The sequence below is a fragment of the Helianthus annuus genome, chromosome 17, assembly GCF_002127325.2.
Source record: "Helianthus annuus cultivar XRQ/B chromosome 17, HanXRQr2.0-SUNRISE, whole genome shotgun sequence".
Classification (NCBI taxonomy): domain Eukaryota; kingdom Viridiplantae; phylum Streptophyta; class Magnoliopsida; order Asterales; family Asteraceae; genus Helianthus; species Helianthus annuus.
Genome location: NC_035449.2, coordinates 19,061,500 through 19,132,446, shown reverse-complemented (window position 1 = coordinate 19,132,446; position 70,947 = coordinate 19,061,500). Strand labels below are relative to the sequence as shown.

At 38.8% G+C, this 70,947-nt stretch overlaps 5 protein-coding genes and 1 long non-coding RNA gene across 11 annotated transcripts in view; 1 reads left to right on the top strand and 5 right to left on the bottom strand.

Annotated features, from left to right (window-relative positions):
• The window catches only part of LOC110921080 (reticulon-like protein B8), a 3,746-nt gene extending 2,080 nt beyond the window's left edge, over positions 1–1,666 (bottom strand). The window contains exons 1-2 of one of the 5 annotated variants that reach the window (XM_022165347.2): positions 1,520–1,631; positions 440–488 (exon numbers count right to left, since the gene is read on the bottom strand). The gene's annotated coding sequence lies outside the window, so the exon portion shown is untranslated. Of the gene's footprint in view, positions 1–439; positions 518–1,363 lie in introns of all 5 variants that reach the window. The other 4 variants (XM_035986753.1, XM_035986754.1, XM_022165346.2 and 1 more) reach the window with 4 other exon arrangements.
• A 4,030-nt stretch (positions 1,667–5,696) lies between these two features.
• On the bottom strand, positions 5,697–8,663 carry LOC110920781 (nucleolin 1). 2 transcript variants are annotated; one of them, XM_022164977.2, is made up of 11 exons: positions 8,509–8,663; positions 8,377–8,422; positions 8,114–8,274; positions 7,396–7,473; positions 7,163–7,309; positions 7,010–7,083; positions 6,818–6,932; positions 6,651–6,733; positions 6,482–6,569; positions 6,287–6,378; positions 5,697–6,194 (listed from the first exon to the last, which is right to left on the bottom strand). In XM_022164977.2, the coding sequence occupies exons 1-11, from the start codon at positions 8,539–8,541 to the stop codon at positions 5,936–5,938; spliced, it is 1,176 nt and encodes a 391-aa protein (XP_022020669.1). In that variant the 5' UTR covers positions 8,542–8,663; the 3' UTR covers positions 5,697–5,935. The 2 variants fall into 2 exon arrangements, with proteins under 2 accessions (XP_022020669.1, XP_022020670.1); XM_022164978.2 differs by having other exon boundaries at positions 7,163–7,306.
• A 19,255-nt stretch (positions 8,664–27,918) lies between these two features.
• LOC110910983 lies at positions 27,919–38,397 on the top strand. The gene is made up of 23 exons (XM_022155551.2): positions 27,919–28,208; positions 28,854–29,495; positions 29,579–29,703; positions 30,504–30,598; positions 30,683–30,898; positions 32,413–32,503; positions 32,700–32,909; positions 33,045–33,115; positions 33,231–33,425; positions 33,516–33,554; positions 33,885–33,992; positions 34,104–34,193; positions 34,316–34,391; positions 34,494–34,590; positions 34,721–34,790; positions 35,482–35,658; positions 35,734–35,856; positions 36,426–36,509; positions 36,673–36,857; positions 37,102–37,240; positions 37,399–37,458; positions 37,916–37,987; positions 38,080–38,397. The coding sequence occupies exons 2-23, from the start codon at positions 28,927–28,929 to the stop codon at positions 38,185–38,187; spliced, it is 3,000 nt and encodes a 999-aa protein (XP_022011243.1). The 5' UTR covers positions 27,919–28,208; positions 28,854–28,926; the 3' UTR covers positions 38,188–38,397.
• A 559-nt stretch (positions 38,398–38,956) lies between these two features.
• On the bottom strand, positions 38,957–41,596 carry LOC110910984. The gene is made up of 2 exons (XM_022155552.2): positions 40,906–41,596; positions 38,957–39,881 (listed from the first exon to the last, which is right to left on the bottom strand). Exons 1-2 carry the CDS (start codon positions 41,489–41,491, stop codon positions 39,169–39,171), a joined length of 1,299 nt encoding a protein of 432 aa, XP_022011244.1. The 5' UTR covers positions 41,492–41,596; the 3' UTR covers positions 38,957–39,168.
• Positions 41,597–47,745: 6,149 nt separating this feature from the next.
• LOC110910982 (probable inactive ATP-dependent zinc metalloprotease FTSHI 5, chloroplastic) lies at positions 47,746–58,207 on the bottom strand. The gene is made up of 19 exons (XM_022155550.2): positions 57,239–58,207; positions 56,235–56,706; positions 55,668–55,868; positions 54,593–54,883; positions 53,765–54,013; positions 53,569–53,658; positions 52,904–53,035; positions 51,916–52,089; positions 51,706–51,827; positions 51,406–51,607; positions 50,797–50,925; positions 50,528–50,710; positions 50,314–50,433; positions 49,441–49,626; positions 49,277–49,351; positions 49,120–49,179; positions 48,805–48,912; positions 48,175–48,252; positions 47,746–48,085 (listed from the first exon to the last, which is right to left on the bottom strand). Exons 1-19 carry the CDS (start codon positions 58,171–58,173, stop codon positions 48,017–48,019), a joined length of 3,876 nt encoding a protein of 1,291 aa, XP_022011242.1. The 5' UTR covers positions 58,174–58,207; the 3' UTR covers positions 47,746–48,016.
• Positions 58,208–66,997: 8,790 nt separating this feature from the next.
• On the bottom strand, positions 66,998–69,860 carry LOC110909460. The gene is made up of 3 exons (XR_002575378.2): positions 69,723–69,860; positions 68,453–68,531; positions 66,998–67,334 (listed from the first exon to the last, which is right to left on the bottom strand). It is a non-coding gene; the product is annotated as an uncharacterized LOC110909460 (long non-coding RNA).
• Between the last annotated feature and the right edge of the window lie 1,087 nt (positions 69,861–70,947).

Genomic DNA, 70,947 nt, shown 5'->3' with positions numbered 1-70,947 from the left:
AAAAACTAACGTCTCTTAAAACATGTTGGCATGATTGGACAAACCACAGGGACGGAACTGATATAACAGACGTTAGTTTTTTTGGACGGAACCGGCATGCTTCAAGAATGTCAGGAACAAAAATGATACAAATTTGAAATTTGGTCTGGACTAATATAACCATAGGGATGAAAATGGCAATTAACTCAATTTGGCTGTACAACTTGTATCTAAAGAATTTCCATCTAGGGGTATGAAAAAGAGAACTACTTTTCGGATTTTAAACAGTTGACTTTTAAGTCAAAATCAGGTTCAAAAAGCTTCCTCCCCTTAAAAGAAAAAATTATATAAAAAAGGAACAAACTTTCTACAACCCAAAAATAAAAAAGTAGCAGGGATGAACTGTGAGGTGAATCACTTTTTAATTTTTAATTATCAAATATATTCAAAAAAAGCTTACAAAATCGAAGATGTCCCATGAACACTTGTGCTAAATAATCCAACTTCAACTGAATTTTTCGGGAATTAAAAAAAACAACTAAAATATGTAAGTAATAAAAGCCAATCCAAATAGGTGTTGGATCAATTTCAACATCTTGAAATTCTTTGAAGTAATAGATCCATTTGTGTTAAGATGAGTAACAAAACCCCAATTTAATTTAATTGCATAATAAAGCCATACACAAATTCTACAGAGAGATATAAGAAAGAGTAAATTACTTTTTTTTTTTTTTTTCAGTAAGAGTGTTTTTGTGGTTTTAACCACTTGACTACAAAATCAAAATGTTTAACGTCCAGCATTGGCGAAGTATAGAAGGGGCGGGGGGCGCCCGACTCCCCGAACTTTTCGCTCAGTAGTGTTATATATGTAGTTTTCGTATAGAAATTTTTGGGTATATACGTTTTCGACCCCCTGGTTCTATAGAAATTTTTTGGTATATACGTTTTCGACCCCCGTCATTCGGGTCAAGCTTCGCCATTGACGCCCAGAGTCCCTAGCCATTTATTTTATAACGTTTTGAGTCCAATTTTGTTCGTTTTATAACGGTTTGAGTCCAATTTTGTTAAAAAAAAAAATTGACTCAAAGGGTTAAAATTTGGACTCAAAAGAGCTCAAATGGTTTTAAAAAAAAGCGTCTAGGGACACATGGCGGTAAACATTTTGATTTTGGACTTAAATGATTAAAACCAGTAAAACACAAGCGGTTGAAGTTAGGCTGGAGGGTGTGGGATAAAGCCACTAGGGGCTTTATCACGCCACGTCAGATCCACGTCAACGCCACGTCATGGAATAAAGCCCCTTTAACTTGCATGGTATGGTATAAAACCACCTATTAAACAAAATTAAAAAAAAAAATATTGGGTGAAATGATGTGTGCCCCACCTGCACACACCTTCTTCCTCGTTACCACGGTGGCGGATGAACCATGGTGCCTGGCGCCCCTCCGGCTATCGGAGGTGAGGTGGCAGGGGTGACGCCCTCCACACCTTCCAGCCTTATATAGGACAGAAAGGATGTGTGTGTGAGAGAGAGAGATACCAGGTTTACCGTCCGATGATGAGGGAGATTGTGAAAGGTTGATTCAAAAGTTTAGAAAGTGGTGAGACAGATGATACCAAACTACCTTACATAAGTTAGAATATTATATTGAGTGATTTCAAGTTTAACGGATGAGCGCCATAAGTAATACGACAGCGTTTCATTTCACCATTGTGGTCCATGCCATGCGTTATCCTATGATATCTTACACCACCCATTTAGCCAATGTCACTATTTTCATTTAATATTTTGATGTGCATTCATTCAAAAACATTAATGCTATATATATGTTTTAGGCCACCTGGTATACTCTAACATTGATAGGTGTTAATCCTAGTTGGCATCCGTTAACACCTGTTAAACCGCTCCTGAAGAGTGTTAAGAGGCAGTAAAAACTTCACATGTTAAGAAGTTAACTAGGAGAGAGAGTGGGGGAATCAAGCATTCCAAAATTTGCATACACACAACATGCTATATATATATGTATTTTAATTAATTTTAAGGGGCGTTAATGGGGTTAAACCATTTCCTTGGTGTGCGGTGAAGTGAAAGATGGTCAAGTAGGTGATGTGATGCCTACGTGTAGTTAAGGAACATGAAAGTATACCACATAGCCTTATCTATACCAAACACAAATACATTTTACAAGTTATGAAAAAAAATTCTTTAATGCATCTAAAATAAGTCCCCCGTGTTGCGGTGCAGGCGTAAAACCGTGACAAATAGCACCAATGTCACAGTACCGTCAGCAACCACCAACACTTAAGTTGCGGTGTGTTAATACGGATAAATTAGACCGAAACGTAAAATATAGAAAATAATAACTAAGTCGATTTAGGATATGCGTGTTACGACGAACCTATCAAACGGGAAAAAAATAGGCAACATAAAAACGTTGAACCACACACGCACATTATCTTAGTTGACTTGCAAATATAAGAACAAAGCGTAAAAAAAAACATAAAAACGATGAACCACACACGAACATTACGCCGCGTTAACTCGCAAAATTTAGAACAAAACGTAAAACGAAAATTTTGCGAGATATGAAACATATAGGGGCCAAAGTTGAAAGTGAAAAAATTGTATAGTTAAATTGTAAAAATAAAAAACTTTTGACTTAAAAGAAAAAAATCAAAGTAGTGTTGGGTTAAAAGTGTAACATTCATATATTTTTTTAAAAACCCCCCTAAACATATTATACAACTTCTTTAAGTGTTGCTAATTTATAATAGGTAAATTAGTCTTTCAAACCTAATTACACTATAATCATATCATCTTAATTACACTTTAATCTCTCATCTTTAACATAAGTATAGAAAATTAGTTAATAGTTATACGTTATTTCCTTATAACAAAACTAACTACCCTCATGATTTTTAAATGGTCATAATTTTTTTGTATGTTAACATTTTTTAGTTAATTGCCAAAATCGTCCCTGAGGTTTGAGCACGTTTGCCATTTTCGTCTAAAATGACACTTTTGTACCAAATTGCCCCCAACGTTTGTAACTTTTTGTCATTTTCATCCAAACCACTGACTTAGTTTATTTTTTCTGTTAAGTCGAGGATATTTGGATGAAACTGACAAATATAAAACCACAGGACGATTTTGGCAATTTACTCAAGCCCTTTTTAATTTATTTTAGAGTAAACTTCCGTTTTGCTCCCTGTGGTTTGGTCACTTTAACGATTTTGCCCCAAACCCTTAAAAATAACCATTTTCCTCCAATAGTTTGCTATGGTTTTTCCATTTTGCTCCTTGCGGGGAGCAAAACGGAAAAACGGACAATTTGGATGGAGTTAGAGGCGGGGAGCAAAATGGAAAAACCATAGCAAACTATTGGAGGAAAATGACTATTTTTAAAGGTTTGGGGCAAAACCGTTAAAGTGATTAAACCACAGGGAGCAAAACGGAAGTTTACTCTTTCTTTTATTTAATTATTTTTGTTACATATATAATAAAAAAGAATATACATAGAGTTTTTAGAAAAAAAAATAATTGTTTTGTCACATAATTTTTATAAATTTTCAACTCAGATTATTTTTTCTGTTAAGATGAAGGATGTTTTAAATTTTATAAATTAAGACATAAATTAATTTACAGCTTCTTTATATAAATCAGTTTTATAAAGAGAAAACGTCATTGTTGTGCAACACATAACAATCAATTACAACTTTTAGTATTTATCAGTTGTAGAGATAGAAAAAAGTTGTAAAACGTTACATATTTTTTAAATGTGTTGAGCACCTAGGAAATATGTTGGTAGAAATAAAATATTTATTTAATTAAGATTATGAGGGTAACTAACTAATACTTATTCTGAGTGGCTTGAGTAAAGAAACTTTTGGTTCATAGCATTATAATTACAATTTGATGGGTAATTTTAAGGTTGAGTAACGATACGTTGTTTGATAGAGGGGCGGGGGGAGGCACTGGCTTCTTTTTTCCTTAGGAGCGAATTTAAAAGAGTAGAAGACGAATTACAAACTTGGTACATATGATAACATTTTTTTATTTGACCTTTTTCAATAAGGTCACCACTCACCAGCATTTTAGTTTTATAAAATTTAGAGGTTTAAGTATATTTTATTTTTATAAAACTGATCTATATAAAAGATTAGAAATTAATTTCTGTCTTAGTTTATGAACATCTTTCGCCTTAATAGAAAAATTAACTTAGTTAGTGGTTGGATGAAAATTTATAAAAATTATGTGACAAAGCTATTATTTTTTTCATATAAAATTGCATGTATATTCTTTTTTATTATATATGTAACAAAATTAATTAAATAAAAAAATTAAAAGAGTTTGAGTAAATTGCCAAAATCGTCCCTGTGGTTTTATATTTGCCAGTTTCATCCAAATATCCTCAACTTAACAGAAAAAATAAACTAAGTTAGTGGTTTGGATGAAAATGACAAAAAGTTACAAACGTTGGGGGTAATTTGGTACAAAAGTGTCATTTTGGACGAAAATGGTAAACCTGCCCAAACCTCAGGGACGATTTTGGTAATTAACTCAACATTTTTAAAAAAAATTACATCATAAAAACGAGTATCTTATTCTCTTTAACTTGAGTATAGTATTGCTATAGTTTTTTTTAATTAAAAAAATTGATATCTTATTTGATTAACAATGTCTAAGGGTGGGCAATGACTGAAACTTTAACCGAAAACAGACGAAACCGAACCGAAATCAACCAAAAACTAAATTGACTGAAAACCGATTAACCAATACTCAAATTAACCAAAGTTAACCGAACCCAACCATTCATATTTTCATATATTTTTAGCTGTTATACCTTCGGTTCATGTATTTCATGTTTAAACTCCCATTTCATATATTTATACCTCAGTTTCATTATTTATAAGCAAAAGTTTTAGCTCAAGTTTAGTTTTGCCTATTAATCGAAATTAAACGAATAAAACCAAAACCCATCAATCCAACCGAATAAACAAAACCAATTAGTTAATAAAAATAGACTAATCGATGATTTCGATTTCAGTTGAGGATAATAACCAAACCAACTGAAGAATGCACACTCTGACAGTGTTTATGTTTCCCGCCGCATCGCACGAGCACCCTTCTAATATTCTTAATATGATTACAACTAGATAATCTGATTACAAAAACTTACAGCAGTTAATCTGATTACAACTAGGTAAAAAATAAAATGAACTTAGAAATTAAACTTTAGCATTATTTGATCATAAAAATGACTGATTTATTATATATATTCATTCAATTGCCAAAATGAAACAATGGGTGTAAATAAGATGAGACATTCACTCAAAGTTTGTTTTGTTGAAAGTTCAAACCTAGCAAAGTTTAAACCCATCACAAACTCGAGCCTAAATTGAAGTTCATTTAATAAATAAGCTCGAGTCCAAGTTTCACATAAGTTATAAGTCGCAAAGATGTGTTCCGGCGTTTCATCACCGTACCACCACCTATTGCATTTGATGTCCGTGATACCAATCCCACGTTGCAACAAGCCCTCTTTCGACGCTACTCTACCCAACATGGCCCTCCAAAGTAGATAATTACATTTGAGAGGGGGCCATAGGCGATGGAGGTGTTGTTAGTTTACTTGTATATTCTTTTAGCTGTTCATAAAAACCTCACAGGGGGCCATAGTAGAATGAATTGGTGTTAGTTTGGTAAGAAAATGAAATGGAACAAAATTGGCTTTCATTTAGGTTACTAAAATAAAACATAAAACCTGACAAGATATTACATAATATGTGAAGCTAGTTTCCAATCTCATCTCATCAAAAACTATAAAACAAAATCATAGATTAAACCAAACAAAAACAATACAAGAAGTCTGCTGCTACATACACTTCCATTCTCAATTGTCACTGAAAGCGAAATCTTCCATGTATCATATGTTGTCATGCTTAGAATGCCAAATTAACGACGGCCTCTGCCACGGCCACGGCCACCGCCACGGCCTCTTCCGCCACCCCTACCACCGCCAAACCTATCACCTCTTCCGCCGCCCCTACCACCACCAAAACCTCTTCCGCCACCCCTACCGCGTCCAGACCCTCCATCACCGCCTTTTTGCCTAGCTTCCTCTACTGTTATAGTGCCGCCACTAACCTGAGATCCACTAAGGTCAAGAGCTTTACTGAAGGCCTTATCGTCAGTAAAATCTATGAAAGCAACCCTGAAGAAACAAAGCATTTAAAAACTTAATTTATTTATTACAACAAATATCAATATACACATATTTTAACTTTTATATATCAAAAAACATACCCTTTAGGACCACCAGATTCAAAATCTTTAGGAAGAGACATCCTTGAAATCTCTCCACATTTCCCAAAGTGCTCCTCAAGGCTACTCCTAACCTGTGCAACATACCAAAAAATGTTATTAAATAATAAAATTAGAAGCATATAACTAAATAACTTGTGGGGTTATGAAATGTAAAATGTAAAATGTAAAACATACATCTTCAAAGCCGTCGTCGGTACCAAATCCCCTTACAAATACAGTTCGTACTTGAGATTGTCCACTCTTTTGAGACGACCTATCATTGCTACATCATGAAATATCCGATCGTCAATTCAAATGTCAGTTTTTAATCAATTGTAACATCTTAATAAGAAAGAATCATTACCCAGGAGTGTAAGCACCCTTTTCCTTTGCTAAATCAAGCCTCACAGCACGTTCGAGTAATAATTCATTATTGAGCTCAAGGGCCTGCAAATAGAATTACGCCTGTTAGTTATATAAAATATATGGTAATTTAATTGAGAAAAATAAAGTAAAGAGATTAAAATAAACCTTTTGAGCTGCTTCAGGGGTGGTAAATTCAACATGTCCATAACCTGCAAATCGACCATCTCTAACAGCAAGACGGACCTCAAAAACTTCACCGGCGTCTTTGAAGAATTCAACTCTGCAAGGTAATTAATTAGTTGTCGAAAACGGTCAAAAACGGTATAGTTGCTAAACTCATAAACAAGATGCACATACAAATCCTTTTCTTCAACCGAGAAACTTAGATTGCCCACAAACAAAGTTTTGGATCCTGTTGCTGGAGCTTGAGGCTGCCATGTGTAACATTTATTAGTGATACAACCATACACATTAAAAAAAAATCAAAACATATATGAACACAACACTAACCGCTTTTGTTGCTGACGGAGTATCATTGGTTTTCTTTGTGGTTTTAGGTTCCTCATCCTCTTCGGAACCATCATCTTCTTCGTCTGAGCCCTCGGAGCCCTCGGAGTCCTCGTCATCATCACCGCTCCCCTCTTCTGCAGCACCCTTCTGTAGATAAACATTTATAAGTAACTTAAGTACTTATGTTTATGATTATGATTAAAACCTTAAAGCGGACACAAAAGCTCACGCACTTCTTCGGAATAGTCACTGTCCTCACTGTCTGAATCAGCTTCATTTTCAGCTGCAACATCATCATTCTTTGGTTCCTCCTACAAAAAATACAGCATAGACAAAACACTATGTTAAAACTAGTCTAAATTGGCTTTGTAGAAATACATTTAATACATCTATATGTATTTATTCACATGTATTATTATTATTATTGTTGTATATACACGTAAAAAGATTATACCCAAGCCTGCAAACGAACAGATCATTCGACTGTTCAGCGGGAAGTTTGTCTGTGTTCGTTCGTTTATTAAACAAACGAACACAAACAAAGGCCACGTTCATTCATTTATGTTTGTGGAAGTTAGGTAACGTGTCGGCGTAATATATATTCTATTCATGAACGTTTGTTTGTGTCCATTTGTGCTCATGAACATTAGTTTGTGCTCATTTGTGTTCATCAACGTTCGTTTTAGTTCGTTGCCTAAAATTAACAAACGCAAACGAACACGAACAAGTTCATTTCCTTAACAGACGAACACCAACAAAAAATCCTGTTTGGTAAGAGATCATGAACACTTCGTGAACACATATATTTCTTAATAAACGAACACGAACAAGATCTTGTTAGTGTTCGTTAGGTTAGTTTGCAGCCCTAAAATTAATTACAACTATATGTATCTATTCATTCACATGTATTATTAATTAATTATATTATATATACACGAAAATAGATTATACCTTCACTTCTTCTTCTTCTTCTACTACTTCTTCTTCCTGTTTCTTCTTGTTTTTCTTCTTTTGAGCTTTGGTCTTTTTCTCAATAACACCACCGTTGACTATCTTCTGCTTCTTACCGTTGACCGCTTTCTTCTCAACAATCTCCTCTGCATCTCTTTTACCTATAAATTCCAAATACAAGTATAAATACTCAATTGTACAGAATATTTAATTCAACCTACAAAAGTACTACAAAATATAGATATATATTAACAGTTAACTACCGTTTTTGTTCGGCTGTTCTGCAGCAGCTGCAGGAGTTGAAACAGCCTGAAACGAAACGAAATTGAAACAGAACATGTTAAAGACATACGAAGTAACAATTGAAAACTTGAAATAAGGTTGTTAGTTGTTACCTTGGAGGCGGACTTCTTGGCTGATTTAGGCATGTTGAAGAATCAAACAGGAGTGATGAAATTAGGGTTGTTGAGAGGAGGCTGCAACAAAAACCCTAAATTAGGGTTTTACAGAAGAAGTAGGCTGGGAGAATGGGGGCGTTGATGCATATATAGTGATAATCTGAAGATATTTATGTCTTACGCCGTTAATTTTAGGTCTAGGTTTTGTTTAACGGTAGGTCTTTTCTGTTTGTGCGACGTCACGGCGAAGATCAAAATACATTTGTGTTTAACTAGTAGTTTCCCCGCCCGTATTCGGGGCGATGGCCGAATAATTCTCAATCAATTAAAAAAAATACTACGATAATTTTGCTAGGAAAAAAACTAAAACGATGATAAGACCGTAATTTTCAGCTCAGGGCAAAACTGTAATTTTCAGTACTAATGAGCAAGTGTTTGGTAGCTCCTTGACACCGAAAAAAATAAAACGAAGTCAACCAATTAAAAAAACTTTTTTAGTTTTGCTAAAAAAACTAAAACGATCGGAAAGCGTAATTTTGAACTGAGGGCGAAATCATATTTTTCATTCAGGGATAAAATCGTAAATTAAATGGACCAATAGTGAGTCGCAGGCAGCTGCCGGCATGACTGTAATTTTCCTTGGGGGCAAAATTGTAATTTAACCAGGAAAACAAACAAAAACGATGGAGAAAATGTAAATTTAAGTTGAGGGCAAAATCGTAACTTGGCTGTGAGAAAAAAAACCTAATGGCAAAACTGTAAATTTAAACGAGGCAAAATCCTAAATTTAAACCGATGGCAAATTTGGAATTTTTAGCTGAGAGCAAAAGCGTAAATTTATTTTTAAGTGGGGGGTAAAATCATAATTTTTAACTCATGGCAAAATCGTAAATTTAAAGCGGGATAAAATCGTAAATTTGTTGGGCCAATAGAATAGTGAGACTATTTTATTTGCCGCCCATGTGAGCCAATAGATGGCCACCACCACCCATTTCACCCAATAGGTGAAAACCACTATTCCCGCACATTGAATTTGTATACGTTGATTAACTAGTTGATGCCCCGCTCGCGTTGCGGGGCGATGACCGAATAATGAGCGAGTGTTAGGCAGCTCATTTACACGAAAAACAATTAAATCGAGTCAACTAATTGAAACAAAACACTTTTATAGTTAAAAAAAAAACTAAAACAATGGCAATATTGTAATTTTAACTGATGGAAAGTTGTATTTTTTACTGGGGACAAATCGTAATTTGCCAAAAGCTAAAGTAATGACGCTACCGTAAATTTGAACCAAGGGCAAAGTTGTAAATTTTCACAGGGGCAAATTCGTAATTTTTAACTTGGGGTAACAGCGTAATATAAATTTGAACTAAGGGCACAATCGTAATTTTAAGCTGGCGGCAAAAGCACAATTTTATTTTGAACCGAGGGCAAAATCGTAATTTTGAGTTGGGGGCAAAAACATAAATTTATTTTGAATTGTGGAAAAAACGTAATTTTGAATTGAGAGCGAAATCACAATTTTTTAAACGGGCAAAAATCACATTTTTGAACAGATGGCAAAATCGTAATTTTTAGCTCGGGGCAAAAACATAATTTTATTTTGAACTGGGGGTGAAAAGGTAATTATTAGTTGAGGGTAAAACGACAATTTTATTTTGAATGGGGGGAAAATCGTAATTTTGAGCTGGGGACAAAACCGTAATTTTATTTTGATCTGGGGGCAAAATCGTACTTTTAAATAGGGGCAAAAACGTAATTTTAGAATGGATATAAAATAATAAATTGGTTGGCCCAATGGGGGAGTGCAAGGCAAAGTCGTAATTTTGAACTGAGGGCAAGATCGTAATTTTGAGATGGGGACAAAAAGCGTAATTTTATTTTGAGTTTGGGGCAAAAACGTAATTTGAAAATGGATATAAAATAATAAACGTGTTGGTCCAATGGGGGGAGTGACAGGCAGCTGCCTGGCACTATTCCCCCAATTGGTAAATGTATAGATAGGAAATACTTTTAACGGTCATCCTGCGTTTGTTTTTACGGACGCAACTTTTGAAGAAATGTTTGTTTGATGGAGGATTGTTTGTAATTTTTTCTGTGTTTTTTGTTCATTCCGTTTTACAAAAATAATGAAAAACACATAGTTTTTTGTTCATTGCGTTTTACAAAACAATGAAAAAATACATTTTCTATGAGTTTTTTGTCCATTGCGTTTTAGAGAAAAACCCTTTTTGTTTGTGTTTTTAGTCAATTGCGTTTTAGAATAAACACTTTTTGTTTGTGTTTTTAGTCAACTGCGTTTTAGAATGCACACTTTCTTTTATGTTTTTACTTTTTAGTCAATTACGTTTTAGAAAAGACACTTTCTTTTGTATTTTTATTCTATTGCGTTTTAGAAATAACATTTTGTTTTAGGTTTTTGATCCATTGCGTTTTAGAAAAGACATTTTTTGTGTTTTTTGTCTATTGCGTCTTAGAAAGAACACTTTTTTTGTGTTTTTGATATATTGCGTTTTAGAAAAGACATTTTCTTTTATGTTTTTAATCAATTGCGTTTTAGAACAAACACTTTCTTTTATGTTTTAGTCAGTGGCGGATTCAGGAATTTTTTCCCAATGGGTTCACTTTTTTAAATATTTCAATTATATATGTCCGAACATAAAAAATTCGGGTCGGTTTAACGGTTCGGGTCGGATAAAGTTTATCGCATAATAAAAATATGATACAATGAGAAATTGATAACCATAAGTGAAGATTAGTTTTTTAAATTATTTAACAAAAAAACTACTAGTGACTTACCCATATAGTCATTGTCTCCTATAGATGAACAAGAACCAGTCAAGAGCCAATTCCTCAACAAGAATCTACAAAGAAAAAAACATAATAAGACAAGCACAAGTTAAGATTGCATATAAAAAAACAAACCTTTTAAGGTAACTATACTTTGAATGTTGCTTCAATTGGTATTCCAGTGGTTACATAATCGTTTAGATTTTTCAATGTCTACAAATTGACCAAAGCAGCAATCTTTGCAATCGTTTGAAGGTTAGCATCCATAGTTTCAAGTGCATTGTATTCAAGATCAGTTGATATAAAAAAGCAAACAAAATGTTATATCAGCAGCATGTGAACATTTTCCACCCACAACAATACTTGTACATAAGGATTGCTTCCAAAAATCCTTAAACTTACATAAAGATTATGTATATGCAACAAAGTATCACTAACAGTAATAGCAAAACCAACCACTTAATAGAATATATAATATAAAACTATCACTGATGAAACAATGGTTAACCGGGCAGGGTTAACACACTGGTCTCGTCAAGAAGGGTTAATCCCTTCCTCTCGGAGATCGCTGGCTGGGTCACCGGTGGATGATCTCCTGCACAAGGAAACAAGCCGTGACTCGTAACAAGGAGGATGGGGTGGGGGGTGCTCCTTGCTACCACTCTCCGGCGTGAGAATCAGTAGTTTGCTTGGGAAGCAAAGCAAGATTGTAGTAGTAGTTAGAGAGTTGTGAAGAGATACCTCAAACCTGGTTTGGGGTCGGTATTTATAGCCGAGGAGTGATGGAGGAGATTGATGGATGGGCTGACGACGAGCTGCACCGTTGCAGGTGTGTCAGTCTCGCCGGCCGTGGGGGTTACGCCACGTCAGCCCATTGCTTTAATAGCTCTGACAGGGGACTGTCGCCGGCGCCACTTGCCTCGTGGTGTCAGCCACTTGCCTGGCGTGTCAGTCCACTTGCTGGATATGCAGGGTGCGGTGCGAGCCGCATCGCTGCATGCGGTAACGTCTGAAGTTACCGCGTCTCCTATTTGTGATCAAGAAATACGCGAGATGCGGTGTTGGCCGCATCATCGTATGTTGGAGACTATTTGCTCGCTTCCCTTGTCGTGACGAAAATGGCCATATGATGCGGTGCCAGCCGCATCGATATGTTCATCTTCTTTCGTACTTGGGTCAAGCTATTTATCTTTGAACCGAATGGGTTCGAAGGATGTGACCGCATGGGTGCGGTTTGCTTACTGGTAGGGGTTTGTTTGATGCGGGTAATGGTCGTTTTGGGACCATACCCCTTCAAGTCCCCCCAGTCTAGTGTTGCTCCCTTGTGCAAGTTGCACGTGGGAGGAGTACTGGACTTATGGTGTAGGAAGGTAGTGTGGCAGCCTGGAGAAAATTTTAGGCCAGATCAACCTGGTGATCTGGTAAAAAATCCGGCTATGCCTCTTCCGTACCGGTGACGGGGTTTCGCTTGATGCGAAATTCTCAGCCGTTGCATGTCATCAGGTGGGTTGCCACCTGTTGTTGTGTTGAAGGCCTGTTAGGGACCTTCATAGTAATGCTGCACAAACTTCGAACCAACCTCTTGGATGGTGGTTCGAAGGTTTGCACATGTTTCGAACCTCTTGGAGGTGGTTTCTTCTTCGAACCATTTGCCAGAATGGTGCACGAAGAAGAAAAGAAAAACTTGTAAACCAACCTTTGCGGTCAGGTTTGAAGGTTTTGGATGTTGTGTTAGAACTTTGCTCAAGTTCTATGTTCAGCATCCTATGATGAGATGACCATCCCTTTTTTGTTGGGTGTTCGTGTTCATCTTGATAGCTCTCAAGTAACCGTACGTTCTTTGCGGTTACTTCGTTGCGTCATTGTTGGCCGTGTTTGGTCGAACAATGTGGATCTAGACTATGGGTAAATAAACATGGTCATAGGCAAGGGGATGCCCATCGTTGTTTATTCCATGCGATCCATTGGTAGGTAAACAAAGTCCTAAGCAGACTTGTTACCGCGGTCCGTTGGCAGGTAAACAAAGTCATAGGCAGACTTGTTACCGCTGTTCGGACACTTGCTGCTTGATAAGTGTTTGTTTAGAGCACGTATCTGCGTTCTTTCTGGAGCCACTTACCTTCACGCTCCAATACCGAGTTTATAACGAGGTAGCCTCGTTCGGTGATGTGGAGTGAGTTTTGCTCTTCCGTAGCAACCATTCTGCGGAAGCTATGGTTATGTCTGTAGCTCTTTATGGGTGTCTGCGATGTTGCAGTCCCATATTCGCTCAAAGTGTGCTTGTTGCACGGATGTAACTCTTGAAGGTTCAGGAGTCAGGGCTGCTGATGTGCGGGCGCGTAGATTCCGTTCCTTCTTTCTTCTGAAGAAGTTCATGCACCCTCTGTGGTTGTGAACCGGACAGGAGGGATTTGAAGCTTGAAGAAAAGGAAGGCAATGCGCTTTGCCTGTTCCTGAGATGCGGTTCAGTCCAAAGAACAACACTGGTTCTGAGCATCTGACACATCTGAATGGGTTCATGTGTGTCACTTCCGCATATTTCACGTGTGCTCGTGAGTGATGCGGAAAAGGTAATATATCCCTTGATAGCGTAGATAGATATATTTCTACCTATTTTTTAGGGTATATAAAAAAACAACATGCGGTATGGGTTATGGTGCGGTAAACCAGAAAAACCGCATGCCGCTTATGTTTTTTGGATAATGTTGTCGCTTTTTCTTGCCTACGTGGCTTGATCGCACGTGTGAGTTGGTAGAAGTTGGTGAGACGTTTCTGCATGTGCTGAAATGAAAGGACATTTGCACTGCCCGAGGCATTAAATGCACTGTAGCAGGGAGTGTAAACGTCTTCTTTGTCAGGCGCGTGGGCGGCCACGCGCGCGTGATAACCGTCAGCTAAAACGGCGCTCGACACGTGTTGTTGCAAGATACGCTCTTTTTGAACGTGATGATTTGCTTTCTCCCTCCGCATTAATTGCGATGGGTATATAAGGGGATAACCGTTTGTGGTTTCCTCTCACTTTGTCGAAAATTCAAAAAATTTGCCGTTTGAGAGAAAGTTGTCATCTGTTTTCTCCGACGATTTTTTCTGAAATTCCGGTGAGGTTTCTAGTGTTTCTGTTCACCATCTTCTGTCTCGTTGATATTTTTGATGGCTGAACCATCTAGTCCACACAATGTGGAGGGTGAAAACCCTGAACAGCCGGTAATGGCTGAAGAAGAAGACGAGGAGGCTGCCGGTGGTGGATTACCGGCGCTGAAGTGGACCAGAAAAAGCTTTGATCGCCTTATGCTGGAGGTCCAAATGCCCTCGGAATATGGGGCTCGGTACCCATCAGAGGGTGATACTGGTGCCGACGCTCCGGCCGGTTATGTGACCATGTGGTCCGACTTCTTCGGAGATTGTAACCTCCGATTACCGTTGACGGTGTTTGTTGTGGATGTCTTGGAGTGGTTCAAGGTCCACATTTCTCAAGTGAGTCCGTTTGGGATGATTCGGATTCGTAATTTTGAGTTTACCTTTCGTGCTCTTGGCATAGAGCCTACCGTTGGGGACTTCCGACGGTTTTATCAGATGACAGTGTCTATGGGGTTCTTTTCTTTCCGTCTACGAGACGGTACCCCAAAGCTGATGACTCCCCCTAAGGGGATGACGATGTGGAAGAAGAAGTTCTTCTACATCAAGTCTGCTGCCCTTGCTGTGGATATGACGTTTCGGAATGTGACCGAGACGATCATAGCAGAGACCATTGCGATGCCCAGTTTGAAGTCAGTGCAATGGTTCCCGCAACTGCAGACTATTGAGTCTGTGAAGTTGACCAACACGCAATTATGGCTGTTGCGTATGATGTTGAGGAGGGGCAAGAACTCGAAACCCGTGGTGCGGGAAAAGAGCGGTGGTACGTACTTTTTGTTTCGTTACGTTCTTTATCCTTACATGTGTTACTGACCTTTGTGTCTACTATCAGAAGATGCTCCCGCATGGAGGATGTTCGCTCCGGATTTCGAGGGTACGGTTGAGACCGTAGTTTGTGCGGATGGTGAACAGGATCACAACACTATCATCCGTAGTAACTTCCGGGTGCCTACTGCGGCTGCACTGGCAGTTGAGTTGCCAGTAGGCAAAGGTATACTATCGAAGCTTTGTTACTTGTGTTGATCATGTTGTGTTATTGACGTATTGATTCCATGCAGGTGATCTTGGGGCCTTGGGGGACCCTGAAGCGAAAGGTGTGCCTAAGAGGCAAACTGTGAAGGGCGTGCGCTTCCGCCAAAAGAAGATAAAGGAGGTCACTACTGTGCCTCATCTGGTGCCGCAGGCAGCAGGTATCTCTCATTCCTCTTTTCGTCGACACAAGGATTGTGTGATAGTATCTGATACCCTTGAGGGTTTGAGTACAGCCGCGGAGTCACGTTCTGGTGCTGCGAAGAAGCAGGTAGAAGAGGTGGCTGCGGGAGGGACAGCTGCGGGTCCCCCTGTGATTGGTGAGAAGAGGAGGCCAGAGCAGAAAGCTGCTGGTGGTGTTGAAACCAAACGTCGGAGGCTAGTAACCAAAAGGTCTGCTCCGGCGCAGAAGAAACCTACGGTTGTCGTTGGTAAGTGTAAGCTATCTAGTGTTAACTGTTGTGTAACTGCTTCTGATAGCTATTTCACTTTTTTGCAGAGCGTCAAGATGAAGATTTTTCTATCTTCGATGCTCCGGAGTCCCCTCCGCGTGCCATGGATGCGGGTGGAGCGGAGGTGCCATCGACACCTCCGGTCAAGGTGGTACCTGAGTCAACCGTGCAGAAGGAGGGTACCGCAGAGAATGCTGCGGCCCAGATATTTGATACTGTCGACTCGTCCAACAACCTGATCTCTCCCAATGAGGGAGACGATTTGAGTTTGCGGTTCACTGCTACCGGGAAGCAACATTCTGATGCTGAACCGCAAAAAACTGGCAATGAAGCGCGGCAGCATGACGCTGGGCCGCAGAAGTCTGCGGTTGATAAGGGTACCAGTTCGTCGGCCGATGGTGCGGGGTATGACGGGCCTCCAATTCAGCCTGGGAGTCTGAATTGGAGTATTACTACCGCACCTACTCCCAGGATCGCAGTACGCTGTACCATCGACCCCCCTGGACTGTATTGCAGGGGGATGATATTGCTAATGACCCTGCGGCCTGCAGGGAGATCCTGGGCGGTCTTGGGACCCCCTTTGAAGTTGAGCGGGCTCGTGCCGCGCCGCGGGAGCTGCGTGTAAACCAGCTTTCATCGATGCTGGTGGGGACTTCCATTGTGGCTAATGCCATTTTGGAAGATTATAAGGTGCTGGGCCGCCGCGAGGAGGGGGCTGCTCGTATGCGGGCGGAAGCCGAGAAGTTGATCGAGGCTGCTCGTGCGGGTGCGGAGCAGCTCGAGAAGGATAAAGCTGCTTTTGAGAAGCAGAAGCAGACTTCGGAATGGGCTGCCGCTGCCCAGCTAAAACAGGTGCGTTCCCTTGCTAAACTCCTTGCTGATGAGCGTAAGCGTTGGGAGGAAATTTCATCCAACGAGCGCAAGAAGTGGAACGAATCTTGGGCTAAGCAGAACAATCTTCTGTTTCATACTCGGCAGGAGTTAGCAAATGCCAAGGCGGCAAATGTTGCCTTGGGTAGTGAAAAAGCTGCGGCTGAGGCCGCATCAGCTAAAGCGCTGCAGGCAAAGGATGAGGCCCTGAAGGCGCTTGAAGAGGCCAAAGCGGCCGGGGCTCGTGCTTCAAAGGCCCTTGAAGAGGCCGCGGAGAAAGAGAGCCGTTCTTCCCAGGCTCTGGAAGAGCTGAATGCGGAGCGCATTCGTTTGGATAAGGTTGTTTCCAGCCTTCAGGTATGTTTCGTTACCTTTGTTTTATATTTCCTTTATTGTTTTGAAAATATTTATCGGGTGAACCGTTTGCTGTTCTTGTAACAGGCTGAGGTGCAGGCGCGGGAGGTCGCGGCTACGGACCTTACTGCCCGCGTGTCTGCTGCGGAGCAGCGGGCCGACGCTGCTACTGAGGCCAAGGATGCCTTGGTGTCCTCTTTTAACCAACTGGAAGCTGACCGTGAGTGGTTGCGGACTCACGGCATCGCGCGTGTAAGTATCCTTTGCCTTTACATTTGCTTGGATTAGCACGCAAGACTTATGATCTTTTTACTGCAGATTGTCGAGGCCATAATGAATGCCCCTGAGACCTCATCAGGTTTGGACCTGGTTAAGGAACGTGCGCGCGATGCTGGCTTCAAGGCTGGTTTTAACCGCTGCATTGGGCATATCAATGTATTATCCGCAGGCGGTTATACTGATCAGGCATCCGGGTTCCGGGATGTAGATACCGAGGGTCGCCTGAAAGCGGCCGTAGCCTCCTTTTATGACACGCCCCTTGCCTGTGTAGGGGAGCTGGACGAATGTTTGGAGGTTGCGGACTATGTTGACCGCTTGCGGATGCTTTACCCTGATGTGGAAGAGGAAGAACCCGCTGGTGACGTCGGAGGCGACGCGGGGACCAGTGGTTCAAAATAGGGTTTAGGTTGGCTAGTGTGCCTCCTTTTTTGTATTCCTCTTGTGTAGAATAGGAACTTTATGTAAATTCCGTAAGCATCATGTAGATACTTGAATTTTTTGAATATAAAGTTTCTTTGTTCAGTTTGTACAAGTGTTTTTAATTCTTGCATGTCTGAACGCGTGTATGCTTAATCTTTACCCATTTATGAACGGGGTCAAGTATACTCCATACTTTTGTCGTATGTGTATGCATCAATTCTGTTAATTACCGTGTGAGGGTTTTTAGAATTGCTTAAGCTTTGTAAAAGCTTGTATTACCGGAACTCTACCCATTTGTGAATGGGGTCGAGTGTACTCCATACCTTTGTCGTATGAGTCCGCGTCAATTCCATTGTTTGCCTTTTTGGGGCTCAGGAATTGTGTTTAACAAAAACTTGTGTATCCGGCCGGATAAAACATGCAAGTCTGTTTGTCTTTTGCTGGCCTATTACAATATTTGTGTGTGGTTACCACTTTGTATGGGTATCATGAATGAAGATTTTGCCAATCTGTTTTTGGGATACCGCAAAGTGGAACACGCATTTGTAATAGTAATAACAAACAATAATGTAGAAAATTGCTTATTTATTTATTTGCAAATGGCCTGCGGCCCAATAGGTTACATAGAGAGTGTAGGAACATAGCTTACATATAGCAGCGTCTAAGCTGTTGTGCGTTCCATGTTCTGGCGATAGGTTCGCCCTCTAGTGTTTGTAACCTGTATGCGCCCTTCCCTAAGACCTCGCTGATGAGGTAGGGTCCTTCCCACTTGGGGGCAAGTTTTCCTGGGCGCTCGGCGTTAGATGCCTCGTTGTCACGTAGGACGTAGTCCCCTGGAGTGAAAGTACAAACGCGGACTCGCGCGTTGTAATACTTTTCCAGTTTGGATTTGTATTTGGCCTCGTTGATGGCGGCGTTCTCGCGCCTTTCTTCTAGGAGGTCCAAATCGATCCTACGTTCCCTGTTGTTGTCTAGCTTTTCGATAGCCAACATTCTAGGAGATGGGATGCCCATTTCCGCGGGTATCACCGCTTCAGACCCGTAGACGAGGCTGAAAGGTGTTTCCCCATTGCTTGTTTTTGGGCTAGTGCGGTGAGCCCATAAGATGCTTGGGAGTTCATCGACCCAGCCACGCCTGGCTGTTCCCAATCGTGCTTTGATTCCGTCGACTAGGCCTTTATTTATACTCTCGACTTGGCCGTTCCCTTGCGGGTGTGCGACTGACGAGAATATGTGTTTGATGTTCAGCTCTTCTAGCCATTTTTGGAATTCGTCGGCAGCGAAGTTGGTGCCGTTGTCGGTAACAATGTACATTGGTAAACCGAAACGGCAGATGATGTGCTCCCAAATGAACTTTCTTGTTATCATAGCAGTGGTTGAAGCGAGTGGTTTCGCCTCTACCCATTTTGTGAAGTAATCAACCGCCACTATGATAAATTTAACTGCACCTGGTGCGTCCGGGAATGGTCCCACTACGTCGATCGCCCATTTTTGAAAAGGCCATGCAGTAGTGACGGGGACCAGATTGTTTTTTGGCCGCAAAGTTTTTGGTGCATGGCGCTGGCAGTCCATGCATTTGCGTAATTCTTTGACGGCGTCCAGGTGCATGCCGGGCCAGTAATACCCGGCATTCATGATTTTTGCCACGACCATGCGTGGTCCGGCATGTATGCCGCATATGCCCTCATGTATCTCTCGGATAAGGTATGTGGCATCTTGTGGATTAACGCATCGGAGGAGCGGTCCGAGGTATGACTTTCGGTATAAGATACCGTCTCCCATTTGATAGTGGCACGCTTTGTATTGCAACTTACGTGCCTCTGTTTTGCTCTCGGGAGTCACACCTGACTGAAGGTATGCGATAATTGGTGTCATCCATGACGTTGTTCCGTATTGGATGACACTGACCTGGCGTAGAGGAACCGAAGGATTTTGCAAAATCTCGATAGGTACCTCCTTTGCCAAGTGTTGGAAGCTGGTGGATGCAAGTTTTGATAGTGCATCCGCAGATTTGTTTTCGCTTCGATTAATGTGTCGAATATTGAATGAAGCGAATTTGGATTTTAGCTGCAGGGCTTGCTCGAGGTAGAGGATCATGATATCCCCTTTGGCGGCATAGTCGCCGCGTACCTGGCCCGCAACTAACAAGGAATCGACGTGCGCTTCCAGATGTTGCACGCCGATTTTGACTGCTAAACGTAGCCCGGCTAATAGTGCTTCATATTCTGCCTCGTTGTTGGTGCTTTTAAAATCGAGGCGGATGGCATATGTGAGCTCTTGGCCGTCAGGGCTGACGAGTCGCAGACCTGCGCCCGCGCCGTCCTCGTTGGATGCACCATCGGTAAATAGTGCCCATACTTCTGAGGAGGGTGGTGGGGGCGCAGGATTTTGGGATTCTTCGCATTCTTGGATGCGATCCGCTGGTACTTCAGCGGCGAAATCAGCTAAGATTTGGCCTTTGATGGCAGGGCGCGGTTTGTAATGTATTGTATGTGCGCCCAGCTCAATTGCCCATTTTGCTAATCTCCCAGAGATGTCGGGTTTGGACAGGATCGGGCCGATCCTGTAATTGGTTAGCACTGTGATGATGTGGTTTACGAAGTAGCGTCGTAACCGTCTTGAAGCATGTACCAGTGCTAGTACCAATTTTTCCATTATTGAGTATCTCGTTTCCGGGTCGTTGAGCATTTTGCTGATATAATAGATGGGTGTTTGAACCCCCGCTCGTTCCACTATTAATACCGCGCCCACTGCGTTGTCCGCAGCGGATAGGTATAAGATGAGTGGCTCATCTTTGCATGGTGCGGTTAGTGTTGGGAGTTGTATCAAACACTCCTTCATTTCCTGGAAGGCCTTTTCGGCCTCTGTGGTCCACTGGAATTGTTCTTTCTTTGAACAGCTTCGCAGGGTCTTGATGAAAGGGTATGACTTGGCCGCGTGGTTAGCCAAGAACCTGTTGAGTGCCGCCAGCCTTCCGGCCAGGCGTTGCATATCTTTCATCGATGCAGGCGATGGCATGCGCTCGATCGCCTGCACTTTTTCCGGGTTTACCTTGAATCCATCTTTGGTGACGATGAACCCAAGGAATTTGCCTTCTTCCATTCCAAACGAGCATTTCCCTGGATTGAGCTTCATGTTGACGCTTCGCAGAGTTTGGAATGTTCTTTCTATATCAGTGAGCATGGTATCTTCCTCCATGCTCATGACGACCAGGTCGTCCATATAGATTTCGACACTTTTGCTTATTTGACCGCGGAAAGTGTCGTTCATCAGTTTCTGGTAGGTTGAGCCCGCGTTGCGCAACCCAAACGGCATTTTTGTATAGCAGTAATTTCCGGTTGGGGTCCGGAATGCCGTTTTGTCTTCATCCTCAAGTGCCATTTGTACCTGGTGGTACCCTTTGTAGCAATCGAGGAAACACTTCCACCTAAATGGTGCGAGGTTATCGACCTTTTCGTCGATTTCCGGAAGCGCGTAACAATCCTTGGGGCAGGCCTTGTTAAGGTCCTTGTAATCGACGCACATGCGCCAGCCCCCGGATGGTTTTTCTACCATGACAGGGTTGGATAACCAAGTCTGGTACTTGACTTCCCGCAGTATACCTGCGGAGAGCAGTTCTTCGATCTGCTCTTGCATCGCCTGATTTTTAGCTGACCCAAGGTGGCGTTGGCCTTGGATCACTGGTTTGATACCTGGTTTGGTATTCAAATAGTGCTGCGCTATTTCGCGTGGGACCCCTGTCATGTCTGCGGGAGTCCACGCGAAGATGTCTTGGTTCCTGAAGAGGAGCTCCTTCAGGTGCGCTCTGGTGGTCGAGGATAAAGCGTGACCCAATGTGACCTTCTGTTCCGGATGCGTTGGGTTGAGAACCCATTTTTCCGGTTGGTCGACGGGGGTGGGCCTTGCGACCTTTGTCGGACGTGCTTCGTCCGTCATCATGACGTCCTTGCGGGCGTAGATGATTGCAACCCCCGATGCGGTTGGGAAACCAACCGCGGAGTGGGGGACGGATGTGATCATATTGAAATCTCCTTGGGATTCTCTCCCAAGGAGGACGTCGTAGTTGGAGGTGTGGGGTAAAACCATGAAGTTAACCTCCTCTGTCCGCGTGTGTTTACCATTGGTAAGACGCACGGGAAATGTAATTTGGCCTAGGGGAAAGACTGTTTCCCCTGCGAATCCGGCCAGCGGGTAATCTACGGCTTGCAACCGATCTTTGTCCTCTTGGTCAAATTGATTGAAGCATTGCTCGTAGATTATATCGGATGTACTGCCCGGGTCGATGAACAGACGCTCGGTGCAGTAATGGGCCAGCTGGCCTGAAATGACGACGGCGCGTCTGTCACGCGGTCCGCCTCGGACTTTTGGGAAGACGACTTGCTCGTCTTTCCAATCATTGTCCGGTCTTCGTGCCGCTTTTCGCGGCCTACCCTTGCCTCCGTAGATCATGTGGGTGGAAGCCACGTACATGGCTTTCTTTCCGGAGGAGGTACCTTCGTTGTGAGGGGTGATATGCCTGGTGGGCTTTTGTCCACCTGGTAAAAGGTGTTGCAGTTTCCCCTCTTTCAACGCCCGCTCAATCTCCAGCCGGAGACTGATGCAGTTGTTGGTGGTATGGCCCGAGTCCTTGTGGTACTCACAGTATAGTGTGAGGTCCTGACTTTTCTTGGACTTCATTGGTTGGGCCGGTCGCAAGAATTGTGGGTCCGCGAGGAGGACCTCTCTTGGCGACTGGTTGATCTCGGTCCATTTGCGGTCCCGAGATTCTTTTCTTGGTGCCCGAGTGTCTCGGGCCGGGTTGTAGCATTGTGGGTCAAACGTGTTGGGTTGCGGGAAATACGGTTTAGTAATATCCCGATTGCCCGCATCCCGGTTTCGTTTGTTGTTACGTTTGGACCCTTGATGGGATGTTTCGGCTTGGGGTTTTGCCTTTTTGACGTGCGGTTCGAGCGACCGCTGTGTCTGGGCATATGTCTTGACTGCGGTCATGACATCCTCCCATTTTTTAGGCAAACCCTCCTTGCCAGAGATGGTCATGACCATCTCTCTGTCTTTGACGGCCCGAATAAAATGGTTTCGCGCCATTTGGTCCGCCACGTCGCCTATCTCTAGGCATTCTTTGTTGTAACGGATGACGAATGCCTCGAGCGATTCGTCATCTCTTCGCCAGATGTTCATGACGTCCAGCGAATCGCGTTCGTGGCGTCGCTGCTGGCTGAAATGGGCGAGGAACTTGGCGCGCAAGTCCTCGAAAGAATCCAGTGATCCCACTGGCAAAGAATCAAACCATGCCCTCGCCAGACCGATAAGGGTCTGGGGGAAAAAATTGCACCAGGTGGGTTCGTCCCACCTGCCATTGACGCCTGCGCCTGTGAAGATATTCATGTGGTCGTCCGGGTCGGTCGAGCCACTGTATTTCCCAATGTTGACTGGGAATTTTGTCGTTGTGATATCGGCGTTGGCGATGTGCGGGACGAATTTTGAATTTTCGGCCGCGGCCCTTGGCCTGTATGGTTCGTGCACAGGGCGCTTTGCCGCCCTGAGGTATGTAGTGCGGGGGTGACTGGGAGGAACATAGTTGCGTCCCCCCGGTCTGCTGTTGGTGTCGTGAGACTCCCCGCGGTAGGTTTGATCGTCAGGGTCGGTATGACCGAACCCTTCCGTGGAAGGTTGCGGGCCCAGTCGGCTCTGGATGCCTGGGCCGCGCCTAGAGGCTGACCGCCTCCTATCTTCCCCATAGGGGCCCAGGCGGGTATGCACTGGCCCTCTGGAGCGGGACTCATATGAGGAAGTATCCTCATTGAGTGTATGGACCGAACAGTAAGATGATCCACGGTCGTCATGTCGGCTTCTGGAAGCCGGACGTGAGTGTAACCTGCCATCGTATTGGAGTATACGGTTGGCAGGTGTGTGTTGTATTGGAGTAGGCCCAGCTTGTACGTTTGCTTCCGTACAAGCGCGGTTGTAAGCCGCTATCAGCAGGTCAGTCTGCTGTTGGTACCAGGAGTGTAAGTCCACGCCTGGTGGAAGCACAGTTGGGGCCTGTGATAAGTCGTGTCCGAACGCAAAGGATGGGATCCTTTGGGTGGACGTGCCAATGTGTCCGGGTTGGGGGGTCGAAGGGTGGACCCCTGTTGGGACCGGGGGATTTGGGTTATCCGCATTGGTGTTTTGGTTATCAGTCATGATCTTGAGAGGGAGAGGGATGGATTAAAAAGTGCTAAGAGTAGCGGTGGGCGCCAATGATGAAACAATGGTTAACCGGGCAGGGTTAACACACTGGTCTCGTCAAGAAGGGTTAATCCCTTCCTCTCGGAGATCGCTGGCTGGGTCACCGGTGGATGATCTCCTGCACAAGGAAACAAGCCGTGACTCGTAACAAGGAGGATGGGGTGGGGGGTGCTCCTTGCTACCACTCTCCGGCGTGAGAATCAGTAGTTTGCTTGGGAAGCAAAGCAAGATTGTAGTAGTAGTTAGAGAGTTGTGAAGAGATACCTCAAACCTGGTTTGGGGTCGGTATTTATAGCCGAGGAGTGATGGAGGAGATTGATGGATGGGCTGACGACGAGCTGCACCGTTGCAGGTGTGTCAGTCTCGCCGGCCGTGGGGGTTACGCCACGTCAGCCCATTGCTTTAATAGCTCTGACAGGGGACTGTCGCCGGCGCCACTTGCCTCGTGGTGTCAGCCACTTGCCTGGCGTGTCAGTCCACTTGCTGGATATGCAGGGTGCGGTGCGAGCCGCATCGCTGCATGCGGTAACGTCTGAAGTTACCGCGTCTCCTACTTGTGATCAAGAAATACGCGAGATGCGGTGTTGGCCGCATCATCGTATGTTGGAGACTATTTGCTCGCTTCCCTTGTCGTGACGAAAATGGCCATATGATGCGGTGCCAGCCGCATCGATATGTTCATCTTCTTTCGTACTTGGGTCAAGCTATTTATCTTTGAACCGAATGGGTTCGAAGGATGTGACCGCATGGGTGCGGTTTGCTTACTGGTAGGGGTTTGTTTGATGCGGGTAATGGTCGTTTTGGGACCATACCCCTTCAATCACTCATAGCAATCAAGTTCAAAATTAGTTTACACCAAATATTAGTTTGACCACCAACTCAAGATGAATATTGTTGAATAATACTAATTAGTGAATGTCATTATTGTTTTGGTCAAAAATTACCTAAGCAATTTAGGATCAAATTAGTTAAATGAGATAGTGTGCTAAGAATGTGTATCGAAAATATCCTGATTTAATTATTTGCAAAAGACAGTTTTCATGATATAGCTCAGGATATCGAGCTATATCTATAATCAAACAATGAGCAAAAAGTAAAGGGTGACACAAGATGTACGAGGAAAGCCCTTGATCAATCTAGATCGCCGGCACAAAACCTCGGGAGCTGACAATCGCAGCTGCCTTGTTCTTCTTATTACTTCAAACGTCAGGATACAGTGCAGGATATTGACTATATCGTTGCTAACTGTTACAATGTTTTTCAGAAAGTGAGAGTTGCGGGAGAGAGTATGAGAGCTCGAGAGGAGTGAGTGTGACCACTAAATTGCTTAGGTAATTTTTGACCAAAACAATTATACCAAAGAAATAATAGAATTACAAAGAGCAAGAACTTTGAAAGAGCTAGTCATTTTATCAAGCATTTGGTGGGCATAATCTATGAGCTTGTTTACACAAAATCAAAGCAAAAAAATCATACCAGTTTGGATCGTTCTCCAACAACCCCTTCAAATTACATCCAAAAATGCTTTTTATACACACAAGAACATCACTAGTTTACCCAAAATCAGAAATAAAAGTCATAAAATTTTAGAGAAAAAATTATCCTGATGTTTTGTTTTGTGTTTTAGTCAATTGCTTTTTAAAAACGACACTTTCTTTTGTACTTTTATTCTATTGCGTTTTAGAAAGAATATTTTGTTTTGTATTTTTGATCCATTGCGTTTTTGAAAAGACATTTTTTGTGTTTTTTTCCATTGCGTTTTATAAAGAACGTTTTCTTTTGTGTTTTTGATCCATTACGTTTTAGAAAAGACATTTTCTTTTGTGTTTTTAGTTAATTGCGTTTTACAAATAACACTTTCTTTTATGTTTTTAGTCAATTGTGTTTTATAAAAGACACTTTCTTTTGTATTTTTAGTCTATTGCGTTTTAGAAATAACACTTTCTTTTATGTTTTTGATCCATTGCGTTTTAGAAAACACATTTTTTGTGTTTTTTTATCCATTGCGTTTTAGAAATAACACTTTCTTTTGTGTTTTTAGTCCATTACGTTTTAGAAATAACATTTTCTTTTGTGTTTTTAGTCCATTGCGTTTAAAAAAATCAATTTTTTGTGTTTTTTGTCCATTGCGTTTTATGCATCTGGTTTATCGAAAACTTTTTTCTTTCAAAAGTATAGCAATAATGTGCTCGTTTTAAAGACAAAAAAACACCTGTTTTTATCGTGTAATTTTTATAAAAAATAATGTCGTATGAAAAAGTTATTAACGTTTTAAAAACAAGGGGTGATTGGAGGAGATATAAACTATTAACTTTGATGGACTAGAATACCCCTGAGAATCTCACGCGCCTACTAGGTTTTGTTCAATTATATTAATTTAATCCAAGTCCTTGATTACTCAATTAATGGTCAAGATTACTTCATATCCTTCCTACCCAAATAAACTTCAAAAAACGTTTTTTTCTGGCGACCGTATACTAACGGCGTTAGGGTTCTGTTAGTCAGAGTCAATTGGAGGCCACCATATTAATAGTTGGGACTGCCAGTGGTTATTTTTGAAGTTGGGACTGTTGGCGACCAATGACGAATAGTTGAGATTATTAAAATCCAATATTCCTTAAATAAACCAAACCAAAAACCGTCAATGTAACCGAATAAACCGAAGTGATTAACCGAAAACCAATTGGGTAATAAAATAGACTAACCCATGACTTGGTTTCGGCTTTGATTGAGGATAATAACTGAACCATGCACAATATAATGAAATGGATTATGGAATTACTTCGCTTTTGATGCATAGCTATCACAATGATGCTACAATAAATATTATATGGATAAGAAAACTATAAAAAACGAGTATCGCAATGCGATGTGTCGCATCGCGCGAGCACCCTGCTAGTCATATAAGATAAAGGAGGGGGAATTGAGATGGTTTGAGCGTGTGAAGAGGAGGCATATGACAACGCTAATTAGAGTAGTGGAACCCTTTATTGGGTAATGGAGGAAAAGATAAACCACTGTTGACTTGGGATGATCAGGATGATCAGATTAGACAGGAGTTGCTAAAGTCATACATCTCTAAGGACATAGGGCATGTTTGGGTAAGCTTATTGAAACAACTTATTAACTTTTTGGCTTCTTGGAAAAGTCAGGATTTTGTGACTTATTGACTTATTGGCTTTTCCCTCTCACATACACCCTCTTTGCCAAACATCATTATAGTCAAACATAAGAGTTTGTGGAAACCTACAAAGACTTTTAGGGGATGATACATATGTAGCATAACTTTATTATATGACCTAGATTTTTCACACATAAGTTGGACTTGTTATACAACCTAGTTTTTTCACACTTAAGTTGAACTTGTTATACGACCTAGAATTTTCACATTTAAGTTGGACTTTGCATATGTTTGTATTTCATAGCTTTCTATCTCTAGGGTATGTTTGGTATGCGGTAATGAAGTTGATCATTATCATTCCATGTTTTGTTTTGTTATCATGTGAGAATGTAATGAATCATTACTCTTTGTTGTTTGGTAGGCAAAAAAAAGATGAAAGAATAAAATAGGTGGTCGGTGAAGGTTGCGTGGTGATAGGCAAATCGAATTCAACCCATTAAACTGATTTATTCCGTTCATGTTGGTCTTAACTAAAAACTAAACTGTCCCGAATTAAAACACATAGTTAACCAAATCGAATTCAACCCATTAAATCAATTAATTCCTTTCGGCAACCGATTGACTCGATTATTATTCACTTTTTTGAATTCGGTTATCCAAATAAACAAGATCCATGGAACCGATATCCTAACCAAACCAAACCGAAAACCGAATTCACAATACGATTTGTGGTTTTGCGTCTCACGAGTTTACACACCCAACCCAAGTACCCAACCCACAAACATATACTGTTTAGATTACAGAACACCGTAGAACCAAACCAAACATCTGTTTTTAGGTTAAAAATCCAATAAACAAAACAACCCGATTTCACCCCCACTTTTCCCACATCCCTTAATTAGCGGTCGCCCCTCCGTCTCTGCCTGTTTCAACGGCAACCCACTTTCGTATTTGAGCTGGGATTATTGTTATTATTCTCTACTTCTTTCGCTGCACACATAAATGAATTGAAGGTTTGTTTCTTTGTTTGTCTGTCTGTTTTTCTCTTGTTGGATTCCTGTGATTTGAAGAAATTCATGTTCATTATTTCCCCTTTTTATCTTTTAGGATGTCAATGTCAATGTCATGTTAGTTATAAGTTAATAACACCCTCTACTTTTCAACATTATAACATGCAAAATTGACATGGGTGTTTGTTAGTTTTTTCAGTTAGATAATGTGTGAGAATACCCTTTTGTTTCTTGCAATAGAATCAATTATTGTTATGATTTGAAGTCGAGAAATAAGCTCAATTAGCCTCCAAAACTCATGTTTGGATTTTTTTTTTGTTTTTTTTTGGATTGAAAAGGTTAATGATTTTTTTTTATTATAGTATTAGGAGGTGTTTGGATATGTGTTTTGGAACTGATTATCTGGTTAGTTTAACTTTAATTCACAATAATTTAGCTTCTAATGTTTGGATAAGCTATCCCAATGTTGAATATATTATCACAACTTCAAACTGCAGAAGCACATCCAAACATTCTTATCTATCGTCCGTTTGTTTTTAGGAAGTTACTTTTGATGTTTCCTAACATAAACAACTTGGAAACTAGTCATTTAATCTACGTATAATATGTATACTAATATAACTTTTAATCTTTGTTTTTCTACTATAGGAAGCAATTTGGGTCAATAAGCGTACTGGGGGCACCCATTCCCATTTGTCTATACCAACCGAGAGCGGCTAAAATGAATTTAGTGAGGCTAAAGTACAAGAATAAAAGATGGGATATCATGTTTCAACGATACAAGTATTCAATCGGTTTAAATTATCCCCAACAAACCTCTCATCGATCTTTAACCCATTACTCAGTCGAAACAAACCGTTTATCTGGTAATAACGTTTTTAGAAGATACTTATCGAATTCGTCAAAGTTGTCGGAATCTAGTTCCACAAGATTCCTCGCGGGATCATACGCAAATTCTAGTGGTTCTTTTAGATTTTATAGCTCAAAGGGTGACGGTAGAAATGCAAGTGAAAACAAGCAGGTGCCCTTGAAAGACGTGTCCGAAATCGATAAGGGTGTTATCGGTAAAGAAAATATAAAGGCGGGTGTGAATCCCCATGACGCACATGCTTGTTTAGGAGAGCAAGATCAAAAGGAATGGCTTCTCAATGAGAAATTGGCTATCGAAAGTAAACGAAAAGAATCACCTCTTTTAAGCAAAAGACAACGATTCAAAAACGAGTTTACGAGGAGGATTATCCCATGGGAGAAACAAACGGTTTCATGGGATACATTTCCTTACTATATACAGTAAGTACTAAGCTTTTTGTATTATAGTTTTACTTTTGTTTTCAAATTTTTTGTTTGCTTGATGCTACATTATTCTTTTATAGCGAACATTCCAAGAATCTTTTAGTGGAATGTGCTGCTTCTCATTTGAAAAACAAGACGTTTACTACTACATATGGTTCACGGTTAGATTCGTCTAGTGGGAGAATATTGCTTCAGAGTGTACCAGGTATAGACCATAGAATCCATTTACCTAAAAAGTAGTTTGTGTGGGTTATTTTACCGAAGGGTCAAATCATAGTTGTTAATAGCGAGCATAGCGCTCGCTGTAGCGAATAGCGAAGCGTGAGCATCCCGTTATATGATGTTTAGCGCCTAAATAGCGTGAAAGTAGCGGATCTAGTTTTTTTTTCTTTCTTTTTGATAAATTTAGATAGAGATTGAAAAAAAAGAAGCGTATTTCTTCCGTGTTTACCGGAATTTTGATAAAAATACATGTAAAATATTTATAAATTTGTCTTCTAGTGTATCGCTAAACATGAAATAGCACTCGCTATTTCATAGCTATCGCTACGTAGCGTATAGGTAGCCTGTCGCTATCGTCCACTATACGCTATTGACAACTATGGATCAAATGTTTAAAATTAAGTTTAGCCTTAAATGAAATTGATTACAATTGTCAAAGGAGTTGAAAGTAACACAAAGTAATCGTGTTATTTTTGAAGAAAAGTTAGATCTATATCTAGCTGTAGTTTTTATCATATCTAATACATTTCTCGTTTATATACTTTCAAAAACGAACAATATTACGGTTTTTTTTTTTAAAATGCTTACAACCTCCCAAATCAGTTTATATAAAAATGTTTTTTTTTTTTTTTTAAAAATGCTCATATAATTCTAGAAAATAAACAAAAAAGTGTAGGTCTACCAATCAACTTGACCTGAACCGGCTTGACCCGTCCACTTTTTCCATCAATCATCTTACGGTTTTGTTTTCTGTGTGAATGATTGATTATATTAATGTTGCAGGCACTGAGCTTTATCGAGAGAGATTGATTAGAGCACTCGCACGGGATTTACAAGTTCCCTTATTGATTCTTGACAGCAGCGTTCTTGCGCCTTATGTAAGTTAATACCAAGTTTGTTCTTATGTCGTCTTCTTTCTTAATTGCTATCGAAGTCTTGAACTTGATGGTTAATTTTTGCAGGATTTTGGTGAAGATAACTTGGAGAACGAATCCGATGAAGAACATGGAGAATCAGGTGAAGAGGTTACTTCTGAATCAGACGTTGAGGACGAAGCGAGCAATGAGGAAGAGTGGACTAGCAGTGGTGACTCGAGATCAGATGATGAAGATGTTGAGGCTCGGGCTGAAAAAGCCCTAAAGAAGCTTGTTCCTGGAAATCTTGAAGATTTTGCAAAGGTATTTCTTTAAAAAATATAAAAAAGAGATTTCATTCTTGACTTTGAGGTTCTCAACTAAGCAGTTAATGCGGTAAAAAATCGGATATCGGTCAAGGACGATATCGGTAATCGTGGTGGGATATTGGTAATTTTAATAACACTAACAATTCAGTATACTCTCCTACCATTAACGAATTAACCTTTTGCAACTTGCAAAACACTTACAACTGTAGCAAGTAGGAACTGATTAAGACTTAAAACACTAACAATTAACAATTAAGACTTAAAACACTAATAGCAACAATAAGAAGAAAGACAAATGGTAGAACTAAGAAGAAAAGTACTGATATCAGGAAAATCGGTGATATCTCGGTCAAATATTGGTCAATATCGCCGATAATATCGGTACCAATATCTCACCAGGGGACCGATAAACGATATATCATCGATATATCGGCGATATTAACTGCATAGGTTCTCAATAGGGATGGGCTTTTTTTCCCAAATACCCGTACCCGTACCCGTACCCGTACCTGTACCGATTTTAGGTATTCGGTACATGTATCGGTAAGTTTTATTGATTTTGGTATTCGGTACTTTCGGTATTGGTACGGGTATGGGTAAAAACGGGTACTGGTACCGAATTTTAAATAGACCTTTAAAAGTTTTTTTTAATATTATGTTTTAGAGTAAACTTCCGTTTTGCTCTCTGTGATTTGGTCACTTTTACGGTTTTGCCCCAAACCTTTAAAAATAGTCATTTTCTTCCAATAGTTTGCTATGGTTTTTCCATTTTGCTCCCCGCCTCTAACTCCATCCAAATTGTCTGTTTTTTCATTTTGCTCCCCGCAGGGAGCAAAATGGAAAAACCATAGCAAACTATTGGAGGAAAATGACTATTTTTAAAGGTTTGGAGCAAAATCGTTAAAGTGACCAAACCACAGGGAGCAAAACGGAAGTTTACTCTATGTTTTATTTCGTATTATGGTACCCGTATTGTATTGGTACTCGTACCAATTTTACCTATATGGTACTCGTACTATATTGATACTCATGTCAATTTTACCTATTTAGTACCCATACAAATGCTCAAAAACTAAATGAAAACAAAATGGTTCCAAAGCGGATACTGTACCGAAATACCTGTACCAATACCCGTACCATACCAGTATATTTGGTACGGTATTTGGTACCCAGTTTTGTTCAAATTCGGTACTGGTATTTTTGGTACCGGTACGAGTATAGGTACGGGTACTGTACAAATCCCATCCCTAGTTCTCAATGCTCCTACAATAATGGTTGTGAAGCAGCCATTGTTGTAGTTATGTTTTAGGGTCTAAGACGTGTTGTGAGAGTGAAGGTATGATTTTAAATAGTCAGTTATGTATAAATCTTTAAATTGTTTGAATGGTATAAGTGTTTGGATAATCAAATAGTTAGACGTTTGAGGTTATAGAGTTTGTTTTGTTACATATTATAGATGCATAGTTATTATTATTTTTTAGTTTAATTTAGCATTTTCACTTGTAACAGAACATCACAGTTGTTAGGGAGATTTCGTCCGAATCTTCGAACCAGAAGGGTACAGAGTCTTCTGAGGAGGTAAAAGAGCCATTAAAGAAAGGTATACTTTATCTTTTTAATCCATATAATTAAAAAAAAAATCCAAATACTTTATTCAGTTATATATATGAAACACATGTTCTTGTGTATGCTGAATAGAAAAGTTTTTTTTTTTTTTTTTTTTTTTTTTTTTTTTTTTTTTTTTTTTCTGTGAGGTAACAAATAACAACTGATTATTTTTTATACACTTTAATCAGGGGACCGTGTCAAGTACGTAGGGCCTTCTGTCAGTGTGGAAGAAGATAACGTTAGTAGGTCCATAGCCACTGGTCAACGTGGGGTGATCTATGAAATTGAAGGAGAAACCGTTGCGGTTATCCTAGATAGTGCAGAAGACAAGCCAAATGATGCGAAGGATAACGAGAATCTTGAGCAATCTGCCACATCATCAATATTCTGGCTTTATAGTATATAACTTTATTAAACTTTGTCGTCAATATTTTCATAATCATTTTTCTAAATGTTTGATAAAAAAGCATAAAATTAGGCGAATTTTCTTATTTTGTTTGCTGTGTTAATGACAAATAATTGTTTATTTGCAGCGAAGCATGTCGAGCGTGATTTCGATACTGAAGCTGAAGACGGTTATATTGCGATGGAGGCATTATCCGAGGTTACATAAGCACTTCTATAATTAATTCCTATGATTTTCAGTTTTTAAAAATCGTGAAAAGTTAAAACTTACGCATCTATTCATTTGTTAATTCTTTTTTGAATTATGATGCCAGGTGTTATCGTCTGTGCAACCTCTTATTGTGTATTTCCCAGACTCATCTTTGTGGTTGTCACGCGCTGTTTCCAAGTCAAACCGTAAAGAATTTGTGAATAGACTTCAAGAAATGTTTGACAAGATATCCGGGCCTGTTGTTTTAATATGTGGCCAAAACAAAGCTGCAACTGGATCAAAAGAAAAAGAGAAATTTGTACGTTAATTTCTGCATATTTTTTTTAATTTCTTTTCTGTTGTCAGGGTTCTTTTGGTAATTTTACTTTGTTTTCTCTTTTGTCCGCAGACTATGATTCTTCCAAATCTGGGCCGCCTTGCGAAATTGGTAATTCTTCATGTGTAATTATTTTAGTGTTGTCAATATATGATTGCAGACTCACAGTAGTAATTTATCTCATTAATAATATAACATTTATTATTATTATTATTATTATTATTATTATTTAAAAATGATTAGGAGGTTTTATGCATCAAAGTATACACTTTAGGTAACTTTCAATCCGTTTAACACGTTCCCGTTTAAGCTATTATTTGTTTGGCCCATGAAAGATAAAACATAACCCGCGATGACATAATCTTAATGCTAAACATAATTACAATCATTGATAACTAAACATTCTTTAACTGCAATTAATACTTTGATATTTTTATTCAGCCTCTTTCTTTGAAGCGACTTACTGAAGGACTGAAGCCCGCAAGAAGTTCAGAGGACAATGAGATTTACAAAATATTCACTAATGTTATGTGTCTACATCCTCCAAAGGTACATATACATATATATATTAGAATCTTGATAAATTTTTATTTATTTATTAGACATGCTTATTAGATATGTAGTTAACTTTCAAAAATCTTTGTTTGTCTTTTTATTCAGGAGGAAGATCCTCTTAGAGTATTTAATAAACAAATCGACGAAGACAGACGGATTGTTATATCACGAAGCAATATAAATGAATTGCAAAAGGTATATATTATTTATATGGCGGATGATAGTCAGTTAAAAGATGCTTTGGGTGGTTGGACAAAACTGTATTTTTTTTTTTTTTTTTTTTGGTAATGCGACGCATTTTCTATTATATTTTTCAGGTTCTTGAGGAAAATGAGCTAACTTGTGTGGACCTTTTGCATGTAAATACTGACGGAGTGATACTGACGACAAAGAGTAAGATCAGTTATTCATTTATGCTTTATCATCTCTTTAACTAAATACATATAAGTGGTAAAAGGCTTAATGTTTACGATAAAAGCTGTTTTGATTTTACAGAAGCGGAGAATGTCATTGGGTGGGCTAAAAATCATTACTTATCAACGTGCGAGCTTCCTTCCGTCAAGTCGGATAGATTGAATTTGCCCCGTGAAAGGTACTAATAACTTTGATTAACCAACGCTCACTTTGATAAGCGGTTCCGTTTCATCTATTTTCACTATCTCGTTTTGTGTCCCATTCCATGATGCGTTATGTTTATGCCGTAAAATATTTTCCACATGTAGCCTTGAAGTTGCAATTTTGAGACTAACTGAGCAGGAATCGATATCCAAGAAGCCTGCACAGAACTTAAAGGTTTGTTCCTTTTTGTTAATGGTAGCAATTTCGATACACTTATCTATGAAGGGGGGCAATTTCGCGTTATGTTTTATAAACAGGTGAAGTTAAAAAAAAAAGGAAATAGGTCAAACGATCGAAATTCGGTCAAAGTTTATATTTAATGTATAAAACCGTCTATTTTTTTGAGTAAAATCTCGTCCTGAGGTTTGGTCAGTTTTGCGACTTTCATCCAAAGGTTTGTTTTTCCGCATCTGGATCCAAAAGGTTTGAAATCTTCCCATTATCATCTGGCTCGTTAACTCCATCCATTTTTCTTTGTTAAGTCAGGGGTATTTTCGTCTTTTTTGTTAACTTAAACGGCAATTCGGTCTTTTCACTTGATGCAAAAAGACCGAATACCCATGAAAAAGACTGAATTGTTCTTTAAGCTAACAAAAAGATGGAAATACCCCTGACTATGGATGGAGTTAACGAGCCGGATGAAAATGGCAAGACTTCAAACCTTTTGGATCCAGATGCAGAAAAACAAACCTTTGAACGAAAATTGCAAAACTGGCCAAACCTCAGGGACGATAATGGCAATTTACTCTTTTTTTTTTTTTTTTTCTAAAACCAAGATTATTACTGAAATATTACATTTTTTGTAACCCGATTCGCTCCTTCAATGCAAACGGTAAACATGTGTAACACGGGTTACTTGTGGCAGAATCTTGCTAAGGATGAATACGAAAGCAACTTCATTTCAGCAGTTGTTCCTCCTGGTGAAATTGGTATTAAATTTGATGATATCGGTGCTCTTGAAGATGTGAAGACTGCATTACATGAATTAGCCATTCTTCCAATGAAAAGACCCGAGCTTTTCTCCCATGGAAATCTATTGCGGGTACTTTGTTGTTTTCCCAGATGGGTAATTTGGTCCTTTTACAATTTGTTTACCTAATAAAAGGACTTTTGTCAGCCTTGCAAAGGAATATTGCTTTTTGGGCCACCTGGAACCGGGAAAACGCTTCTTGCAAAAGCACTTGCAAATGAAGCAGGAGCTAATTTTATCAGCATAACGGGGTCCACCCTTACATCTAAGGTACTTTCCATGAAAACTATGGTAGATCATATATAATAGAGTAAAATGCCATTTTCGTCTCTAAGGTTTGGCCAGTTTTGTGACTTTCGTCCAAAGGTTTGTTTTTCCGCATCTGGATCCAATAGGTTTTAAGTCTTTTCATTTTCATCCGGCTCGTTAACTGCATCCATTTTGCTCCACACCATTAAGTCAGGCATTTTCGTCTTTTTTGTTAACTTAAATGGCAATTTAGTGTTTTTCACTTTACGTAAAAAGACAGAATACTCCTGAAAAAGACTGAATTTCCCTTTAAGTTAACAAAAAGACGAAAATACCCCTGACTTAACGGAGAAAAATGGATGGAGTTAACGAGCCGGGTGAAAATGACAAGATCTTAAACCTTTTGGAACCAGATGCGGAAAAACAAACCTTTGGATGAAAGTCGCAAAACTAGCCAAACCTCAGGGACAAAAATGGCATTTTACTATATATAATATTTTGTTCTAGTATTTAAGATGATTTTTTTTTTCCAAACACATAATGGTAGCAAGTTGAGTATAACTTCTTGATTTTATTGTTCACTTGTGCAGTGGTTTGGTGATGCTGAAAAACTTACAAAGGCCCTCTTCTCATTTGCCAGCAAATTGGCACCCGTAATCGTGTTTGTTGATGAGGTGAGAGTTACTTTACAAGTTGAAAACATTACGAGCACTATTGTGTTTCAAAAGAATTTCAAACAATTAGGGTTTCTAACTTTCTATACTTTTAGCTTTAAGTCTTTTCAACTTCCATTGTTATTCACAATTGAGTTAAATATTTTGTTGAATGTTTAAACAGGTCGACAGTTTACTCGGTGCCCGTGGTGGCGGATTTGAACATGAAGCTACCAGAAGAATGAGAAACGAGTTTATGGCAGCGTGGGATGGATTGAGGTCAAAAGATAGTCAACGGATTCTCATTCTTGGTGCCACAAACCGTCCTTTCGATCTTGATGATGCCGTCATCCGTCGGTTACCACGAAGGTAAGATAATATTAAAGAATGTTGGATATTTTATAATGGTTAATTGCGCGTAAAATAAACATACTTCCGGTTAATTTCTACTTAGGAAACGTACTTTTAAAAACAGCGTTTTAATTTATAACTCAGGCTGCATTAAAAGTATTATAACACGGTTCGTTTTACATTCATTTTGCTGTTTTATGATTGATGAGTCATTTGAACTTGAACAAATCGGTTTAATTCCTAAGATGTAAATTGGTTTTAGGATATATGTGGACTTGCCTGATGCTGATAACCGATTGAAGATACTGAAAATATTTCTTGCTAAAGAAAACATAGAACCTGATTTTGATATACGAGGTCTCGCCAATGCAACTGAAGGATATTCGGGGAGTGATTTGAAGGTAATCTTCTCTTCACATCGTATTTGACGAGAGGATATTCGACTATCTTTTAGAACTTGTTTTTTGATGTAATAAACACAACCAAAATCGACCCGTTCACAAGGGAATAAGATCATGACTTTGTTATGACTTTTGATCGTATTTCTCTTTTTGTGCAGAACCTTTGTATTGCTGCAGCGTATAGACCTGTTCAAGAACTTTTAGATGAGGAGAAAAAAGTAAGCATCTGCTCATCGATCCTATATTTGTTCGAACGTTTTGTTTAGAACTTTGGATAACACGTGTTATTTATATTAGGAGTAAACTACATGGATAGTCCCTATGGTTTATCAAAAATTTGGATTTGGTCCCTAGCTTTCCAAACGTTTACGGATGATCCCCGTGGTTTGCACTTTGTAACGCAATTAGTCCCCAGCCAACAAATCCAAAGGTTTTAGCATGTCCAAGTTAGGGACTAAATGCGTTACAAAGTGCAAACCACAGGGACCATCCATGTACTTCTGTAAAAAGTTGGGGACTAAATGTGTTACAAAGTGCAAACCATAGGGACCATCAGTGTACTTTTGAAAAGCCATGGATCAAATCCAAAATTTTGGTAAACCACAGGGACCATCCGTGTACTTTACTCTTATATTAGTGTACGATGTTTGTAATATATATGAACTGTTTTTGCAGGGAAAGAAATACGACAAGACGCCAGCGTTAAGACCGCTTAATTTGGATGATTTCATTCAATCCAAGGCCAAGGTAGACATTTTAGATCTTTCATTTGTTATATTTGCTTAATTTGTTATATTGGAGAAAGACTCGTAATCTTGTCACAAATGTTAAAACGATAGGTGGGGCCATCCGTGGCTTATGATGCTGCAAGCATGAATGAACTCAGAAAATGGAACGAGCAATATGGAGAAGGCGGAAGCAGGAAAAAATCGCCGTTCGGCTTTTAACGCTACCAACGATATCGGTTTTGTTCGGGATTGTTAAAGATAGAAGATAATGTAGGCGGTAACCTTAGCATCCACAATCTTTGTACTTGTTATCATTGGGAGAGTTGCTTCTGGTCAAATCAACTGTAATAGAATGATAGATAGCAGCTGATAGCAATGTTCTTAAACAATTTCCCATTTATTACAAAAGATTTTATCTTTACCATAAAAGACATAGGGTAGCATTAGAGGACAGTCTAGCCTATTTACCAACTTTTAATTATTTTTAATTTTAGAAAGGTCAAATGGGTAGAAAAAAGTTGGGTTCAAACAGGTCAACTTTGATTATTTGACATCTTTTTTAATCTTTGAGGTAAGTTTTTGTAATATATAAAACCAAGACTAGTTATATGTAATTAGTTTATATTTTAGCAATATGTAGTTAACATGTGGCTTCCCCACAAATAGATTCTTCTACAGACTCGTATTCAACACCCATCTAACTCTCTTTAACGCATCACAAACACCTTCCCAAAACGATACATTTCAAGGGGCGATGAGGGTGGCGAGTGGCGGCCAATGCAGTTGCCTGTTGGCGGCAGCAGTGGATGAGAGGCGAAAGGGGCTGTCAGCATTTCCATCTTAGATTCTTAGTATGTGAAAAGTCTTATGTAAGTATTCAACTTATAACTTACAAAGATAACTTGATCACACACTTTTCTTGACGGATCGTATTCAGTAAGCCAATATGTGTTGAATGTTGATGATGTTTCTAACTGAGAAAGCTTAATAAGATCAAATAAAGCAAGTTATTGTCAATTCTTCAATCTTCAGTACATATCTTGATAACAATATATCCTCCAGTGTAGTAAAACTATGCTTATTCAATATTACACAAGGTTGCCATTTAACTACCAGGATAACTGTTTCTTCAAATGCAGGAAATTATACATATTTATCAATAACACATTTAGGGGACAGACCTTAATCCATTGCAAGTGACTATCGAACAAGTCCGAGATTAAGGATTCCCCAAGAAGTCTGCGGCCACGACTTCTCTTTCGCTTTCATCACCAAAACTCTGCACCACGCGATCCAACCTTCCCACGACATCCTCTTATCCCACGGACTTCCCCATTCTATCAGAAGCCTCAACCCTTCTTCAGCTTCCTTTTCCGCCTCATCAAACCTCCCCTGGCTCATATAAATCTGACTCAAAACCACATGCGGCTCCCCAACAAACGGATTCTTCACAATACTCCTTTCCAGCACCTCTGCACAACCATCCAACCCTCTCTTAGACACTTCACAAACACCTTCCCAGTACAAATCCCTCGCCTCTATCTGATCCTTCGCGCTCAAAATCTTCGTGCAGCTTTCAAGTATAGGCGGTATCACAAGCTCAATTTCTTCATCTCTGTTATTACCATTACTATTAGTTGATTGTGATTGTGATTGTTCAATTGAGTATAACTGTTCTTCTCGAACTATCAGTGTATAAATTGCTCCCATTCTCGAAATCGAATTCATCCACAGCCCTGGCTTCCCATCCCCGGGCCACAACCCGGTCGGCCAATCATTACCAGCAAACTTCAACATTCCATCCGAATTATCAAACAGCACATCCTGGAAACTAAACAACTGATCACTAAAATCCGCAATCGTCATTAGAAGAAATGTCGCTACAACTCTCCGCGATAAATGCACATCTTCACCTATTAGACAAGAAAGTAATTATGAACAGTTAGAGGCTCATTATGTAAATATAAGAGGTAACATTGTGTATATATGGGTTCTATATGAGCATTCACACCAGCTTGTCTATCCGTGTACATATTACACTAAAAATCACTAAATTTACTCTCTCTTTTCAATTAAATAATACTTTTTATACATTTATCATTACTTTTTTCTCTCCTCCACTCCACTTTCAAAACATAAATGAGGGGAAGAGCGTCTTGGGCATATGAAGAGTAACCTTTTCCTCTCCTCCACTCTAGGGCAGTTCAAAAAACCCCCTGGCCCGAGGCTCGCTCGAAAAAAGCTCGACTCGAAGTCAGCTTGGTTTTAAATGAGCTAGCTCGGCTTGGCACGGTTTGTAAACGAGCCGAGCCCAAGCCAAGGTAGGTTCGGTTCGTGGCTTGCTCGTTAGTTGGCTCACTCGTTTGGCTCGTTTAAATTAAACCCCAAATATATACGTGTATATATTCTAATATATTTAAGCAATGTTTAGTTAGTAATATGGTTATTTTACTATCCAAAGAAATAGATTGTTAAGCTATAGTTTTAGTTAGTAATATTGATTTAAAGAAATATAAATTAAGGTAAGGAACATGAAATCTTTTCTTGTTCGTTTTATAGTTTGCCCAAAATCTTTTTTTTTTTTTTTTTTGTTTTAATTCATATCATTATGTGTAAAAAATACAAAGTATAAACCTTTTTAAACAAACAAGCCAGCTCGACGAGCCGAGCCCAACTTTCCAGCTTGTTAAGAAATGTGAGCTGGCTCGGCTCGATTTTTAAACGAGCCGAGCCTAAGCCCATCCTGGTTCGGTTCGGCTCGTTTACCGCGCAAACTCCACGCATACCGACTTCCTAAAATATGCAGAACTCACTCGCAAATATACGCAGAACCGCAGAAACTGTTGTGAATGCTCTAGATACACATCTCTTGTAACCTTTACAACATTTCAATACAACTACAATTACAATTACACACATAAAAGTGTTTTACTTCACCTGTTTTTATATGCTTCATAACCACTCCATCCGCCGGTAAAACCGACTGTATCTTCCTCCTCCATTCCTCATCCTCCACCACAAACACACCTTTTTCTGCATTTATCAACGCTTTTTCCAACGAATTTTCAGAATCAATAACGTGTTGCACAAGCTCCGATTCAGAATAACGATACAACAGGTTATCATGAATAAGCTGCTGACGTGGCACAACGCAGAACAAGTGGATCAACCGCTCCGCTGCATCCCCGACGTGGCGGCGAACGACGTCACGGCCGGTGGAAGGATCGAAGATGGCGAGGTTGACGTAGGAGTTGGAGTAGGCGGAGTGGAAGAGGCCGCAGAGGCATACGGCGTCTGGTGATTTCCATATCTTGAGGATGCGGTAGATGTCGATGAGGTGGTCGAGAAAGCTGCCGTGTTTGTGCCAGCATTCGCCGGCGCCGACAGACTTCAGGACGGCGATTAGGGCGGGGAGTTTGTCGTCGACGGTTTCGAGTTCGCCGCGGAGGAACGGTCGGGCGGAGGATAGTAGGGTTTGGAGGTGGTGGTGGTGTGGTGGTGATTGGATGGTTGAAGACGGCATCGTTTTGGTTTGTGAGGGAAATTCGAGGGTCAGGTTAAGTGATGATGGCTTTTTAGGATCAGATATATGTTGTTATCCACCAGGCCGAGGCCAACCGGTCAGCGTAGCTTAAAAGAAAACTTGACGGGGTCGGATTTTTCAAAGGGTAAATTACGAAAATGTCTGTTGACCAAGTGCATTTGTAAAATTGCCACGTTCCTGCGTCTTTAGAAGGTCAACACAACCTCGGAAGCGTCCGTCACTCATGTTGAAGCGTCCATTTCCTACAAGCTGACACGTGTCCCACACGTGTCCGGCATGTTCAAGCGTCTGTTGATTGATGTTCATGCGTCTGTGGACGCAATGATTCCACGGCTTGCGTCCCTGGTTTCATATCGTCTCTAAAGCGGCAGAGGTTTTAATTGGCTGACGCACCAGAATAGTCCGGCTGACGCTTTTCCCAGCGTCCTGCTGACGCTTTAAAACGGACAGGCGGACGCTTTAAAACGGACATGCGGACGCTTTAGCTTAGGCCGACGTTTTAAAAATTTATGCCGGACGCTTTAGAAAGTTAACGTGTTCAATTTTTAAGGTAGCCATTTTTAAATTTTTTGAAGTTCAATTTATTGTTAAACGGTTTGGTTTGACATATTTATGATCTCCCCCTTTAATTATTAACATATAACAATTTATTCTTAAACCGTTTCAAGATTTCTTTCCCTATATATACCACCAGTTCTTCATAAAATCCTGACTGAATTTCAAAGATTGTCCTTTATCTTTATACTCATTTTCAGGCGTTGTCCTTTATGTTCAAAATTGACGAGTTTTGTTCTTTATGTTTTCATATCATACACGTTTTGTCCTTTAGGCCTAACGCAGTTAGTTTTTTCAGTTAAATTTGGTCATATGCTTTGCACATGAGGGCATTTTTGCCAATTCAAAGGTAAGTTCAACGGCAGATTTACAGCTCAAAGCTTCTGCAATCTTTGAATTTTCAAAAATGACATGACCAAATTTAACTGAAAAAACTAACTGGGTTAGGCCTAAAGGACAAAACGTGTATGATATGAAAACATAAAGGACAAAACTCGTCAATTTTAAACATAAAAGACAGCGCTTGAAAATAGGTATAAAGATAAAGGACAATCCTTGAAATTCACTCTAAAATCCTCATTCTGCATTGATCATCTAATGAAAATTTCCTTTACCCCCATAGATTTAACACCTTCCAAATAGGATCAGACCCCCTGAAGTTGATTTGCGTGAAGTTGCTTTAATTGAAGATGACGTTTTCCAAAGCTTTAGAGTTGTCGTTGTTTTTAATGGACAATACTTGTCTGATGGCACGGGTGACAGCCGATTTCCCTGTCCTCTACCTCTGATCACTACAAAGTGTTCAAGAGCTCATCTACAAAGAACACTTGATGCATCAAACGGGTTGTTCGGCACATGACGGTCAAGAAACTGCGAACAACCCGTCCCATATCACTTCCGCCAAAGTGTAAACAACGTTTATCTTTGGTCGGTGTTTTGATGGAACTTACCATTTCAAGACACATCGTTTATCTTTGGTCGGTGTTTTGATGCGAATTCTGGAAGCAGAAATAAATTCATTCTTAATTTAATATTTATGTCCGGATCTTCTACCCCGAAGGAATTAACAGTTTGACGAAGTTATTTGAAGACTATTTAATTCAGTTGGAATTAGCAGCTTGGCGTAGTTTATGTTTGTTTGTAACACGTGATTTCAAACACGTCTTGTAATAAATATCTGTTTTTAGTTTTTTTTTTCGTTTTTTTAATGTAATGTTTAGGTTTTATGTTTTTGTGTTAATATAAAAATGGTGTAAACGTAAAAAAGTAAAATTATTTTGTTGTTTAACCGGAAATAGATTAATTATTAAAATATGATTTTCTTATATAATTATTTTATTTTAAGGAATTGTTTTATAAATTATAGACTAAATTCTGGAGGAATCTCCATTAATTAACTTTGAAAAACGGGTACGGCTTATCATTGACCCAGATAGTGTTTTCTACTGATTCCGGTATGTTACTGGAACGCCTCCCGGTTGCCATCATGCTCATACACACTAATGGACAACGTGGGCCAGTATATATAGGCTAAAAATTTAAAAACTTATATTTTACTATTATCTTTAGGTTGTAATATTTTTACATTGGAAAAATTTATGTTTAATAGAACAAAAAAACAAAAAAATATATATTAGAGAAATCAGCCGAGCCAAACAATTCAAAGAGTCGGCCAAGCCATTGGAAGCGTCGACGAAGCCATCGGAGGAAGCGTCGGCAAGCCCGTTCGAAGCGTCTGGGAGCCAAAACTTTTAGGAAGAGATTACGCGTCAGCGAAACACAAAGCCGGACGCATCAATATACTTTTTGGTTATGATGCGTCGGCCACCGACGCTTGAACATTGTCGGACACGTGTCAGCTTGTATGAAATGGACGCATTAACATGATACACGGACGCTTCCGAGGCTGTGAGGACCTTCCAAAGACGCAGGAAGGAGACAATTTTGCAAATGCACTTGGTCAACAGACATTTTGGTGATTTTCCCTTTTTCGAAATACAAATTGGTGGGACCAGACTCATCAAATATTTTACACTATAAAAATATTTTTTTCGAGAATTTTCGGTAAAATTTAACACTACGAGCGAAAACCGACGAATTTTTTTTTTCCAAAGAAGCTTCGCCAGTGCTGGTAAGTTTAATCCCCACTTGTGTCACTTTGATGGATTGCAGAGGTGTCAGGCATTATTTTGAGTCTACCCGGGTTTTCGTCCTACCGTGTGTTACGCCATAGACTTCTGCTCTTGTGGTGGCAAAACGACTGTTAAGTGGCAGCCAGCTGTATAGTTTCCCAAGGAAACGCCTGTGCTAAACTCTGAAGCCAACATGAACCCGACTAAGACAACATAGTCCAAAGTAGGACAAAAGAATCCTTCAATTTAGGAAGAAGATAATCTAATACAAGAAAGATTGTTGCAAAAATAAATTGTTTGTTAAAGGTTTGATACGAATTAAATAAGTGGTAGGATAAGGTTTGTTTGACAGAAATGATTAATTAATTCTTCTCTACTGATATAAAACAAATAAACTCTTGACCTTTTGATTGTTTAAGGATAATGGATATTGACCCACTTACTACTATTTACCTAACATTATTTGTTAAACTATATATAGTAGACTTTTCATTCATATTGGTTGGGTTTTAGTGGACTTTTGATTCATATTGGTTTGATTTTTTACGGTGCTGGTATGATATCGGTATTTGGTATATCAATCAATATATGTTCTACATTGACTGAAACTCAAAAAAATGTAGGCCGGTATCGATGTTCTTTGAATGGTATTGGTGTGGGTCATCACGACATCTGTACGGTATCGACACTTGATATAACTTACGAAAATTATACCGGAACGTTAGGAAAACTTTAAAAACGGATACAGTGTCACATATTAGGAATTTTATAACGCCTTAATTTATATTATTAGAATGACGAAAATGGTAAACCATAAAACTTTATAAATAAAAGATAATCCCAAGGTATCTTTGATGACATGTATCTTAGTGCTTCGATCACTTGTACATTACTATTTACAAATCATGACTGAGCGTAGATAAAAATAAGCAAGTTGCAACGGCAATTCTTCAATTTCTTTTGGCGGGGGGGGGGGGGGGGGGAATCGGAAGCGGTGTCACATATTAGTGTGGGTCATCACGACATTTGTGCGATATCGACACTTGATATAACTTATGAAAATTATACTGGATCGATGTTCTTTGAATGGTATTGGTGTGGGTCATCACGACATCTGTACGGTATCGACACTTGATATAACTTACGAAAATTATACCGGATCGTCAGGAAAACTTTAAAAATGGATACAGTGTGACATATTAGGAATTTTATAACGCCTTGTTTTATATTATTAGAATGACGAAAATGGTAAACCACGAAACTTTATAAATAAAAGATAATCCCAAGGTATTTTGATGACATGTATCTTAGTGCTTCGATCACTTGTACATTACCATTTACAAATTATGACTCAACGTAGATAAAAATAAGCAAGTCGCAACGACAATTCTTCAATTTCTTTTGGGAGGAATCGGAAGTGGTATGGGTGGGATTTGATTCTTGCTAGTAAACAAAAAAGGGGTTTGGATGTGGGAAGTTTATCAAGTTTCGAAAAGGCTTTGTTACAAAATGGAGACTGCTTCGTTAATGAAGGTAATGATTTATGGGTTCATATTATTAAACCTATTCATGGCAATGAAGCAGAGGTTGTGTTTGGTCGTTAAAGAAAAAAATGGGAAATGGGGGAAGGAATGTCTATTTTCGGAAAGGGTTGTGTTTGATTTCCTAGATTATATATTTGCTTGAATCTCAATATCAAATCTAGGCGTCGAGATGAGGGGTGAAATTGGTCTTGGCCAGTGGCGGAGCTTGACCAAAAGTTTCGAGGGGGTGTAAAGTGATGGGACCAAATTTTCTTTTCCTATCGTTATGTTTCGGGTCGGGTTAGGTCGGCTATTCGATTCAAGTCGGGTCAAATAATAATAGTTCCAAATAAAACTAACAAAAAATTCATTCATTCAAAGAACCCGTTCTTGCACATAGAAAAACTAAATATTGCATTGCTATAATCCAATTAACATTTAACAATAACTACAAAAGAATAAAGAAAAGAATTGTTACCCAAATGATGTTGGTGGAACCGTCAATCACTGAATTGCAAATGGATAAGGATGGCACCACTTTCCAAATTGTGAAATTGGCCCAAAAGTCTTACCGGAGAACTGAAGAAACAAAAGTCAGAACCAAAAGTCTTGCGGCACGATGCAGAAACAAAAAGCTACGGCGGCTGGGAAAAAGATAAATAATATTTGATAATTAATAATTTGGTATTAAGTTTGTTATGTGGTGGGTAATCTAGGGTTAAACAAATAAAATAAGAGTTAAAATATATTTATCAAATTACCCACCATTTAGGAAAAATAATCGGGTGGGCGATCCTATATAAATTTTAAATTTTCGGACGAAAAATCGGACCATATACACACTTTTAGCTGAAACATTGGGTGGGCGGGTGCACCCCCGGGTAACCATAATGCTTCGCCCCTGGTCTTGGCGCCAGCCGGTTAGGGGAGGTCAAGAGTTGGAACAATTGTACAATCACTTGGAAGTGCATTTAGAGGAGGGAGAAGATAAGTGGGTTTGGGATTTTGATGCGGAAGATTCGTTCTCGGTTAAAAGCATACGTAGGCTTATAGATAATAAGTCTTTACCAAATGAGAATATCGAGACCAGGTGGAATAAGAATGTTTCTAATAAGGTATATATTATGGGTTGGAGGGTTTTGCTGAATCGACTGCCTAACAAACTAAATTTGGTGGATCGTGGTATTAACATTCCAAGTGTGCTTTTCCTGGTTCGTGATTTGAAGGAGACATTGGATCATTTATTTGGTATCTGTGATGTTACTACTTCAGTTTGGAAATTGGTGTTTGGCTAGCTTAATATCTTGTATATCTCGGTTTTTCCTTGTAAACCATTGGAGATTATTGCGTAAATGAGTTCGTTAAGTGTGTGTAAGCAGATGAAGCTCTTGATTATATGGAAGTTTCGGGAGCAAGGATCGGTGGAAAGGAAGTATCTTTGATTCGATTCTTAGTTATTCTTTTATGTGGATAGTGAATAGAAATAGGAAAATCAACGTTAGTTGGTCGGGTGGTTACAAAACCCCCTTCTTTATGTGTAATGTGCGTCTTTTACTAGCTTCTAGCTAGCCGATTTTTATAAAAGTTGGTTCCAAAAAAAATATAATAATTAAAAATTTGACTTGTTTGTACGGGCTACGTTTCTAGAATTTGTACTATCCTGTTTCTTAAACATTAAGTTGCCAAGAACTTGTATACGGCTGACATGATTAGGTGTTGGTTAATGACTTGTGCTGTTAACTACTTAGAATGACAACGCGTAGGTGAACCGTTAACATACCAGCAGAACATGATTTCACTTAACAGATTATGAATCGAATTATCTAACACACAGTGACGTGCCCTGAAATTATTTGATGGAGGTGCGGATGAGTGGTTCAAGCATATTTTCAGGAGGTGCGGTCAGGTTTTCTGCCTAAAATATACACTAATTTTTTTTTTCAAGGGGTGCGTCCGCCCACCCTGGCTTCACCTAGGTCCGCCCCTGCTAACGCCTAATTGACTAACAAAAAAGCGAGGACTATAAGTAATATGTTTATGAGAATGAAATATGAGATACGATCCAAAAGGATTATCAAAAATGTTCAAACAAAATCCGTATCATCAAATGAGAAGGAAAAATTAATGCCTCTTCTCCCTTTCGATCTCCTACGCCTCTATACCATACAACTATGCTAATATACATACGACATTATAGATGATACATTGTTCCATTAAGCAATACAAAAGTAAATCATAAAAGCCCTTACAGTATAAGTAAGCCTACTCTCATGTGTCTTCATGAGGTGATTTCTCTAGTTTGCTGCAGATAAAAGGACACTTTGTGATCCATTCCCATCTTCAAGCAAGCTCCCAAACACAGGCTGCCATAAAAATTATAAAAAAAAAAAATAATAAACACAAGTTTTCCACTGCAATTTAGTATTTGCTATATATTTTTAGAGCATTGTACCTCTTCATTACGGATCCCAAGGTAAAACGGCTCCGTCTCTCGTACCCCACCATTGGCTAAAATGATCCTTTCGAGGTCCTGAAAAAAATACAACAATTAATCATGTTTGCTAAATAATACTAGGTTAGATAGTGTATGAAACGAGGTCAAACGCAATGAGAAACTGAAATTTACACAAGACTCGATAAGATTCATCATCATCATACTCAATAAATCCCACCAATAGCAAAGCTAAGGTAGGGTCTGAGGAGGGTAAGACGTAGACAGCCTTACCTCTACCCCGTAGGAATAGAGAGGCTGCTTCCAGTGAGACCCCCGGCTCGATTGTAGTTTTGTATCAAGCCTTGGACCTAAGACACATAACACTCAAACAATCGGGACAAAGACTGATTGGTGCATGTACCCCGTGTCTTTCAGCTATCAACGTCACCACATGATGCATGATTAACCATCCGCCGCTTTTAATGTTATTTTCACGAAATTAGTAAAATAACGTTAAAGTTAGTACCACACATATATACATTATATGTGCACACCGCAAGCGGGGCATAACAAGACTCGATTAGATTATAATTTCTATATCTAGATGATATTAGCCTTCAAATATAGATCAAGAAGAAACCGCTTTACCTTCCCTGTCAATATCTCAGATTCAAGCAATTCCTCAACAATCTTTTCGAGAACAATGCGGTTACTCCAAAGAATCGATTTTGCTTTTTCATAAGCTAAATCATACATCTGCACATTTTTAATTCATTTTAGATGGTAATCATTTATGAGAAATTGTTTGAATGGGAAAATGATATTCTTCGGCAATAGAATATTATTCTTATTGTACATATCTGAATGAACAGCTTACGCATCAACTTATTTCCGCTTAAAGTATTTTAGAACATTACTTGTTAATCATTTATTACAACGCTTCTGCAGCGGAAATAAGCTTACCTTTTCTACTTTAGCCGCCATCTCATACTCATAATTGTCCCCCATGCTTAAAGCAGTCACCTTAGCATGTGCACAAAACATAACAAATAGAAATTAAAGGGTAAAAAGTAAATTTCTAAAGCATAGTGTTGGAAGTAATTCAAATGCAAATTTTTACTGCATTGCCATGGTGATAAACTACTGGACTGTCATCGGGTCCCCACCCGTACTGAATCACCATCCTTGTAGCTATCTGTTTTTAAGAGGCATATATAGTCGAGCTATTTATTTATAGACAGAAATCATATACCAAAGTCAAATAAATAGTTAAATAATAAATACCTCTTGTGCTTGATTCAACTCAGAAGAAGAAAGAATATTTTCTTCGCCAAACGGAAGTAACATTTGAGATGCAACATACGACCCAAAGCAAAATACAAGCTTCTTTTCAAGGTATGATCTCGATTCAACGTTTCCAATAGCGGAGCCTCCGGTTTTAGCCTTTGTGATCTTTGTACACCCAATTCCCTGCATGCAAAAAAAGATTTACTAACGATTTCCAGTATAAAATAACTGCTAACTAATTCAACTTCAACAACACAGTCACACACATGCACATATTATTTTTACATGTTATTTAAAGAGTAAAATGTCATTTTCATCCCTTAGGTTTGGCTACTTTTGTCCAAAGGTTTGTTTTTTCCACATCTGGATCCAAAATGTTTGAAATCTTGCCATTTTCATCCGACTTGTTAACTCCGTCAATTTTTTAACGTCAAGTCAGGGGTATTTTCATCTTTTTAGACATTTTTGTGATGATTAAAAGGTTGGGTGGGGAGAAAGTCAACAGAGGTGGATCTTTATTTCTTATAGTGTTTTTTATTTTAATAAAAAATGTCTAAAAAGACTGAAATGCCCCTCATTTAACGGAGAAAAATGGAAGGAGCTAACGAGTTGGATGAAAATGGCAAGATTTCAAACATTTTGGATCCAGATGCAGAAAAACTAACCTTTGAGCGAAAGTCGCAAAAGTAACCAAACCTCAGGGACGAAAATGGCAATTTCCTCTGTTATTTACCTATATATCTTTTGAAAAAAAAAAATTGCTTGGCTCTCTTTATTGGTAAATTCAGATAATATTCTAAAGTAGATAAGAGGGTATAAAAAAATCTGTAAGCCGAGATAAATACGAAAACCTAAAAATAAAACGCATACCTCCCAAGATAAAGGCTCTAGCCATAAGTTATCAACCACATCGTAGTTTGGTAAAAGAGCGGCAATAAGTCCACGTCCAGCAACCCACACCGCATGTGGAAACTTGGTCTCTCTCGTCCACTATTATGTCATCAGGAGTAATATTAATCACTAATAATATATAAAATAAATATCTCTTTTAATTAAAATTTAAAAGAAGTAGCAATATACTTACATCAAGGGGAACATTAAGATATTCAATTCCATTGGTTATCTGGCCATACGGCTCCATTAAGTCAACCACATTTTGCAAATCCTCTCTGGTCAAAGTCAAACCGAGATGATCAACCAGCATTTTGCTCATCGCCTTTGCAAGTTTTGTTTTCCTCAACCATGAGGGGATACTATTGCTGAACGTCTGTTCAATAATCGTTTTAACTTTTAAGTATCTGCTTTATTGAGTTTTACGGATAAACAAATACGCAGAAAAAAACTATTCCTTACCGCAATAAAGCTCGTATATCCCAAAAGTTCATCCCTGTCGAGAAATTTAGTCCTGAAAGCACTACCCTCCAAAGCCACAGGAACAAGTTTGAGTTCTACAGGACGTAAAAGTGCCGTTTTCTCAGCAACCTGAAACAAATAAGTCAGTAAAGAATTTTATATAGGTTCAATAGAGAACACTAAAAAAGTGGGGAACCGACTCAAACGAACTCCAATTGGACTCGTTCTCGCAGCATTGGAACCGGCTCGTCGAACCCTATAATATATATATTTAGGGTTTAGCTTTAAGTTTTAGCCTTTATGGTTTAGATTTTAGGGTTTATAGTTTAGATTTTACGGTTTAGCTTAGGTTTAGTCTTATGGTTTAGCTTTAGGGTTTAGAGTTTCTAGTCAGGGTTCGATGAGCCAGTTTCAACGCCGCTGGAATGAGTCCAATTGGAGTTCGTTTGAGTTGGTTCCCCTTGGTTCCCCATTGAACCCAACCCTATATATACATACATATATATATATATATATATATACATACATATATATATATATATATATATATAAACAGAGTAAGGAACTATATAGAAGAAATAATACGATGAATGAAAAGGTGATACATACCTTCTGCCAATCAACAAAATCAATAAGGTCAGGATCCATAGTTTCTTTCGCAGCGATTTGAAGTATTCTCTCTCTTTCCGCTTGTGTTGGTAGCTGAAGATGGAATATTCTGTCCATTCTACCTGGACGTTGTAAAGCCTCATCGATTTTTTTCAGATTTTGAGTTGTAGCCATCAAAACGACCCCATCCTGTTTCTCAAACCTGCATGAAAGATTGATGACATGGACATATATAATAACGCGTGACAACATTCATGCAGATCAAGCAGTATGAAATGAAGTATGTATTAAGTGAGTTACCCATCAAGTTCCACAAGAAGTTGATTAATAAAAGCCTCGTGATCCTGCTTTTTAGTATGTATAAACTTCCCTCGTTTACCAGCAAAGAGATCAAAATCTTCCACAAATATGATCACAGGCGCCTAGAAATAAGTTCATATTCGTCACTAATCGTTTGCAAAATCAAAAACATAAGAATTAATGTGAACGTATAATGTCAGCAAGTATAACCAGATCTCGGGCTGTTTGGAACAGTTCTCTAACGTTGGATGCACTCTGGCCCACCCATAAGCCCGCCTCTAACTGTTGAGCCTTAACCTCAACAACCGGAACCTTCGCCTCTGCGGCTATAGCCATGGCTAGTGCGGTTTTACCGGTTCCTCTCTCACCTACGATTAGAACTCCCTGCAATTGAATTACATGATAACATTTCAATAAATAATGTGTAGGAAATTTTCAGAATGGAAAACCGTATTGATGTGCACAGCTTAATTAAGTGTGAATTAGCTAAATGAAGATCAGGTGATAAAAAAATAACCATTTAAATAAAAATGAATTTTATTTTTATATTGTAATTTTGAGAAAAAAATGCCATTTGTGTCCATTAGGTTTGGCCAGTTTTGCGACTTTCGTCCAAAGGTTTGTTTTTCTGCATCTGGGTCCAAAAAGTTTGAAATCTTGCCATTTTCATCTGGCTCGTCAACTCCATCCGTTTTCCTCCATTAAGTCAGGGGTATTTCTGTCTTTTTGTTAACTTAAAGGGCAATTTGGTCTTTTTAGGGTTATTTGGTCTTTTTACATAAAGTGAAAAAGACCGAAGGGCCCTTTAAGTTAACAAAAGCGATAGAAATACCCCTGACTTAACAAAGAAAAATGGATGGAGTTAACAAGCTGGGTGAAAATGGCAAGATTTCAAACCTTTTGGATCTAGATGCGGAAAAGCAAACCATTGGACGAAAAAAACTGGCCAAACCACAGGGACGAAAATGTCATTTTACTCTATTTTTTATTGTAATTTTTCTTAACATTTTTTTACCTTTTAGTTTTCTTTTTTTTTTCTAATTTATATTTATTTAATGTTTGATTTTTATTTATTATATTATGCACCAACTAGAACTAATATTATACATGATTTTACATATAGTATAGAGATTTAATAACAAATCAATTATCTAATAATATTCATTATGATGGTTCATAAAACATTCAAACAACATACCCGAGGGGCACGCGCACCCATTTCTTGAAAGGCACGAGGATTTTGTAGAAATGCAATAACTTCATTGATTTCTTCTCTCATGAACTCAACGCTGGCAAAATCTTTCAAACGTATAGGCGGATTTTTCACTCTCTAAAGAAAAAAGCAATTATTATGTTAATCAAACAAGTTACTTTAAGAAAATACTAAGAGTAAAATGTCATTTTCGTCCGTGAGGTTTGGCCAGTTTTGCGATTTTCGTTTATAGGTTTGTTTTTGCGCATCTGGATCCAAAAGGTTTGAAATCTTGCCATTTTCATTCAGCTTGTTAACTCCATCCATTTTTCTCCCTTAAGTAAGGGGCATTTCCGTCTTTTTTGTTAACTTAAAGGGCAATTCAGTCTTTTTCACTTTATGTAAAAAGACCGAATACCCCTAAAAAAGACTAAATTGCCCTTTAAGTTAACAAAAAAGACGGAAATACCCCTTACTTAACGGAGAAAACTAGATGGAGTTAACAAGCCGGATGAAAATGGCAAGATTTCAAATTTTTTGGATCCAGATCGGAAAAACAAACATTTGGACGAAAGTCGCAAAACTGGCCAAACCTCAGGGACAATCATGACACTTTACTCAAATACTAATAATAAACAAAGGTTTCATGCGTTTTGAGTTCAAATACAAACCTTCATCTTGTCAAAAGCGTGGGTGATAGGATCAACGCCTTCCTTCTTCTTAGCTTTTGCTCCCCGCAACATAGCCCGGTAGAAGTATTTCTGCATAGCAAGAGTAACATTATATAAGAAATAATTGGTGTAGAGCATAGAACGAATAATGAACATGTGTTGAATGTAAAGAGACTTCTAGAAGAACGAATCATACCAGCCTTCTCAGCTTTCGCATGTTAGGATTTCTTCGTCGCACCTTCAATCCAGGAAGCTTGGGAGTTCTTTTTTTCAGGAAACGAAATACGTGCGATAAAATATACCAATATACTATAGCCCTAACTGCAAACATGAAATACCAATTGAATTCCTCATCTTCTTTTTGGGATTTAATATTCTCTTCTGCCTCCGACTTCCAGTTTATATATTGCTTCATGGGTATAGTCCTAAACAACTTTATCTTCACCTGTAAACAAATTTCATGACAACATGATATAGATAAAGTTAATAATAAACCGACTATACAGATAATCCGTATCCACATGCAAACCCAAACACCTGGGGTTGCAAACGAACCAAACGTTCAACGAACAGTTTGTTAACCGTTCGGCGGGAAATTCGTTTGTTAAACAAATGAACACGAACAAGAAATTCCGTTCGTTTAGTTAAGCAAGCGAATATGAACAAAGGGCGTGTTCGTTCATTTATGTTCAATAAAGTGTTCATTTATGTCCGATTGTGTTCGACAATGCATCAGTGTTTTTAGTTTTTATATTTTATTTAAATACTTTAAAATTCCGACAAATAAAACATTTAATAAGTGTCAGTGTAACGCTTGTTTGCGTTCGTTTGTTTTCGTTCGTCGCCTAAAATTAACAAACGAACATGAACACATTCATTTCCTTAACAAATGAACACGAACATAAAATCTCGAACATAAAATCTCATTCGGTAAGTGTTCATGAACAGTTCGTTTGCTTCCCTACAAACACCCCCTTCGTGCCGAATTGTAAGAATCCGTAAACGATATTATTTGAATATTTACCGAGGTAGGAACTATAAGCTCCAGCAAAGGACAAACGATTAGCACCATAATGTCTTGGGTTATATTTTTGAACCAATTAAAGATCCAATCAACGGTAGATACATCTCTAGCGTTCCATAATCCAACAAGCACTTGTCGGGAAAGCCGCATTGGCAAAAGGAATTGTTGTTTGATATCTAACTCTGAGAATGGGATCCACATCAACTGAACAAAAGTCGGAACATTTGAAGCAAGCATCTTTAAATACAACCCGTCAACTCCTCCAAAATCTTCAAACATGCTACCATATTCCTGAAATAAGCATTTGAAATACGAATCAAAGATGAAGTTTTGTATGAGAATTGTAAAGTGGCAATTTTGGCTTGATCACTTATAGATGGTTTAATTCGAGTTATGCTTTATACATAAACTTCCTAAACTATTTTATTGAGTGAAATGCCATTTCGTCCCTGAGGTTTGGCTAGTTTTGCGACTTTTGTCCAAAGGTTTGTTTTTCCGCATCTGGATCCAAAAGGTTTGAAATCTAGTCATTTTCATCCGGTTCGTTAACTCCATCCAATTTTTTCCGTTAACTCAGGGGAATTTTCATCTTTTTCGTTAACTTAAAAGGCAATTTGTTTTTTTTTTTCCAATTTAGTCAGGTTACATTTAGCATTATGCTAAATGCTAAATACTTGTACATGAAGTGAAAAAGACCGAATTGCCCTTTAGGTTAACAAAAAAGATGGAAATACCCCTGACCACTTAACGGAGAAAAAGGATAGAGTTGACGAGCCGGATGAAAATGGCAAGATTTCAAACCTTTTAGATCCAAATGCGAAAAAACAAACCTTTAGATGAAAGTCACAAAACTGGTCAAACCTTAGGGACGAAAATAACGTTCAACTCCTATTTTATTTCAATAAGTATGTTAGTAACTTAGTATTAAAAATATAATAACATTTCGTCTCATATTTGACACCCTAATAATTTATAGAAGATTTAGACAAAAGTCTATACCAATAACTACCCGCTTTACCCGACCCGCCAATTCTGCCACTATGATGCATAATTGAAATATTAATCTAAGAATGACCTTCAAATCGACGTAATACTCTTTGTCATCACCCTTGAGTGTCATAAACATTGCAGCCCAATCATGTCTGATTCTTGCACTTTCCACAAGCTTCTGAGACACAGCGTAAGGGACAGCTATAGGTTCCATTTCCCACCTATTTCTTTCTTCGTTATACCACGTTTTCGACAATACTCGATCACGGTCCAAAAGAATTTTTTCCTGCAACGAGCAATCAAATTATTTAAGTATTGATTAGAGTAAACTTCCGTTTTGCTCCCTGTGGTTTGGTCACTTTAACGGTTTTGCCCCAAACCTTTAAAAATAGCCATTTTCCTCCAATAGTTTGCTATGGTTTTTCCATTTTGCTCCCCGCGGGGAGCAAAATGGAAAAACAGACAATTTGGATGGAGTTAGAGGCGGGGAGCAAAATGGAAAAACTATAGCAAACTATTGGAGGAAAATGGCTATTTTTAAAGGTTTGGGGCAAAACCGTTAAAGTGACCAAACTACAGGGAGCAAAACGGAAGTTTACTCTATTGATTATTATTTGCTAATACTATCTTAAAACTTTGGAAAACTATTTACCTGTCTCTCAGCAACATACTTTTTACCAAATTCGACGTCTTCTAACACTTTTTCTTTAAGATCTTTTTTAGCTTCTTCACGCCATTTTTTCCATCCGTGAAATAAATGTGCACGAGCAGCCTTTGGAACGACAACCTCTTTTTCTCCAAATGTCCATTTACTTTCAACTTCGGGATAACCCTTCACGATTTCATCAACTGGGCTGTTTAAAATAACATATTTTTCATCGCCAAACTTTTTCATTTTCTTCCGAATGTTAGCTTCCAGATTCTTCTGCATTTCTCGTGATTCCGCAAGCGCTTGCTTCACACGTCGACTGAATTCGATGGAGTTCTGATCAAACGGAAATTCAATATCATCGTTTTCTACTACCTTTGAGAGAATCGTTTGCTCCCAGAATTGCTTTTGTGCAGTTTGTAGTTCTTTTTTAATTTCGGATCTAGAAAGCTTGGTATGAGAGCTTTGAGGCATCCTGCAAAGACATCGTAAGCAAAATCATAAGCACCAAAAAACAAAAACAAAAACAAATATGTATATACAGTTATACACACACATGTACACGTCGTATACGGATGAAAATATAATTACTCACGAATCACAAATAAACCACTTCATTCATATGTCAGTTAGGGTTGCTTTCGTCTCAAACTGAAAACAAAAAATCTTTGCTGAAATGGATCAAACGACCGAAAATCACCCTACAGCCTGCTAAATCGTGTCTATTCAAATATGAAACCTATTATTGTAGTAATCATAGTTGACACCTTACCTATTTGATAAAAATAAACAAAAAAAAATGTGTGCGAGTCACCCCAACTCGTCTCGTCCCGTTTCGACCCATGCTAAAATATAGTCATTTTTTACCCATTTGGTCAGTAAAAAGATGCATGATGTACATTCAGAAAACTAGATTAGACAGATTCTGTTATACATCTTCGTTTATCTCTAATCACAACAATTAGTGTTAATCATCTTTAAAAATACCAATTACAAAAGATGCTTACTTGTTATTGTCTTTCCGCTTCATTTCCCGAACAAAATTCTCGACAAGCACCGAGCTTTCCCTCTCTATAAAACAAAGTTCCCTAACACCAATACTCAAAGCCATCGTCTCTTTAACCGACATTTGATCCTCAATCTCACCAACTTCCTCCGAAATCACCATAAACTCCTTTTCTTTCTCACTAATCACCTCATCTAACTCCACCGCCACCCGATCCTTCGCCTTCTTATCCCCGCCTTTCTCCAAAACCCTATCTCTCTCCCTCTTCGACTTCATCACCGAATCAAGAATCGCCCCCGACTTCTTATCCAGTTCCGTCTTCTTCTCCCGCAAAACACTCAACTCCGCGTAAAGTTTACACAAAATCTCATCCTGTAACTCCTTCTTCTTCAACTTCACATCGTTTAACGCTACATTCACATTCTCCAAATCCCCATTTCCTGACCTAACTTCCTCTATAACCCTAACTAACTTGGAAACTGTCACTAACAGCCTCCGGGTATACTCCGAAAACTCGTGATCGTTTCGGTTCTGAACATTTTCTTTCCCTTTACTTCTTTTATCTTTCAATATCTCACTTATCACTGGTGCAGCAATTGCAGGGTTTTGGTTAAACCCTTGAATTGGGCATAACCCAATTACAATCCATAAAACAGTAATTGAAATTGGTTTTAAAATTTGTTTGATTGCATGAGGTATAAGTACCTTATCTTGACGTTTCTGTGTGGAATTAAGGCCGGCTGTGGTAGGTGGGTTAAATGGGGCATGTGGGTTGTTGATGAGTGATGAAGTGACGGTGAAGGGTGGTTGAAACCGGCGGCGGCGGTGGTTGTGGTGGTGGTTAAGACGTGGAAATGAGAAATTGAAGGTGGGGGTTTTGGGGAAAGGTGTGAAGGGGTTAGGGGAGGTAACGTGGGGATTTAGTGTGGAATTCATGGGAATGAATGAGGGTTTGATTCAGAAATCATTCAGTAATGCAAGAATAGTTGGGTATGATGGGAATTTAGGGGTGTTTGGGTGGCATTGTTGCAGGTATAAAGACAGAAAGAGGAGGAAGATGACTGTTGTCAAAGGTACACAGAGTGTGAGAGATAAGGAAGAAGAAGCATAGGTTAGACCGATTGTTGAAAAATGAAAACCCGCATGATGCGAAAAGGGTCGGCCCGACCCGAGTTACTGGCTAAGTTTGTTGGGTTGGGCTGGGCCGGGTTGGTTTTGGTTTGGGTTGGGTTGGGTACCTTGGTGTTATGTTGAAATTTTAGAGAAACGCCTGGTCAGCAGTCAGTCCGTAAAAATCATCGGTGAGATAATTAATATAAAAAGCTCACCTATGGTCGCTGGAGAAGGCGGTGGAAAGCACACTAAGAGACAATAAACAAAATTGAGGTGGTGAGGTTTTGAGAGATATAAAGCCCAACAACGCATAACAAACCAAACAAAATGAACAACACCAAAATGCTAAATAAAATAACCAATGGTACAACACTCAACAACCAAAACCACTTACTAAGTAAGATTATATAAATGGGACAATGGTCATCTTAAAAGGTTTATGCAAAATCTAACATTCATCTACTTTTAAAAAATGTGATGGTAAAATAAATATATTGTGTAACGCTCTGCTATTTCGTACTTTCCGTATTTGGAAACCTTTGCTTGTAATTCTATTTTTGGAAACTTTGTATTCTTGTAATTGTTCTTTCGTTGTAATCGATGTAAAATCTGAGAGTTGAATCATAATGAAATTCGTGTTTTCGTTACATTTACGTCATATACGTCTTATACATGTTCATACGTTCAAAAATATCATTCATACGACACTTTATTTATACTTTGTGCTAAAAATGTCAAACTTGCAAACTTGTGACCTATATGCTAAATTACACAAATTCGATACTATTTCTCGACAAATAAACATAATTATACTTATTTTATGTTGGTTTAAGACATAATTACCTTCCATACCCTTAACTATGATCCATCGTGCCAAAAACACCCTAATATGTGCTTAAACATGCAAATATGAAAGTTAAGGGACCAAATTAGACAATAATAAAAAATTCAGCCCAAGCCCACTCTATGGCGGCCCGCGACCCGACCCAGAGGTTGGCTTCGCGGCCCGTTAGCCAAGGCGGCCCAGCTCGAGAAAAGTTGACCAGACTCGTTTTTGGCGCAATTTTTGTGTTTTGTTTAATTTTTAAACATGTTTCAAGCATTAAATACACACCAAACCCAACCCTAATCACTTCCCTATAAATCCACACCTCTTCCAAGCTTTTTCCACTTTACAACATCCTCATTTCACTCTCAAATCTCCCTCAAAAGCTGCTGGAATTCAGAACTTGGAGATTCATCACAAGTTCTTCAAGTGAGCATAACTCACTCATTACTTAGCATTTTCACTTGATTCTTTTTCCCACTTGCTTGGAACAACCTTAGGAACATTTCCACAGGTTTTCCATGGAAAACCAAGGTCTCGAATATCACCAAAAAGGCTCCAAAGTGGACTGCAATTCATGTTTTCACTTAAACTTTGTTAATCTTAGTTAAACTTGAGTTATCACATCTCAAACCTATGTCCTTATGCTCATAATCAATTGAATGGTTAGTTGGGCTTAAAAACAAGGTTGAGACAAGTAAAATCAGAGGATAAAACCTTACAAACTTTCTGTTTTAGTTAGGGTTTAACCCACAAGTAGTGTTCAAGCTTGAAGCCTGATGATTGTGTGATTATGGAACAAGCTTGGGCTATTCCACTTTAAAATCCACACACTACTTGATGATTTTCATAAATTAGATGTTCTTATTTCATTCTTTATTCGTATGTTCTTGGCCCTCCTTGTTGTTTATGACAACAAGTGTAGTGGTGAACAAAGAGGTGCCTAAATGGAAGACTTGATTCTCCCTACCTCATGCATGATTTCCATGATACCAAAGAGGTTCCTAAATGGGGGATTCATCCCTCTACCTCATGTTTGACCATTATGACATATTAATTTATACTACTTTAATAAGCATATAGGAAGGGCAAGAATGGTCATTTGCCATTGTACAACCATTTGAAGCCCATTGTACAATCATTTAAGCAAAAAGTGTTGAAAAATTGTTTTCAACACATGCTGATACCCGCTTGGATCTTACCCGGATCAACTTGACCCGTTTTACTTTGATGGATCCAATATAATCTTTATATCACTCTATCTAAACCACAATTCGTTTCATCCGCCGCTCCACCTTTCTCTACAAACCCTAGATCCTCCACCGCTCCTCCACCTTTCATCCATGGAACCGGTCATCGCCATCACCGTCTTCTCCCCTTCTCCACTCCAACAGTCGCTTCATGATCTAGGGTTTCACTGAGAAATAGTCGTTTCATGATCTAGGGTTTCTCTGTAGATCCGACGCTATCTCATCAGATCCGTCACCAGATCGATTTCTATGGCTTCTTTCCCGGTGGCTTCAAGATCCGACACTATCTCAGTAGATCCGACACCAGATCTACTGGTTTGACTGTAGGGTACCTCTCTGTTCTTTGTAAGTAGATTTCTAGGGTTTATTTACAAGTCTAGGGTTTATTTACAAGATTTCTTGATTTTTGTTTAAATTTATAGGCTTTTTTATGTGTTTTGTGTTTTTTAGGGAGATTTCGTTTGGTTTTCGGTTTCTTTGACATTGGTTTCAAAATCAGGGAGGTTTTTAACTATATAAAACTATATTAATCATTTGAAATTCTACATAAAAGTATCAGTGTAGTGTGTATGTGGCTTATAAGGTGGGTATTGATGAGCAGCTTGCAATGGACAGACTGGTGGAGCTAGCTTACATAAAACTTCTGGCAAGTTTTAATCCTTAAATAACGATTCTAGATTGTTATGTGATTTGGGTGGAATAATGTTTTTAGAGAGCTTGCTATAGATCAATGCTCCAATTGGGATTTTTACATTTGATAATAGGTTTTGTTTATTTGGGTCAGATTAGCCTTGTGTGAGTTCAAAGTTTCTATTGCTTTCTGTTCAATTTTTAGTTTATACATATTTTCAACAAAAACCATTATTGTTTGATCAATTGAAATTTCAGTGTTCATTTTGGTTCTAATTTTTCTTTGAACAGGTCGTTGCTTATTGTATCACACAAATAACTGAAGATGGTGTTGGTGGAGTTAGCTGGGAGCATTTCAGGTGCTCTGCAGCAGATGAGCAATGCGACAATCATAGACGAGAAGATACTCAATATTGGCTTAAACGGCATGAATCGTGCCTTGCTTCAATTCGACGTTCAGTTCACGCTTGTTGGATAACCAGTCGATCTCTACAAAATTTCAGCAAGGTATTGTCCGAGCCCTAGCTTTTTTATTCTGCGAAATGTTTGTTTGTTTGTTTGTTTGTTTGTTTACTACTGGATAACTAGATGTGGTATGTGTTCTGTAGTTTAGGTTTTTTTTCTTTAGAAAAATTTGTATATTTAATTTGAAGTTGATTATTGTGTTTAAGTTGCTTCTGTTTTCTGTTCGCCTTTAAACTCACTTTGAGGATTCAAATCAGGTATAATTTTAAATGAATCACCTGTGTTCATCCTTTTTAATTAGCTGGTATTGTGTTTAAGTTGTACTGAATGAATCTAAGATGTCAAGATGTACCGAATGAATTAGAGGCTTAAGTGATTGTAAATGACAAATGACTGTTTAATAACTGTTTATATGATAGAATATTATGATTTTAATCTTTTGTGCATGAAATGGCATTTACAGGGAGCTCCTCATCCTCTTCAAGTGCTCATGGATAAAGAAAATGAGCTGGTAATGTGTTTAAGTTGCTTCTGTATTCTGTTTGCCTTTAAACCCACTATGAGGATTCAAATCAGGTATAATTTTAAATGAATCACCCGTGTTCATCCTTTTTAATTAGATTCTGTTGTTAAGTTATTCCAGTTGAATTTCAAGTTAAAATTCCATGTCTTGTTCTAAGTGCCAGCTGATGATTTTGTTTCGTTTTCATTTGATTTTTTGTTTTTATTTACAGATCCAAAAATTTCAGTTTTTTTTTTAAATCTGGTTTACATAGATTTATTAAATGTACAGTGTTACATATCTAGGGTTTTGAGGGTTTGATTAATGATGATAAAGGTGTGAAGATGATTCTTAAATGGGGCGAGTTTGGGTGAAATTCAAGTATTAAGATCAGATGAATAAATAAATTGTTTGTTGTCTCCTAGGGTACGTCATGATGGGGTCTCTATTGATGAAAAGTTGTTTATAGGTGGTGGTGGCGATAATATGAAAATAATTTGTGTTTTTACCTGCTTATACAACCTGCATATGTTGCAGGTGCCTCAGAGAGAGACATTGGTTGGTGATGGAGATGCACAAGCTTATTATCTCATTTTTTACGAATCCTAAGGGAAGACACCGACTTTCTAGCAAGGTGACCATTATATGCTTTCTTACACAACTTATAATGATTTCGAGAATCCTAAGCGCTTGGTCTCGATTTTTCTAAACCATCTCTAATACTGCCACAACTGCAAATTAACTTAGGTTGGGCTATTAAGCGCTTTAAACGCTTGAGTATTTAACTTGAAAAGCGTTTCCAACTAATGTGTTACCAGAGCACATTATTACCTGTGATATGTGCAAAAAATCAAGGTGTCGTGTCCCCTGTTAGTATGAATTCCATCTAACTGCTCGGTGCCATAAATGATTTTTGGTTTGAGGTAATTTAAGAAAAAAAGGTGACCCCTTACGATTTAAATTATCTATTAATTTAACGGGTCATCGCATTGATTGTATGCATATGTTGTTTGCTGCAGTCATCCTATTCATGACCCGAACTCTGTGAATTTAGAAGATTTTTAAGTCAATGTTTTTTTTTCTTTTAATTAGAAAATGAAATAGTGGTTCATTACATATTTAATCAAATCTATAAGTATTTGGAACTCATTTGAAATAGTGGTTCATCACATATTCAACCCATTTACCAAATGGGCATACCCCACATGTCACATGGTTCTCTGAAAGATTACAGGTCGAGTTTGACATTTAAAACATATCAAGAGGCAAAATCTGTCACCTATTCATTAAAGCATATTGTACAACCAACTAAAGCTCAAAGGTGTTGAAAAATCCTTCAACACGCGGAGCATCCTAACCGGATCTCTTATGCGCTTGGGATTTATATTCTTAATCTCCTCATAGGGTTTCTGTCTCCTTAGGTTGATCCCGAGTTTCAAGACCTATCTGATGGCCCGGTTCTTCCTAATCGGAGCTCCGATGAGTTTTGCCCCTTTGTTCGTCGCCTTCCCGAGTTTAAGTTTTGGTAAATATTGCTACAGTTTTATTTATTGTTTAACATGTTTTAATTGGAATAAAAGGGATTATATAATATAATTGAAAAAACTACAATAATTGGAATATCAGATCTGAGTTTTTTTCTTTTTTTTAAGACTTTGATATGCAGCGGCTATTTAAAAGTTCTGTTAGAGAAGATGACAAGCTAAGGAATCTATGCCGCTTAGTTCGTCTCGTGGTTGTCCTTCGTCTCGGAAAAAGCAAGTGGAATGGCCCCTCGCGCAAGGTGAACTTCACTTTCTAATACTTACTCAAATATCATCACAAATATATTCCTTTTCTAATGTTTTGATTCATAATCATCTATAAACAATTCAAATACAATCACATAAGTCATCACAGATTCCTTGTCCTCGCGAACAATTCAAATCCGACAACCTAGATTTTAGGTGAGTTTCTAGACTTCCTAGCTTGATTTGATGTAGACTTCGACTAAACCTGCAACATACGTTAAAATAATGTCAATACAAAAGTATTGGCGAGTATACAGGTTTGATATGTAATAGAATAATAGATTAAAAGTGCTGCGAATTTCCATATGCATAAACGTAATACACGACATATATACTCACAAAAATGATACTACCAGCTAAGTCCTTGATGCTCGACTCTTCGATGGCATAACTAGACCCCGTCGGGCGCAATAGTACTATACTAGTCGTGGTGGGACGTCACGAGTATAAGTCCTAGCATACATGCAACTAGCATCACGTATATCTATGCAAACAGTTATTCGCAGGTGATAGATTGACAATTTGAATCATTCGTTTGATAAGTTCGATTTATAAGGAACGTATGTTACACCCAAAATTCGATAAAAAGGGGTCAAGTATACTCACAGTGCGTATTTGGTTGGATTGGAGGGATGATGCCTGAGAATGCCCTGATTTCAGACTGATTACATGAGTATTAGATTACGCGTTAACTGGTATCGGAATACGTGAAATTGGACGAAGTTAGATCGAAGGTTGGCCCATCCGGATAGGCTGCTCGATCGGCCAGCCCGTCCGATCGGCTAGCCTGGCCGATCGGCTAGACTGCTCGATCGGCTGGGCCGTTCGATCGGCCAGCCTGTCCAGCTGTTTTTCGACGATCTTCGCGTGTTTTCCGGTGGTTTTGGTCGAGAGGTTTTGTGACGTGTTGAACAACTGAAATCCCATCAATTCCGACCTGTTTTAACGGCCGGGAATCACCTCGTTCCATCAGAACTGGCCGTTCTTGGTGGTTTTTCCGTGTTTAACCCGAAATTGGTCGTCTTATCGTTAAGAATCAGATCTTTGACCAACACGACACTAAGAATGAGTAGAAGGTCGGTATAAGCTCTGATTCTATCGTTTTAAGTATAAATCTGACGTGAAAACCTTGATTATTCTTGCGGAAGTTCTTAGATCTGAGTTGTTCTTGGTGGAATGAGGCCAACACTTGAAGTTCATAAGAACTTCATGATGACATCACTCTAGAACATCTCAAATCTGTAACTTCTTGGTTAGAAATCATGGATTTAGACGAGATTTATGTAAAATCGTATGGAAACCATTCGGATCTGAGTTGTTCTTCATGGGATGACATCACTCTTGAAGAACTCCATGGTGACATCACCCTAGAACACTCCAAATCCGTTGATTTCACGGTTTAAAGTCGAAAATCAGAAGGTAGAAAGATGAAAGAATGCGTATAGATCAAGGAAGTGCAAGATTTGAGTTGAAAACTTACAAGAATCGCGAGAAATCGAGAGATTAAGGGGCTGGAACGTCTTGGTCGAGTAGCAGCAGCAATAACAAGTGTTTGGGGTGAAAAGAGGGGTATTTATAGGCAAGGAAGGAGAGAAAAGGAGGAAAGGCGGGCCGGATCGGCTGGCCCGTTCGGTCGGCCGGCCCAGCCGATCGGCTGGCCTGTCCGATCGGACGGCCCAGCCGATCGGCTGGTCCGTTCGCTTGGGCGGCCCAGCCGGTTGGCTGTTCTGTCCGATCGGCTGGCCCGTCCGATCGACTGGCCCAGCCGTTTGGCTGGCCCGTCCGTACGGAAGCCTTTAGTCCTCGTTTTTGGCGCGTTTTCGACTGTTTGGGCCATATTTTCGTATATTTATATTATTATTTAATTATTTATCATAATTAATCACAAAAAGGGTCGCATATACGCATATATATATATATATATATATATATCCAATATTCGGTGTGGTGATCGATTTACGCGTGCCTTTGAGTGCGTTCTTCGATGTGATGTGCCACAATGATTATCGGGGCACTACTTGCTCGTGTTGCCGTCATCGTCACGATGGCTGGAGACATGGTACTCACCCGATAGTCTTTGTTAGCGTTGCTTGTTTACGTCTTGACACCTCACGGTTATCGAGGAGGGTAGATTAAGTCCTCACTCAACATCATCGTGAGTGTTATAATTTATGAAAATAGGTTTGTAATAGCGATAGAATATGCATAATTATTCGATTATACTTCGATTTAGCGATATATCTGATATAGTTACATTATGATCCGAATCTCTGGTGCTAGGCGTAACGAGTGTATCGAGTAGTAACAACGCACGAAGGTGCGGGTTGTTACAGTCTCCCCTGCTTTAGGAAATTTCGTCCCGAAATTAATCCATTAGTAGGGTCGTAAGAGTTGATGTGAATGAGGGTAGCGATTAAAAGCGTCTAGATAAGCGAGCGATCGATCAAAGATTCGGCGAGCGAGAGCGGTGAGAAGATACGATTCGAATAACCAAGAGTGATGACACACACAAAAGCGATTCCATAACGTTTTAAACTTACCGATAATCGATTAATCCTTGAAGATATTTAGGAAAATCCCCTCATGGCGCGGCGCTAACTGCATCGATGTCCACACCAGCACTATGGGGAGGGTTTTTGTTAGTTTGATAACAGATTTTTTTGAGTTATACATTTTAAAAGAATTTGGCGGCAAAATAAGTTTTAAGAAAATTTTCCTGCAACGTGAGTTCGAGCTGAAACTCGATTGTCGAACCTTCGTTTTCGAAAAGATTTCTTTTTGTCATTGCAAAAGTTTTTAAGGAAAAACTGAACTTATGATACTTCCTTTGGGCACGGAGCTAAACTGATTCGATGTTTTCTCCATGTTGTAAGGAGGTTTCACTTGTCCAACGGTTTTAACAAAATTTTATATAAATCGGTTTTCTTTAACAGTACGGAAAAATAATTTACATCGAGCCCCACGTGGCACTTTCCCACGAAAGTTTGTTACTATGATTAAAACACTTATATATAGGAAGTACCAGCGGCGTATCCACCATGTTTTACCCATATTACCTCTGTTTCGTGAGGCGGTGTCACGCGCGCCGATAAGACACAGATAGAATTTCGATCCCTTGGTCCAAGCGGTATTGTAAGACCCTAATTCGTATTTGACAAAAAGTCGCAGCGGAAATTCGTGCCATAAAATTTCTTTCATTACAAACGTCTGGACTTACTTGAAAGTTTGTCTTAATATGTATCTTTTACAAAAATAAAGCATAAGTCCTGTTTACTAATAGTACATACTCAATTATTCCCGTACAATCTATCTTGTGACTCGGTCTTCGATCTCTATTCCTCGTGATAACCGCCCGTGATTCGTACAACCTGCACTCACCACATACATTCATCACATTAGTACACAATACATAAACAAGATCCAATACATGTACACTTTCCCTTCAGTTTTCTCTCTGATTTTAAGCATATCATTCGCATATCCATTCCCTGGTGAGCCTTCAATAATGTACCTGCATAAATCTTCGTTTTCCAGGCACACGATTAATATCATTAACACTCAACGTATCCAAAATCATACTTACATATACACGTGCATACATCCATACCTCTCTACATACATGTATACACTCATATGTATCTTCATATATTCTTAAATACTCTACTACATACGTACCTACATTCGTATGTTTCTACCTACATGCCTACACTCATACGTATCTTCATACATACATAAATACACATCTGCATACGTACCTACGTTCTTACGCCTTCACATATATACATACTATCCTACGTATCTTCATATATACATAAATACGCTTCTATATACGTACCTACATTCGTACGTCTCTACCTACATGCATACACTCATACATATCTTCCATATATACATAATTACACATCTACATACACGTACAAGATCTTGCATACCTCTTACATACTCATACGTTAATTACATGGGACTTAGACTTTGATTTATAGCCCATAAACATCTAAGGATCGATCAAAATCATGTTTAGAAAGCCCGCCGTAGTCCACGGATAACAAACCGAAGCCTACGATACATAAATCAACTTAAATAACAAATTTCAGAGTTTTGGACTTGGGGAGGGCGTCGGCGACGGCCCGTAGTTTTTCCCGTAGCCAAAAACCCCGTAGGCAGGTAATTAAGGCGTCGGAGAAAAACTGGTTTTCTAGAGCCCGTCGGCGACGGCCCTAACCCCGTCGGCCACGCCCTCTAGAAAACCACTTTTTCTGCAGATCCGTTTCGTCGTCCGTACGCACTAAAACGCGCATAACTTTTGAACCGTTTACCCGTTTAACCTCCCGTTTCTTCCTACATGCTCGTAAATTGGTCCTCTATCCTAAGGACTCAAAATCCCACATCCGGATTAAGTAAATTCTTAACTTATGCGCTATCGGCTTATTATTCATTCACGGTTATTCGACCCGTTCATGTTCTCATCAAACAACACATTCGTTTTAACATCAAGGCTACGTTTTGACCCGTTACATCTACTTAACAAAAATCATTGGTCTCATACAACACATCCTTATTGGTCCTCACTTAACATACTTAACTAACTAGCACATAACTTTACATAAACAATTAAGAAGTGATTATGGAAATCACTTACCTTTTTGCGTCCGTTCCCTTGCCTCCTTTTCACCCTTTTGCCTTTCTTGCTTGAGTCCATTTCCACATGATCCTTATGCCTTCACATCACGCAATCACATTCTTGTTAGTATGCATGATTGTACACTTAATGATCATGTCGAATGCATGGTTCAAGTCTAACTTTCATTAGTCAAGTCTAACAAACATAAGACATATACCCAACATCACATCTCTTCCAACTCGTATAATTCCTTACATAATTGCATATAACACACATTTTTAAACACGCACCATATGACTTTATAGCATTGAAATTTGACAAGAGTCTAGCCATACTACTTATGCAAGGTTTGACTTCCAAAAGTCAACGACCCATCTCATGGACTTTCGACTTAACCTCATATATCCGTGTCATCATATTAAGCTATAACAATGGCATTATATACACTTCATATTCATGATGTAATATGCTTACAACCACATGATCAATCCATTACATACACACACATACATATTATCAATACTACCTATACTAAAGCTTTCGGGATCCCATACTAGACGACCATATTTGGGGTACATAACCAACATGATTTTACCATCCTTACTTGCTATACATTAACACCAATTTCATTTCGTAACCTCAACTAAACCATCGACTAAACACATAGTGTGTACTATACAATGTGAGTGAACAATGAAAGATACTAGTGCACATTTCTACCCAAACAAGACATCAATAAAACCTCCACATGGATTCGATCTTACACATGTTCCTTGTGTAAGCTTAATAACAATTTAATCATTTACACATTGTATGTATGTTCATCCACTACTTGCATACATTTTCACATAATATCGTCGTTTAGTCATTTCATCAAACACTTGGCGTGCGTACCACTATCTAAGCATAATGTACAACTATTTCATGCATCAATCTTCTACATTCATACATAGTTCATCAAATCCTTCTACTCACCATCATGTAGTATTCACAATTAATCATCCAACATATCATCATCACATTTTATTCAATTCATCAAACCATAACTCGTTATACACCGATATTTCATCAATCTTTCAACAAGAATTGGACATAGATGGTGATTAAGTCATCATCATCACCATGACTAATGGGTTTTACTTCTAAACATCAAATTAACACAAACTATACATAACCTATGTTCTACTTGATGATGCTAACCCTTATACATCATCAATTTCATACTAATTCACGGATTAAAACATAACCCACTTCATACATGATCACCAATCTTAGTTTTGAGACATACCTTATGATCCCCTTGTGTTGGTGATCACTAATTCACGTTCGGTTGATAATTTGAGCTTCAATTCACCCTTCAATTTGATGAATATTGTTGAGTTAGGGTTTGGCTCCCTTGGGGAGCTCTGGAACGATCCAGAACACACACACACGAAAAATGTGTGTGGTGTGTGTTGATATTTTCTTTTAGTTAGTGACCAAGTTTCATCCCATCCACTTTAACCCCTCAAGTTTACTTCCATCACATTTTTGGCACTACTTTTCTCCTTTAATAGTTTTTACCATGCACTTAACTAGGTTGAATAGCCTAGTTATTTATTTCGTAATATAACGCATAAGGACATATTTCAAATATATGACATTTGGATTTTGGGGCGTTACAAGTCTACCCTCCTTAAAAGAGGTTTCGTCCCCGAAACCTTTCCTATCTTTATTAATCACTAATTTTCTCTCCTCTACGTCCCTTCGACACGACCGCTAGCCCATCACAATGACTATCCTTCATTTTTCAAGAACCCATCCGAGAGTTCTTATTAATGTCACTTTCACTAAATAGTGCTAGCTTCTATCGCACTTCATAGCTAATGGTCCATTCATCATTCTAATACTCGTATATCATGTGCGATATTTCATTTTGTTTACTTGATTCAATTTCAAATATCCTGTTAATAATGGGCCAATATACATGCTTCTTCAACATGTAGTTATACATACATTCATATGATCCGTTCATGACGGATCTAATACCTTCATCTCGTTTCTTAAAATTGCATTCTCTTCATGTACTGTATAATATTTAACTATTGTTTTGTTATCGCAACAAAACTACTATTTCATAGTCACAACTACGTGCCCAACTCTTAATTTAACATCATTCTATGTTTTCTACAATTACCTATACCTTGCATACCTTTACGTTGACTTCAAATCATTTCATGCATTTCATTTTACTATTGCTTTCGCTTCATGCATTACATAATTTATATAAATAATTGTGTCGTGCAAATTCATTGTACAGAGTTCATTAGACACTCAAAATTTCCTCCTCAAACTTTTGAAATCCACTTTTTAATGTCATATTTTCTTCTTACATCCGTTGTTAAAAATTTTAACATTCCATACCATACCATACATATCCTATCAGTCATTTCGTAGGTCCTTATCAACCTATCAATTCACACCTATCAATTCACACCTATCCAACATGAAGTACACATTTTACTAACCTCGAT

What these genes read in the sequence shown, in the direction of transcription:
- LOC110920781 (XM_022164977.2), bottom strand. Translation starts at nt 8,541, where the DNA reads ATGCCTAAATCAGCCAAGAAGTCCGCCTCCAAG. An exon ending in CCAAGAAGTCCGCCTCCAAG is followed by an intron (nt 8,423 to 8,508) that starts GTAACAACTAAC and finishes GTTTCGTTTCAG; the next exon opens with GCTGTTTCAACTCCTGCAGC. An exon ending in AAGAAGAAGAAGAAGTGAAG is followed by an intron (nt 7,474 to 8,113) that starts GTATAATCTATT and finishes TATTTTTTGTAG; the next exon opens with GAGGAACCAAAGAATGATGA.
- LOC110910983 (XM_022155551.2), top strand. Translation starts at nt 28,927, where the DNA reads ATGAATTTAGTGAGGCTAAAGTACAAGAATAAAAGATGGGATATCATG. An exon ending in CGATGGAGGCATTATCCGAG is followed by an intron (nt 33,116 to 33,230) that starts GTTACATAAGCA and finishes TTATGATGCCAG; the next exon opens with GTGTTATCGTCTGTGCAACC. An exon ending in AGTGATACTGACGACAAAGA is followed by an intron (nt 34,392 to 34,493) that starts GTAAGATCAGTT and finishes TTGATTTTACAG; the next exon opens with AAGCGGAGAATGTCATTGGG.
- LOC110910984 (XM_022155552.2), bottom strand. Translation starts at nt 41,491, where the DNA reads ATGCCGTCTTCAACCATCCAATCACCACCACACCACCACCACCTCCAA. An exon ending in TATGAAGCATATAAAAACAG is followed by an intron (nt 39,882 to 40,905) that starts GTGAAGTAAAAC and finishes CTTGTCTAATAG; the next exon opens with GTGAAGATGTGCATTTATCG.
- LOC110910982 (XM_022155550.2), bottom strand. Translation starts at nt 58,173, where the DNA reads ATGAATTCCACACTAAATCCCCACGTTACCTCCCCTAACCCCTTCACA. An exon ending in AAGCGGAAAGACAATAACAA is followed by an intron (nt 56,707 to 57,238) that starts GTAAGCATCTTT and finishes ATGTCTTTGCAG; the next exon opens with GATGCCTCAAAGCTCTCATA. An exon ending in TTGGGATCCGTAATGAAGAG is followed by an intron (nt 48,086 to 48,174) that starts GTACAATGCTCT and finishes TTTTTATGGCAG; the next exon opens with CCTGTGTTTGGGAGCTTGCT.